The 72,089-nt window shown below is 44.1% G+C and overlaps 3 protein-coding genes across 6 annotated transcripts; 1 reads left to right on the top strand and 2 right to left on the bottom strand.

The window, feature by feature from the left end:
- The first annotated feature begins 20,930 nt into the window (after window positions 1–20,930).
- On the top strand, window positions 20,931–22,930 carry LOC117840930 (homeobox-leucine zipper protein HOX8). Of its 2 annotated transcripts, none has more exons than XM_034721480.2 (3): window positions 20,931–21,195; window positions 21,492–21,910; window positions 22,004–22,930. In XM_034721480.2, exons 1-3 carry the CDS (start codon window positions 21,135–21,137, stop codon window positions 22,418–22,420), a joined length of 897 nt encoding a protein of 298 aa, XP_034577371.1. In that variant the 5' UTR covers window positions 20,931–21,134; the 3' UTR covers window positions 22,421–22,930. The 2 variants fall into 2 exon arrangements, with proteins under 2 accessions (XP_034577371.1, XP_034577370.1); XM_034721479.2 differs by having other exon boundaries at window positions 20,937–21,195; window positions 21,489–21,910.
- Window positions 22,931–30,980: 8,050 nt separating this feature from the next.
- On the bottom strand, window positions 30,981–35,429 carry LOC117838343 (ras-related protein Rab11D). Its single transcript, XM_034718338.2, has 2 exons — window positions 34,997–35,429; window positions 30,981–31,668 (listed from the first exon to the last, which is right to left on the bottom strand). Exons 1-2 carry the CDS (start codon window positions 35,209–35,211, stop codon window positions 31,230–31,232), a joined length of 654 nt encoding a protein of 217 aa, XP_034574229.1. The 5' UTR covers window positions 35,212–35,429; the 3' UTR covers window positions 30,981–31,229.
- Window positions 35,430–37,846: 2,417 nt separating this feature from the next.
- Window positions 37,847–45,625, bottom strand: LOC117838395 (pyridoxine/pyridoxamine 5'-phosphate oxidase 1, chloroplastic). 3 transcript variants are annotated; one of them, XM_034718403.2, is made up of 13 exons: window positions 45,113–45,625; window positions 44,977–45,015; window positions 43,961–44,128; window positions 43,766–43,871; window positions 42,981–43,141; window positions 42,634–42,876; window positions 42,448–42,536; window positions 42,290–42,340; window positions 42,115–42,205; window positions 41,337–41,441; window positions 41,150–41,220; window positions 38,954–39,049; window positions 37,847–38,349 (listed from the first exon to the last, which is right to left on the bottom strand). In XM_034718403.2, the coding sequence occupies exons 1-13, from the start codon at window positions 45,608–45,610 to the stop codon at window positions 38,283–38,285; spliced, it is 1,785 nt and encodes a 594-aa protein (XP_034574294.1). In that variant the 5' UTR covers window positions 45,611–45,625; the 3' UTR covers window positions 37,847–38,282. The 3 variants fall into 3 exon arrangements, with proteins under 3 accessions (XP_034574294.1, XP_034574296.1, XP_034574295.1); XM_034718405.2 differs by lacking the exons at window positions 37,847–38,349; window positions 38,954–39,049 and adding an exon at window positions 39,112–40,673; XM_034718404.2 differs by lacking the exons at window positions 37,847–38,349; window positions 38,954–39,049 and adding an exon at window positions 39,112–40,627.
- Window positions 45,626–72,089: the final 26,464 nt, after the last annotated feature.

The following is a 72,089-nucleotide window of genomic DNA, read 5'->3' as shown; positions in this document are numbered from 1 at the left end:
ATCTCGGATAAAAGATGAATGGTTTATTAATTATTTAGAAATAAGTTTCTAAATAATTAATGGATAAAATTATGGAATTTCTAAAAGAACTCTAAGAAATTAGGAATAGATTTTCTAGGGTTCTGGATGAGCGGCATAACGGCTAGGGTTTAATTGATATCTAGGGTTTTGGTTGGGCGGCATATCGGCTAGAATGGGTCGGTATGTGTGATTTGAATTGGGCAGCACAACGGTTGGGTTTTACTGATATTTGGGTTTTGGATTGGGTAGCATTTCAGCTAGATTGTGTCAGTATACGAGGTTTGGATTGGGCAGCAGAATGACTAGGTTTTGGAATAGATTCTAGCAATAATTTCAGTGCTGGGTGGTGAGTGGATTTCAAGATTAGGAAACTTGTACAACAAGCTCGGTTTCGACCCTACGGCGGGTGGAGCTGGCTAAGTTTCCTTAGGAGTAGAAATTGAGAGCTTGCTTGACGGCCACGACCTAACCCGGTGCTAATCACACGGCGGCAGGTGGGGCCTGGGCAAGATCAAGTGGCTGCATGGTAGCGATAGGGGTTACCAGCGATGATAGGGTAGCGAGGAACAAACGACTTGGTGCTTTTAATCACGCGGGTAGGGTGGCTAGAGGTCACACGACGCACTCAACTTCCACCCGAGGCCTTCAACCTTATGGCGGATGGAGGCGGTGCGACATCTTTCCTAAAAAGGTTGGGGCTCTAAGACCTTAGTGTAGAGAAACGACATTTGGTGTACACATAATAGGGTTTTTCTATTATGTTGGAGGATGGTATTTTGGGAAAGGGTCTATATGGAATGAACTATGGAAATAAAGGGCATGGATAGGTTTAGAATATTATGTAATATTTCTGAAGAATTTTTGCGAATTTTTGGAATAAAGGAAGGGCTTGAAGTAAGGGTTTGGGTACACATAGCGGGTGCTCCTAGCATTTATGCAGGGGCTGGCGCAAGCAGATGGGGCTGTCTTTGGCGCTGTGCCGTGGACCCTGCCCATGGTTCTTCGTGACCGACAGCTCGTGCCTATGCTCCACTGGACCGGGTGTAGGTGCGAGTGGAGGTGGGGAATAGGCTGATGGGGGTGTCGGCATGGACGGCGTTGAGGTCGGGCCCACTTGCCAGCGAGAGGGGGAGGGACGGAGTGGCGCCAGGGCAAATGGCGCCTCGGTCTTCTCCTTCCTCGCGCGCCTCCCTGCCATGGAAGGAAGGAAAAGGGGCGGCTGGATCCCCCGGCAAGCGGGCGCTCCAGGCTGCTAGAGGTCAGGCTGGAGGCGCCTGGGGGAGGAGGAGCTTGTAGGGAGCCCTCCGGTGGTGCTGTGGGGAGAAGAGGGAGAAGGGAGCGGCGTGGTCGTAGAGAAGTGGAGGCTCGAGTTCGGCCGGCGGTTGTGGGGAGCGAAGGGAGCGGGGAGGGTGCCTTTTATAGGTGCCGGGGGAGAGCAGGAGGCCGCCGCGTGGCTTGTGCGGATAAGCACGGCTGGCTCTTGCTTGGCCGCAAAGGAAAGAGGAGGGAGGGAAGGTAATGCACGGTCGGCGAGGCCAGTTTTGCTCGGCGTGGTGGGGTGCTTGGCGATGGGGAAAGCACTGGGGGAGGATAGGGGAGGAGAGGAGAGGGGTGGTGGTATGGCAGCAAGGTCGAGGTGGTTTGCGGGGCGAAGGCAGGCGAGAGGAGGTGCATCGCCAGCCGGCGAGGAATAGTGCTCGCAGCGGCATTAATGGCGGGCGGCTTGGCGGTGTCAATGCGGCGGGGAACAGTGGCAGCGGCGGGGAACAGTGGCAGAGGGGATAGGGAGGGAAGAGGGAGCGCACGAGCTTGCGTGGAGCTGAAGGCAGGTGAGGGGGACTACACCGGCGCAGGCGTGTAGCGCAGCGGCGCGGTGGAGGAGGGAGGTGGCGGTGGTCAGGGGAGGTGCACCCGGCGATGGTGGCGTGACGGGGCGCGCGGCGAGGGCGCTGGCTAGGGGATGCAGAGGGCACGGTTCTAAGGCTGGAGAGGATGGGGTGACTTGGACTGAAAGCGGTGACGAGCCAGAGATGAGGTTGGGGCCCGTGAAGGATTAAGGGGTTTTTTTTCTATTTGTTTGATGGAATTTTAGGTTCAAATTTGAAATGAAAGGGAGTTTCAGGTGTGAGCTCATACTGGGTATAAAAATGAAATGTTTTGCGAGGGATTGGGGTTTAAAATTGGTTGGACATGATTATGATGGCTAGGGTTTCTATAGAGGTTTGATTGAGACTCAATATTCAAATTAGATTTGAATATTGATTCTAGGACTTTGGGGAGAGATATTTTTAGTTGTGAAGATTTAAAGGATTTGAGTGCTGAATGGGCTTGATGGATTCAAGGATTCGAATAATATTCAAAAGGAATTAGAATAGGATTTCTAAAGCAATCAAGTTCATCACATATGCAGTTTAAATGCATGGTTTGATTTGTAAAATAGGTTTTGAACATTTGGGAAGAGAAAGTAGATTTAGTTTAAAGAAAAATTTTAAAAAGTCCATATTTTTAAATGATCTAAAAGAACAGGATGTTACAGCAGGTACTTAGATCTAATTCTTAGGATTGCACGCTGTGAGATTTTTTTCAAACGTTAGAATTGCACAAGGACGGAGGGAGTACATGTTAGTTTGATGCCTGTTGGTACGGTACAACTGAGTGGCTTGTGCTCGTGCAGTTTTAGTGTGAATTAGGTGCTGGCTTGCTGCACACAATTAGTGGTAACAAGACTTGAGATTCAGCTATCTTCGAATGGTTTGTTGTTCAGAAACTGAGAGAGTTAGCATCCTACTCTGCTTGTTCTAAGATGCCAAGAGTTTCAACTATTTCATAATGGTCCGTAGTTTTTTTAAATAAAAGAATAATACAATGGCCCATAGTTTAGCCTAGGGGAGGACCTACAGCCAAGTGAGTGAGGGGCACATGCCCTCACTCAAAATATTCAACCTAAGCTAACTAATCAAATTTCACCATGTAAAAGTTTCATGAATTTAGTGCCCTCACTCAAATTTTGTCCTAGGTCCACCCCTGGTTTAGCCTAGAGCGATCATGCTGTTCTATATTTTCTTCCCTTTGTTGTGTCTAGCTTAGCTTAGATGTGAATATGTGTTGGCCTGATGCTAGTTTGAGATACATCTTCTCCAGAATGTCAGTTTGTGCATTCTAGAGATGGACAAGGAATTCATCTTCTTAGGCTTGGGGACGACGAGCGGTAGAGAGGTGGCAACAGAATTTGGAGAAGAAAAACAAAGGAAGGCACGGGTGGAAACACAATGGAAATCGTCGGATGCCTTGTGAGCTGTGACGTCTGCAGTCGCCGTAGAACAACTAGAAGAGGTACTAGAAAATAACTAAATTCCTTTCTTGACCTGGAAAAATTTTCCCTTCCTAATATGACATCAACTTTTAACTTTCATTCCTTATTTGATATTTCCGTCACTTATGTTAGTTAAGTCATGTGAAATGGTCTCCAAATCACCTTAAAAAATCATGAAACTTTTTTAGTGATAAAACAAATCAATATGAACTCATTTTTATTAAAAGGACACATGTACCTTTATAGTTTTAAAATTAAAATTCACAAAATTAGGCTACTTTTATGAATTATATTAATTTTTATAGCACAAAACACTTTTGAAAAATTATAATAAAATAACTAATAATTCTTACGTCAGAAGCGATAACTTATTAAAATACTTCCTAGAAAAACTCACATACAGAATTATGAAGAACTGTAAATTTGGGACATTTTAAAAGAATATTGTAATTCTCTATGTAACTTATGGTGGAAAATAATCATATAATGACTACATCTAATGTAAGGATAATTAGTTGTTTTTCCATAACTTTTGGAAAATATTTTGGTACCATAAAATTCAAGTATGCTTCAAAAGTAGTCAGATTTGGTGAATTTTATTTTGAAAACTGCAAAGGTACATGTTTGTTTTTACACAAAATGGATTCATCTTCATTTCTTTTATTATTAAAAAAAGTTTCATGAAATTTTGGAGGTGATTTGATGGTTTTTTTCATTCAACTTGAGTGACAAAAGTGAAGAAAATGTCAAATAAGAAATAAAACATAGAACTCGGTATCATATAAGGGTTCGAAAATTTTTCAATACCAAAAAAGGAATTGAGTCATCTTCTAATATCAAATAAGGAATTTTCTCAACCAGAACAATATACAGCCTTTGAGTGAGGTGTGAACCCCGCCGAGCCCCAAGTTGGCTCCATGATGGGTCGAAAGATAAAGAGAAATAAAAAAACAACTAAATTGGCTCAAACAAAACAAAGCACACAAACTAAAACACGAATCTCAAAACGCTCCAGGTTGTCCAGCCATTAAATAAAATTGTGTTTTCTCTTTTAGAAAATTGATTAATTTTGGCCTTGGGCATCATCTTACACCCTAGGTTACAACCGCCATCTAAAAAACCCATCAGCTCAGTGGGTTAGGTAACATGTGGTGGGAACTGGATGTGAGTACTCGAGTCAACGTGGATGCTCATATTTTTATGGATTTATTTTAAGAATTAACGATGCTATTCTTTTGGTGGGAGGCCATGTGCTAAGACAACAATGTGCCTGTGGAAGTGCTTGTAGGGTGAGTAGGCACACATGAATATGAGCATTTGTGTCTATATTGTGATTTGCAAAAAGAAACACCATGAATGTTAACATCAAAAAACTTGTTTTGCTAATGAAACAAATCATGTGCATCATCATTTAGTATCTATGGAAGTTACGGGTATAAATAGATTGGATATAAGTCTGTGTCTTATTGTGATTTGCAAAAGAAAAATGATTTGTTAACATCTAAAACCTTTTTTTCTAATCAAACAAACTGCATGTAACATCTTATAGTATCTCCAGAAGTTATAGATAGAGACGACCTCATCCGTACCGGCTCGAAAACCTCATTGATGCCGGTGAACGAATCGGCACCATGAAGTCGATACGAATGCGGATGACTATTCGTACCGGCGTCCAAGCCGGTACGAATAGCGGATTATGCCTACCACACTACCGGAAACGGAAGGTTTCCCATGTGCACTAGGGCACACGGCGAAGCCCCTAAAACACTTGGCGAACTCTTTGCCGCAAAGGGCACACGGCAAAAAAATTGTTGGCAAACACTAGTTTGCCGAGTGTTTTCTATCGGGCACCCGGCAAAGAGATGCCGAGTGCCCAAAAAACACTCGGCGTACTTTTTTTGAAAAAAATAAAAAAAATGGCCGCGGTCACGCACCCACGGCCGCCGCACCACCACCACCACCCACGACCGCCGCACCACCACCACCCACGCCGCTAGCACCACCACCACCACACCACCCGGCCGCCACGCCCGCCACCACGACCCCACCCACCACGGCCATCGGCCACCCCCGACCGCCACGCCCTCCCCCACCCACCACGGCCTCCGCCGGATCCGGCCCGGAGGAGGGGCGGCGTGGCAGATCCGGCCGGGAGGCAGGGGCGGCGATCAGATCCGGCCGGGATGGAGGGGGCGGCGGCCAGATCCGGCCGGGATGGAGGGGGCGGCGGCCAGATCAGATCCGGCCGGGATGGAGGGGTGGAGGGTGAGCGCCACCGCCTACTGGAGGAGAGGGAGGTGACTCGCGCCGCCAGAGGAGGAGAGGGAGGGGAGGGGCGCCCCCCGCGCCGGAGGAGAGGGAGGTGAGGCGGCGCCCGGCTCGCTTGCGGGAGGGGCGTGAGTGCGGGAGGGAGGGGAGGGGCGTGCTGCTGGGTGTGCCGTGTGGGGGGAGGTGAGGGGCCTGGGCGTGTGGGGGGAGGGGGATGGTGTGCGTGCCGGGGGGCAGGGCGTGGGGCCGGGGGGACGGTGCGGTTGCGGGAACACGGGTTCGCCGAGTGTGGGAGAAAAAACACTCGGCCAACCCTTGTTTGCCGAGTGTTTTTATGTATACACTCGGCAAACCCGTTGATTGCCGTGTGTTTTTTTTACCGAGTGTTTTTTGTATGCACCCGGCGAATCCTTTATTTGCCGAGTGCCCGAGAGATTGCACTCGGTAAAAATAAATCACTCGGCAAACGTCAAGTTTCCCGTAGTGCCAGTGAAAACTGCATAGTGAGAACATAGCTTCTTGCACAGCCCAAAAGTCACATTTTGCACTTATGACGCGCACAAAACAACCATTTAAATAGTTTCAAGTGCACACCCTAACTAGCTTATCCAGCGCAGTCATGTGGAGGGGAGCAGAACCAGGACTAGACATAAATGTCAAGTGTGGTAGTTCCCATACTAGGGCTTGCCCTAGTTGCAGACTAGGACAGCGACGGATCGACAGTGCTGCTGTGTTTTTTCCACGTCTGTATGGACCCCGTGACGCCGACGCGCAAGGCCGGCCATTGGCCGCAACGGAATCCCAGCGCAGTGCAGCCGCATGCCGTCGGCATCCATCGCCATTGCCATCCACCACCAGAAAAAAGGAAAGGGCCAAAGAAAGTTGATGGGTGATGGTGGGAGGATGGAGGGGAGGGAAAGGGATGGAAGCGTTTGAGTGTGGCGTGTGCTGTGCCTTGAGAGGGAGAAAAGAGGCGGCTTTTTCCCATGCATCGCCTTTTGATCCGGCGTTGTGCACCTAAAAGCTAGCCATAGCTTTTGTTCCCACAAAGAGGACACGGAATACAAAATTGTGGAGAATCGAGTAGAGCTGACTTGGCGATATACGGTATCGTATGATTAGGGCCCTTAATCGCAGCTGTTTACAAAGAGTAGGTGGGTCTTTGCTTGGATGAGTGTGGAGACTATAATGACCACTAATGCATAGTTACTGCATACTGATATCGAATATGTAAAAAATGGTACAAAGATCTGTCGTGATGCTACATAACACCTCATGTGTGCCTCTTCTAACCCGCATATGTACCGGTTATCGAGCCGGCACTTCAGAGGCGACATGGATGAGGGCCGAGAGAGTATCCATGCCAATAGGGATATTAGCATCTCTCTTTCAGTGATAATTATTGGGAGACAGAGTTAGTATAGGGATAACTAAAAGAATAAATTCACACTACAATTATGATGCCTCAGCCACGTCTACCTCCATCTGGTGCTGTCTACAGAACAAATCACAAACAGTACTCCCAGCGCACTTCGTCGCGGTGTGGCCGCCATGGCCACTGCGGCTACAACGGAGCACGACCAATCAAATCAACTGACCTGTCTTTTCAAGTACTGGCAATAGACTCGAGTAGCTCGGACGATCGACTCGAATAAGTTAACCGCCCCTTGGCACTTTGCAGCTTCTATGTGGAGTATCAGCTATCATTGATCTCTCTATTAGCAGTAATTAACATCTTTAACTTCCTTCTCTTCTCCCATATGAAACAACAAATAATACAAACATGCATGGCCAGAAAACGTGAGTTGTTGTCGATCAGTTTTTGCAACTTGCAACTTATCCAACATCTCTGCATGGGCATGCAGACACGTACGCATATGGTCGTTCTCTCAAGCAAAAATGACGTGAAATTATGGCAAGGTCGACCTATCTGTTTCCACAGTTGCATTCATTGATGCAGGCGTTATCTGGAACTTAATTCTGATGTTAGCCTGGGGCGGCTCTAGGTACGGTATTGATGAGCAGCTGTAGCAACGCAAATTTGCTATACTAGTCGGAAACTGAGCAGTGGTCCTAGCCCTTAATACTGATTGATTTTTGATTCGGTACTAATATGAGCATATTACCGGGTGGTTAGTTCCCCAGTAACCCCCCGTGATTCCCTTTAGTACCAGGTACCGGGTGACCTTTAGTACCGATTCGAGCCCCCAACTGGTACTAACTTCCCTCCTATAAATCAGGCGTCTTCTTCCTCATGCCCGAGCCATTTCCTCCAACTCAGGCTTCATCCATTCATGGCGAAATAGGGGAGGTGCTACTAGATTTTTGACCATTTCATGAGGATGTCACTCATTCAAGTGTTGTAAACGTTAGAAACTTTATCCTCCCTCTTCATATATGGTTAGTATACTAAGTTTTATGCTTCAGAGCTAGAGTAATTTGTGATTTTTAGAATAAGGTACAATGGAGAAATTTTTAATTTATATGCATGTGTTATTTAGATCTCATATTTGTGATTTTTAGAATAAGCTACAATTTTTTTGGATGCTATGTTTCGTATTAGTCAAAGAAATTGATATGAGGTTAGAGGAATAATTTCATAGTTTAGTCCTTTACAAATATGAGCTAAATAAATTATGGGAAAAATATAATTTGTTCATATTTTAGTCATTTGCAAATATGAGCGAGATAAATTGTGGTACATAAAGATAATAGATGGAATAGAGAAACTTTTCATTTATATGTTATGTTTGAGCTAAATAAATTGTGAGGAAAAAAATATAATTTGTTCATAGTTTATTCATTTGCAAATATGAGCTAAATAAATTATGGTACATAGAGATTGCTACTATTGCTGGAGGTAGTGGCGATGGTGGGGGCGATCGTCGTTCCTCTCGCGGCAAGGGGAAAACCATAGTTGGCCCTCATGATAAGCTGAAGAAAATGAGCACGTGGGAGAGAGCAATGTTTTGTTATTTGCAAGGATGTCATGAATCTGCTATTGCGGCGGGTCAGGAACCTCCTTTTGGTGGTTGTTATGCTTCACCGCCAGTTCCAGGTGTTTTAGGTCCACTTAGTACTACCGTTGCAGGAGGCACAAGTAAACCACAAGATGAGGCTGGGTCAGCGAAACCTTCGTCTTCGCCGCCCAAGGATGCTTAAAGTCCTCCTAGATAGTACTTAGTGGATGGTTTGTCCTAATGTATCATGTTGTTTGGGTCTGAAATTTAAATTTGTGTATTTCTATCTAAAATTTTAGCAACATTTGAGTTTGTCGTAGTGTATCATGTTGTTTGAGTCTAAAATTTAAATTTGTGTATTTCTATCTAAACTTTCAGCAACATTTGAGTTTAGTGGTATTTGTATCATGTTTGTTATGTTTCATGTATAATTCTATGGATGATCAGAATATCTTTGGTTCGGATAATACTTTGTAGATGGATCGGCAATGGATGTACAACGCGGACAAACGCTCCATGGAGCATATTAATGGCTTGCATGGTTTTCTCGATCTGGCACTGGTTTCATTTGTTGTCCATGCCGAATTTGTAAAATGAGAAGTATTACTAATTGAGAAAGACTATTCACACCCACATATAAAGTTTAGGATTCATGCCTAACTATTTCATTTGGACAAAGCACGGGGAAAGAGGAGTTATGATGGAAGATGATGATGATGAAGAAGATGGTAACTATATTTCTGACTGGACTCAAGGAGGTGCATTTGCAGATGCTGCCATAGGTGATGCTGAAGAAGAGATGGTTGGAAAACAAGATCCTACCGATGATCTAGGTCAGGTGTTGCGAGATGCAAACGAAGACTGCGAGAATGTGAAGGAGTCAAAGAAGTTCGAGCATATGTTACATGATCACAAGAAATTGTTGTACCCAGATTGCAAACAGGAGCACAAAAAGTTAGGTACCATACTGGAAATGCTGCAATGGAAGGCAAAACATGGAGTTTCTGACAAGGGTTTTGATGAGTTAATGAAAATCATAAAGAACATGCTTCCTGAGGGGAACAAATTGCCGTCCTCAACGTACGAAGCGAAAAAGGTTGTTGGCCCTCTAGGTTATGAGGTACAAAAGGTACATGCATGTCCTAATGATTGTATCCTCCATCGCGGTGAGGAATATGAGAAATTGGAGACTTGTCCTATGTGCGAAGCGTTGTGTTATAAGATCAGGCAAGCTGATCCCGGTGATGTTGAGGGATCCCGATGATGTTGAGGGGCAGGCCAGCAAGAAGAAAGTTCCTACGAAGGTAATGTGGTATTTTCCTGTAGTACCACGCTTGAAGCGTTTGTTCGGAAACAAGGCATATGCAAAGTTGATGTGTTGGCATAAAGAAGAATGTAAGCAAGATGAAATGATCAAACACCCCGCTGATGGGTCCCAATGGAGAACAATTGACAGAGAATTTCTCGAGTTTGCAAAGGATGCAAGGAATATATGGTTTTGTTTAAGTACATATGGATTCAATCGATTCGGTGAGTTCAGTAGTGGTCATAGCACTTGGCCTGTGACCTTATGTATGTTCAACCTTCCGCCCTGGATGTGCATGAAGCGGAAGTTCATTATAATACCGGTAATTATCCAAGGTCCAAAATAACCTGACAACAACATTGATATTTACCTAAGACATTTGGTTGATGAACTTTTACTGTTATGGAAGGAAGAAGGCGTATATGTGTGGGATAAGGACAAAAAGGAGACTTTTAATCTACAAGCATTGTTGTTCGTAACCATAAATGATTGCTAGTGCTTGGTAATTTGTCTGGATAGACAAACAAGGGATATCAAGCCTGCACGCACTGTTTAGATGATACTTGCAACATGTATTTGAAACACTAGAGGAAGGTTATATATACGGACCATCGCTGATTTATTCCTGCTAAGCACCCGTTAAGAAAGAAAAGGAAGAATTTTGAAGGGGAGGAAGAAAAACGTACTAAGCCCGTTCACCGTAATGGTAAACGTGTATTTTCTATGATAAAGGATGTGAGGGTTGTCTTTGGCAAGGGCTCTAGTAGCCAACCTGTTCCGAACGATGAGGATGGACATGCACCCATGTGGAAGAAGAGATCTATATTTTGGGAGCTACCTTATTGGGAAGTCCTTGAGGTCCGTAATGCAATCGATGTGATGCACCTGATGAAAAATCTTTGCGTGAACGTGCTTGGCTTTCTGGGTACATATGGAAAGGCAAAGGATACAATTGAAGCACGTCGGGACCTGAAACGTATGAAACAACGAGATGGCCTACATCCAAAAAGAGAGATAATGGACATTACTTACATCCTGCCAGTTACACTCTCAGCAAGGAAGAGAAGGAAAGTATGTTTGAGTGCTTGAATAGTATCAAGATCCCATCAGGCTACTCCTCGGATATACACGGAATAATAAATATTAAAGAGAAGAAATTCATAAATCTAAAGGCCCAGGACTGCCATGTTCTGATGACACAATTGTTGTCTGTTGTACTGAGGGGTATTCTACCAGAGAATGTGAGAATGGCAATCATGAAGCTCTGTGCATTCATCAACATGATTTCTCAGAAGGCAATCCATCCCAACAATCTACTAAAGCTGCAGAATGACGTGGTGTAGTGCCTTGTCAGCTTATCATGACCCACCTTCTAGTCCACCTTGTTGAAGAGATTTTTGTTCTCGATCCTGTATTTCTACACAATATGTTCCCTTTTGAGAGGTTTATGGTAGTTCTGAAGAAGTATGTTCATAATCATGCCCATCCAGAAGGAAGCATTGCAAAGGGATATAGAACATAGGAGGTCATTAAGTTTTGTGTTGACTTTATTGACAACTAGAGTTCGATTGGAGTCCCTGTATCACACCGTGAGGAGAAACTCAAGGGAAAGGGCATACTAGGGAGGAAAGCTCGGATGGACATCGATGAGAGTACATTTCGTAAAGCACACTTCATGGTCCTTCAATAATCATCCCTGGTAGCTCCATACTTGGAGGAGCATAAGACCATTGTACTGTCCTCAAACCAGGGGAAGACTGAGGCCTGGATTACACATCATCACATTGGCTCTTTCGCCTCTTGGTGGCAGCGATGACTAATGGGTGATGACACGATTGAAGAGCAACTAGCATGGTTGGCTAGAGGTCCATCTATCTCAGTATCAACATTCCAAGGATATGAGATAAATGGGTACACATTTTACACGATAGCCCAAGACCAAAAGAGCACAAACCAAAATAGTGGTGTCCGTATAGATGCAATAGACAATAATAGAATATAAGACATATACTATAGTGTCATTGAGGAGATATGAGAACTCAACTATGGACCTTTGAAAATCTCTCTGTTTCGGTGCCAATGGGTGAAACTTACTAGAGGAGGCGTAACGACAGACAACTATGGGATAACAATAGTGAACCTTAACAAGATTGGATACAGAGATGAACCATTCGTTCTAGCCAATAATGTGACTCAAGTTTTCTATGTGAAGGACATGTCAAGCAAACCAAAACAAAAGGGTGCTAATAAGTTAGGTGACTAGCCAAAGCGCCACATAGTTCTTCCAGGGAAAAGAAAAGTCATTGGAGTTGAGGACAAAACTAACATTTCAGAAGATTATGATCAGTTCGATGATATTCCTCCATTTTTAGTCAAGGTTGACCCAAGCATCCTGTTAGCCAAAGAGGACGCTCCATACTTACACCACGATCACAACCAAGGGACGATCGTCAGGAGGAAGGTTATTAACGTTCCATTAGATGATGATGTGTAATGTATTAGAACCATTATGCTGTGTTTTGTGGTCAAGTGAAAAATTAATGTAATAATGCATTGTAATGATATGTAATGTATTGTGGTCAAGTGACAAAGTTTTGTGGTCAAGTGACAAAGTAATGTAATAATGTTCTATGGAGTCATTAAACAAGAACTAACTTCTGCATGGTTAAAATATTAATTATTTTAATTTTTTAGCACCATTAAATATTAAAAAATAAATTTAGATACAATTAAACAAGTACATGACTAAGTCATGGTAAACATGTTAATAATATTACAAGCACTATTTTTCTAGATTTTTGCATGGTCAAAATATTTATTTTTTCTAATTTTTAAGTTAACATAACTATTATGACAATTTATAACCTATTACTAACTTAATATTACTAATTTTACTATGTTTGATATTTAACTGCATCTAATATTTTTATTGTGTAGATCTAATCATCAAGATAACAAACTTCTTTTTGCAATTTTATGGATGCTATTTGATTTACTACGCTATAAATAAATATAATAGCAATATTAAAAGAAAGGAAATAAAATATTTGTCCTAGCGGGAACTGAAATAGTGGGTTGCAACCCATTTAGTACCGGGTGCTAGCTACACCCGGTACTAAAGGGGTGGCCATTAGTACCGATGGTAACCACCACCCAGTACTAAAGGGCGTTAGTACCGGGTGGGGATGAGACCCGGTACTAAAGGGGAGGATAAAAAACCCATCCCCTTCCTCCCCTAACACTTCACCGCGACGTCCCCTACTTCCTCCGGATCATCCACCGCTGGCATCCCGATCGACGTCCTCCCTCGCCACTGTCAACCCAGGCCGTGTGCCCAGCCCTATCACGCGCCGCTGCCCCCGTGTCCACGCACCACCGCCTCCCGCGGCTTCCTCCCCAACAACGACGCGCCCCTCCCCCTCCCCATCGACGTACACCAGCGCCACCACCCTTCCTCGACCAGCACCACCCCCTCCTCGACTGCCGCCGCCCCCTCCTTTACCTCCACCACCCTACCTTCCTCCACCATATTGCCTCCCGCCCGACACCGATGCCACCCCCGACCCGGCGGCCAGCGCCTCCCCCACTCCGCCACCCCTCCTCCACCGCCTCCGCCAACCTCCGTCCCCCACCACGCCGGCCACAGGCTTCGTCTGTGCTTATGTAAGCCCGCGGTCGGATGACGTCAGCTTTTTTTCTTTTTTTATTTCTGGAATATGTTAAAATAGCTAGAAATTATAGAAAAAAGTTTAAAATTGCTAGAACTAATGGGAAAAATGTTAGAATATTAGAAATTTGTTGGTGCCTACTATAAATTCTTAGAATAATTATTTTTATATTATTTCTTAGATATTTGATTATGATTGTACATTATTGCCATGCATTGTTTTATTAGCGCTAGAAATTAGTGGATAGTGCTAGAAAATATATAAATAGTGCAAGAAATTTTATGATGGTTGTGAATGACTAGCAATTCACTGTAAATATTTTTTAATCATTTATTGTAACAAATTGTATAAGTGTTTCATTCTTTTTTTAGTCATTTATTGTTACAAAATTTATAACTATTAGTCATTATTTTTGTAGTCATTCTTTTTATAATAAATATGCATAAAATATTAGAAATTTGTTAAAGAATACTAATTTTTAGAATAATTCTTTTTATATTATGTTAGTTACAAAATTTTTGATAATGGTTGTGAATGATGAGCAATTCACTGTAACAAATTGTACAAGTGTTTAATGTTTTTTTTAGTCATTCTTTTTACTGTTGATGCCTACTATTTTTTAGAATAATTTCTTTTATATTATATTAGTTACAATGGCACGATTAGAGCATGAGAAGGCCCGATTGGATGAGGAATACCTAATGGATTTGATTGCTCAAGGTCGCACGAACGATCAACCAAATGAAGAGGTCGATCATAGCCAGAACTACATCTACCTCAACATGTTCGGTGATGGCAATGAGGAGGAACCAATTGCCGAGGGAGGCAATGATGGGTAACAAGGCGAGGTATAGCAATTATTATATGTAAACATGATTTGAATTCTCTACTTATCAAGATTATTGGAAATTAATAGTTCTTTCATTTTTCAGCCATCTGCATTGAGCAGCAGGCCTAAACAGAAACGAGGCAAGAAGAAGAAGTTAGAAGGTCATATCATCATCACGGAAATTGATGACGATGGTGACTCAATTGCTCCAAATAATGCTAGGACCAAATTAGTGAATCAAATTGGGTTTCTTGTTAGAAATAGCATCCCAATAAGCTTTCAGAATTGAAAAAGCCCAGAAATCGATGAGAGCGTAGCTTCCACAAACATGGTCCCCATAAGCGTGGTCCCTGAGTGAGAGAATGAAATGATATGGGAACAGATAAAAGAAAACTTCACGTTCGAAGGTGTAGATGAAGCAAAAGTGAAAGATTGGAGCTTTCAGAAGAGTGCAATTGCTTTACAACGTACAAGAAGAACCTGAACAAAGACTACATAAAGAAGGGCCTTACACTAGATTTCACGAAGCACCTGAAGTTAAGAGATCACTAGGATTCATTTGTGCAGTTCAAGCAGTTGCAAAAGAACACTAAGGCAACTAAAACCAACACTGACAATGCTCTTTAGAAGAAATACTTTCATTATTTTGGGCCAGGAGGTTACAAGAAGGGGATTATGAAAAGGTAGAGGATGGAAGATGACATAATTGCTAAGGGAATAGTACCGACGACACTCGAATGGCTGGAGAGAGCAAAGCATTGGTATTATGCTCATGGCGGCACGCTCAATCCTGAAGATGGATCATTTGTGTTCGACCAAGAATTAAGAGAAGTGGCTACAAGGCTTGTTGAGTAAATAAAGGCAACGGTCGAAGGATCTTTCGTGCCTGATCGAGAGAAAGACAAGTTGACTATGGCACTAGGTAATCCAGAATGCCCTATACGTTGCCGAGACAAAGGAGTAATTCCATGGAAGTTTGCCTTTCGTGAGCACATTGATTCCTACAGAAGTCGCCAAAGAAGTAAGACCGAACACGCATGATAGCTGTGAGAGTTGCAAGAACATGTAGCTTTGACAGAGGCAAGAATGGAGGAAGCAATCGACCGACGTGTGGCTCTAGCTCTTAGCAAACAAGCCGGTGAACAAGAAGTTGCATCATCAGGGGCTAATGTCGACGTAAGCCCTCTCAGCATCAAAGCAGCGTCGCTTCCACGGAAGCCCCAACTGGAGGATCTTTTGACATGTTTGAGGACAACCAACACCACCACGTGGACGACATCACTGGGAGAGCCCCTTGTGAGCTTGTTACTCCCATGAAAAACAAGCTCATCATGGTGGCTTATGGTGTGGCTGGACAACCGACACAAGGATAAACCATTCATGGTGTGGCGATTCCAGCTCGCGGTTACGCCAAAGTTGGGGTGGACCAAGTGATCGACGGTTGGGATGACTTGGAACTGGAGATCCCTAGAGGTGACGGGAAAAAGAATCTAGGAGAAGCCATTCATGGTTGGATTCTATGGCCTAAGCGCTACATAAGGATTACGCAGCTGAATCCTCCGACCTTGGGATCATCTCCTCAAGGCTCAAGGGCAAGATCACCTACGCCATCTGCCAGGGTACCCTCTCCACTACTAGATAGGGATCCTAGCATGACCACCAGTTGACAGGGATCCTAGCATGAGTCCACGCTCTCCATCAGCTAACAGGGATCCTAGCATGAGTCCACCTCCTATTATGAGCAAGGCTACACGGCGAAAGACGCCTTCAGTTCCGCCTACTGCGGCTACAAAGAAGAAGCAGAAGAAGCCGAAGGAGAAGAAACCAGAGCCCAAGAAAGCTTACAAGATGACTGATGTGGAAATCAACGCAGTAGTGGAAGCTGAGGTTAAAGCTCACTTCACACCAAAGTCTCACTTAATAAGGTTAAATTTCAGGCTTTCACTAGAAGCATGGAGAAAAAGGTAGAGAAACCACCACTATTAGACTACGATTGCTCAATAACTAAAGGCTTTTCAGAAGAAGAAGAAAAGGGGGTTAAGTATTCCACAGCTCGGAACCCAATCCAACCAATCGATTGCCCCGCTCCAGGTGCTTTCGGAGTTTGATAAGAACCTGCTTCTATTTGCCAAAGATACCAATCTCACCCAAGCTCAACTTCGAGGGGAGGATCACGTCCCAAAGCACCCTGGGGCTGCTAAATGAAAATTTGAGTTAGGGAAACTGCTTGTGTGGCTGTAGTTGGTGAACCATCTTCCAACGAAGATGTACAAATTGCACTAATGGTACATGGAGGCTTCATCCAATGGTTTACTCATGCTCGAAGTTCGGATTGGAGATCAACATTATTTCCGTGGGGAAGATATTATAAATGTACTGCTGGAGGAACTCTATTTCCTTTGCAATCAAGACGTACTTGACAAATCACTCATCAGTTCCTGGGTTCTATAAGTCTTTAATTTGTTTTAACTTCAAAATCCCAGGTCTAGTCATTGTGCGATGTCTTAACTACTATTCGATTTTGTATCATGCAGAATGGAGGTTCAAACTTGCCGAAGTAAAGGATACTATGACATCGACTTCATGGACCCGGATATTATAAACGAGTCAACTATAAAAGATAGACCAAATCGGACCTTGAAGAACATATATAAGTTCCTAGACAACCAATATTACAAGAAGTACATACTTCTACCGTACAACTTCAAGTGAGCATGTTTCCCGTCTCTTTTCTTTTTTGAACTAGCAGTTCAACATAAGATTAACTAGCTTTGGCTATGCATATATGTACAGCTTCCACTGGATTCTTCTTGTTATCGCGGTTGATCGAAGCACGGTCTATATCATGGACTCTTTGAGGAAATCAAGAGATCAATACAAAAACCTCATAGACATTCTTAACAAAGCATGGGCTCGCTTTCGTCGACATCACGCAGGTGAATTCAAGGAGGAACTTGATTTCAAGCCTGAATTCCCGGTATGTGTTAGAATTTCCACATCTCGTGACACTTCCTTGAACACAACAAATATTTCATAACTTCTTTTGCCATATATATAGTGTTTGAGACAGAATTTGAGGAATAATTTATACATACTATGTATGTGAGTTCATCCATGGCTTTGTAGGTACCAAACGTATAACCGACCATGAATTCAGAGTACGTATACAAATTTCTTAACAATAAATTAGTTCTAATTATGCAAACCTATTGATCTACTGTATAATAACCTTTGCCAATGACACAGATGAGAGACATGAAGGAAGCACTCCTCGAGATGGAAAAAATCAGGGCAATTCAAGAACAACTCAATGGATTTCTTATGGATGAGGTAGTAAATCCAGCAGGGTAGTTCCATAATGATGGATCAAATCTGCATCACCGTCAGGACTCGGGTTCAGAATAGTTGATCCAAATATTAAACTTCAAGTGTTGATGCAATGTAATATTATTCATAAATGTGAATGCAGAAGATGTGTGTGTGTATAATTATATCAAATGTAATATTATATATAAATACAACTTTATACATATTAGTGTATTAGGACTAGTATACGTAAAGGAAACAAATATGAAATACTAATATAGAATAAAAAAATAGAAAAGAAAATGAGAAAAGAAACAAAAAAGAAAAAAGACCTTTAGTACCGGTTGGTATAAACAATCGGTACCAAAGACTACGTTTAGTACCGGTTATTTAACCTGATACTAATGGCTCCCCTTTAGTACCGAATTAGTAATACCGGTTGCACAACCGATACTAAAGTGGGGTTAGAAACTGATACTAATGGCTCCCCTTTAGTACCGAATTAGTAATACCGGTTGCACACGGTTGCACAACCGATACTAAAGTGGGGTTAGAAACCGGTACTGAAAACGCTTTCCCCGTAGTGCTAGGGCCACTTTGAGGACCTAATAGTTTAGCTCTCTGACTTTTATAATTCGGGATGTGGGTCACGGTAGGGTTCCCTGATCACATGCATTTTTCAGTTGCGAATGCCGACTAGGTGGTTGCGTAGTATCGGCTGCACAGTTCCTGCCACGTTTCGACACCACATGAACCCATCAGCAAACTGAACAGAAATGTAGCTTCCCTGTTGATTAATTACCTGCTTAGTCGTAATGATCGTAATAGTAAGTTAGGCGGCTAACATTTCGGAGTGAAAGATTAGCATTCTGGTTATATTTAGTACTATTTGGTAATTAATTTAAAAAATAAAGGTATGGAATGGGAAAAGCATATTGCAAATTCAGATAATTGAACGAGTTATGAACGAGCAAATCATAAATTTGATGTACCCCACTTCAACATATACATGCTTTTAAACTCATGAGTACTAGACAATTAACCTAGTAACATTTTCTTAATCTTATGGAAGTATCTTCTTATAGTACATATATGCAGGTCGACATGTCATACGCTAGATACCATTAATTAATGTGTGTAAGTGTGAGGATTGTGCATCACAAATTGTCTGAAAATATATTGATGCTTTGGAAGGACGAGAGATAATGGTGTATGTAAGGTTGTCGTGCATAATTCCTACTTCAGTAGGAGAGAGACAATGACAGGAACTATTGCTAATTTTACATCAAGTCTTATATTTCCCATTTGGATATAAACATAAAAAATATTTATTATTGTTCATAAAATGGACTGGAGTTCGCACATACATTTCCACGTTTTGCACCTAACCTCTAAATATATATGTATACTGAAAGTAATGCACGTCATTTTTAAAAAATTTGATTATTACAAATAACAATAGCATGCAACGCATGCATTGCCCAAACAAATGCAGTTGACGTATGCGAGCAAATTTAGCTATTTATAATGTGAACTTCAGTACAAGGACAAGTTTCCTGTTGTAGATTATAAAAACTATTAGTATTATCTTCCATTGTGCTAGTTTCAATTTAATTTTCTAAAGGTCTTCGTTGGACAATTCTTGATTGAGTTCACATTTGAACAAGTCTATTCGCTATTTTTATATAAGCCCCAGCTGTAATAATTGACTTAGAAGTATTTGCGACATTACTTGCTCGTAAGGGTAATGTAAAAAAATATCGATAATATAATAATCTACACTCTCTGGTCCCATCCAGAGAGAAAATATTAATTAAAAGTACTAGGACAAATATTGTATTCGTCGTAGTTCCATTGCATGTTAGCTAAACTAGGGTCATCCTTAACCACGGTCAGATTATCTAAGCATCAGGATACTTTGTGGTTGAACTAGCATAAGTTTAAGATTGGGTGATAATTACGTCCTTACTCAACAGAAGATATCATGTCTCTCCAGCGTTGTAATTCTTTTAAACTTGGAGTCATATACATTCAAATTTTATAGCAAATTAAACACTGACATATGTTCAATCATAGGCATGCATCAAATGTATATTGCAAATACAGTTGTGATATGCAATTGCAAAATCTATATATATATATATATATATATATATATATATATATATATATATATCCAACTGAAAACGCAGCTATATTGTGAACTTATAGTGAATTCAAAATATCTTCTTGAGCAACTTAATCTGAAGGCTATATACTTAGTAATTGTCACCACTACACGATTACACAACTATATTTTTGTTCAATATGCATGATTTCCGCAAGTGTGGTAAGGTAAGGAAATCCTTTAAAAATATCAGACCCCCCCCCCAACCCCACCACACACACACACACACACACAAGAATAAAAAGTTTCATACAGCATTTTTAAAGTCAACAGTAGTTTTTTAACACGAAAAATTCCAAGATTGCATATTTCAGCACCAGCGTTCCTCTTTTATGTGGTAGTGCAACCCAATTAGTCCATAAGTACAACTAATGGTCAGCTAATTATGATTCAAATAGGCCAAAAATATACAACCACAGAATGTTTTTCGTGGGGCAGAGAAATTAGCCAATTTTGGAAATTGCACCAGCAATCTTGAATTTATGGTGCCATTGATTCTTCTATAAGAAATAGTGACAATCATCATAATTGTAGCACTGTGTGTCAAGGCTGTCCGAATTGTGATGTTAAATTAGACCAAAGTTTTCCAGTAGGATGGCGGTCGCTGAATAATCCAAGGGTTTATTTGATTATACCAAAGAGCCATTATTAAAGATTACATCGTGTATTTCAGCAATAATACATTCACAAAATAGCTTGGTAAATTTTATTTGCAAATGTATTGCAAAGGAATGATCCTATAGTTGTGCAAATCATAATGGATTTGTGACATATAAACGCATAATAAATCACAATGGTGCAATGTAGGACTGTACACAAAAATTGTCCCTACTCACACAAGAAGTTTTGTAAAGTTTATGTTTTATATTTTTGTCCCCATTTTATAAGAGACTCCCATAGAATTGTATGACAAAATTAAGGATTTCATGGCTCTTTATACATTATAATTACATCAGTCAATTCTAAGGCAATTAGAGAGAAACTTATAAACTAGGAAACCCTTACCTGTCAAAGATAACATATTAGGCATCAAATATCTCTGCCACATGCCATCTCTACACCACCCACATGCCCAACCCAACCGCTGCTTTTATTTATACATCTCCTTGGCCTCTTGCATCAGCAGTTTGTTTTCCCTGCCCACCTCTCTCCCTCCCTCTATAGTGCCAGCTTGTTTACTTGTAGATCCAGGCTCTCCTGCCCATCCTCTCTAGCTCAGCAAGTGCAGCGTCCTTCTATTCTGCCTCTCCTACAGCGAGATCCATCTCTCTGCCGCTTCATTTCTCTCTTAAGAACATGAAGAGGCCCACCAGCAGAGGATCCTCGATGGTCTGCCAAGCAACCACAGATCAACAAGGTACACAACAAGTTCCCAACTTCACTCTACATTCATTCTTCAATTGCATGCAAATATGAGAAATACAACAAAAGTATGGCAAATGATTTGCGCTTGCTCATCAATTCTACATTTTGCTCGCTCTAATATCTTGAGTGTATAATTAGTATACATTTTGAAGAATATGGAAGAGTATATATGTGTTAGTGTCAGGGTGACAGACAGCAAATTAACAACAGGCTACACGAAGATTTTAGCGCAGTACTATAACACAACATGGCCATTAATCTACTCTGCATCTTTCTTGCTTGCAGAAGACAGCTGCAGGTACATGGAGCAGCGGCACGGAGTGGACGGCGGCGATTGCGGCGCGGCCGCGGCTGAGCGCGACGACGTGGAGGCCGGGGCGTACGACGAGGAGGAGGAGGAGGACGACGAGCTCGCGGGGTCCCGCGGCGGCCTCGGCGAGAAGAAGAGGCGCCTGGCGGCGGATCAGGTGCGGGCGCTGGAGCGGAGCTTCGAGGTGGACAACAAGCTTGACCCGGAGCGCAAGGCCCGCATCGCGCGCGACCTCAGCCTCCACCCGCGACAGGTCGCCGTCTGGTTCCAGAACCGCCGCGCGCGCTGGAAGACCAAGCAGATCGAGCGCGACTTCACCACCCTCCGCGCTCGCCACGACGCGCTCCGGGCCGAATGCGACGCCCTCCGCCGCGACAAGGACGCCCTCGCCGCCGAGGTACGGACGACGGAGCCCCGATCCCTCTCCACCCTTGTTGCCGTTTAGATCGATCAATTGACTGAGCAAGAAGCCATACGTGTCCATGTCCAGATAAGGGAGCTGAGGAGCAAGGTGGAGAAGCAGATGGAAGTGAAGCTGGAGTCGGCGGAGGAGCTGCTGCCGGTCGCGGCGGGGACGGCGGCGGCCGCCGGCGCCGTGTACAAGGACGGGTCGACGGACAGCGACTCGAGCGCCGTGTTCAACGAGGAGGCGTCGCCGTACTCCGGCGCGGCGTTCGACCACCAGCACCACCACCACCAAGCCCACCCAAGCTTCACGGGTTTTACCTCCTTCTTGGCCTCCTCGACCTCGCTGAGCTCCTCGTTTCCTTCCTTGTACCATGGGGGCTCGCATTTGGACCAGGAAGCGGACGGCTTCCTTAGCGCCACCGCAGCTGACGGTTTCTTCGCCGCCGAGGAGCAGGGCGCCGCCGGCCTCGGCAGCTGGTACGGCGGTGAGGGTTGGTAGAGGTGAGCTGTTGTTGTTGGCTGGCTGGAGACTTGGTGTCCACCATTCTTGTAAAAATATGGCGCTGTACATGCATGCATGGGGGGTAACTAGGTAGAGTCAATTTCTATAGTTTTTACAAGCTGGGGGCTGGGGAACACAGACCATGGAAGGAGGGATAGGTTATTCTATATTGCTCTTGGTTTACAGTTACCCCCCTGTCCTGGGTTAATTCTTAGGCATCACTCTCTCTCATATATTGTTGACAAGTATACATATGCTTGTGTCACATGCATGTCAGAGAGAGATGGCCACATGTAGGAACACAGAAGGGAAGAGAAAGAGGATTAAGGAGACTGAGACAGGATTATTAAGGAAATGCTTGATGGGGGTGCAAAGGTAAACTGAAGGCTTTGGAGTTGGAGGTAGGCAGTACTTGGTCTTCTAGTAGCTAGGTTACAAGTTAAAGCCTAGCTGTTGTAAATCATTTGCTTTATAAGTACATATATAAATAGAGGCAGATCATGGATATCACGGGTAAAAACAAGCGAGAGGATAGGAAAGTCTAGCCCCTTACTGCCTTGCATTGTGTTTTAACTCTATCATATCGCTGGTAAAACTTTTGGCATGCCGTATGTGTGCCTAGATTTTCAGCATAGGATGTGCTTCTTTAGGCAACAATGGAAGTGCAGCAAAGTAAAGCTAGTGATGCAAGCTCGACAGCGACGGGTGGACTTGTTTAACCATGGCGCGCAAAAGAAACCAAAGGTCCTTCTGGCTGATTGGTGATCGCTGATCAGAAGGGGAGGAGGAGAATGTGCTCGCCTTGATGCGACCCTCCACGCAATATTGTAATGCTCCGGTGAAGACCAGCAAATGCAACGGCGACATGCCTACTAGTATAAGATACCGGCTGTGGGGCCCGGCCGGCCCCTCTTCTAGACGCATCTTGGAAAGGGATGCGCACAATGAGCTGAGCCAATGGATCCAGCATATCTGCCCGCAATTTCATATGTGCATGAGCGACGACGTCGTCGTTTAATTTGGTGATCTTGACATCACTTGTGCTTGAATGTGATGTGGAGTGTGTGCGGGAGCGATCTAGTTTATTTGAAGTGTCATCTGCGAGGAGATCAGAAGCGTCGTCTATGCTACTCTTTTGTGTACGCTGTGCTGATACATATTGACAAAAACAACTCAGACCGCATGGAGATATGACATCCCCTTGGCTTTGTCTATGTATCTATAAGTGCCTGATCGACACGGGTGGAGCCCCTTCCCCCACCCCCGCGGTCTTGCTGCCGCCGGAGAGCCTTGCCAGAAGCCTGAACAGGCTTGAGGAAGGCAGCAGCGGGGCATTGCTTTTCTCAACCCTGTCTCTGCGTGCGTGTGCTCCATGGTGTGCGCCGGCGGCTCGATCCGCCGCTCCTCCGCTGGATCCGGCATCCTGCTGCCAGAGTGGCAAATCCATGCGGGGGAATCCCTTCGGGTGGACGGCCGCTAGCTGCTGCTCTGGGCTGGTGGCCGCGTCTCGTGGGCTCTGCAGCCGGATCTGAGAGACGGCGCCTGCAGCCGGATCTGAGAGACGGCGCCCGGATGTGGCAATGCGCGCAGAGGACAATTGGACGCGGAGGCGCGCCGGCGGTTGCAGACGCCGCGCGGGATGCGGCGGCGGCGGAGGTAGTCGGTGTAGCGACAGATGGGCCGACCGCGCAAGGCGCGCGATCTGTGGTTGTGATGTCACCATGGAGCTACGGCGGCGAGACTCTCTACTTCGTCGCCGAGTTCAGCTGCTGCCGTGAATTTGCAGCGCTCCTCTTTATCATAAGCCTCCGGCGATCTAATACGGTATATTCGAGATCGGAACCAGTGTCTCCTTCTGATCTACACGAGGATATGATGTTCTGCCAATGTGTGGGTTCGAGCAATTTTATGTTCGGATCCCGCAACCAACACTCTTCCAGTCGAATATCATTAGATGTGCGACAGGGTGGCAGCATGGAACTCAGCACGGTGTCAGCCATAACATGACACGGGCATCTAGGTCTTGCGACGATCGGCTCCTGTCCTAGTACGGTGGGGCGGATGGCTCTCGATAATGATGGCCTACAGTTGCGGGTGTGCTCGGCACCATCATCATCAGCTCGGTGATGTACCTTTCGTACTTTTTGCTTAGGCTGTTGCTGGCATAGCGTGGTGGAAGTCAGGGTGAAAGCTTGTTGGTGACGCCCTGTGGGTGCCACTACCTTCTTAGAAGCGACCTGTTTGCACTTCCCCGTATGTTCATGTTTCGATTCTTCGAATATAAACCCAGCCCAATACTCGAGCCAATGATGATGGCGCTATTGGCGTCATGTTCTTCGTGAAGGCGTTGTCGTGAAGATCCATCTGGTGTTTCAACATTCTCTGTTCTTGCTCGGCTGCTCGTGGGTGATTTTCCTACGTTGCTTTGAGGTTACCTTTGGTGGAATATACTGGCTGCAATTTATTAACGTGACGTGAGGACATAAGTGAGACCGTCCGTTTAACAAGCAGAGCAATTGAGGCTTTGAATACTCTTCCTCCTTTTATTTATTCTTTTAGTGATCAGCTATTGAGCTGAAGAATTTGTAACAACTTAGCTGTGTGTGTTCATTGTAGAGGCCGGATGTATTCCTATTTCTAAAAAAAATGGCCACTAATACAATGGCCCATTCGGTGCTCCAGTCCATCTCCTATATATGGTTTTCTCCTTCATTTTTCCTCATCCATGGACAATGGTTGAGCAGCAGCAACAGGGAGGACCACCATTGGGGCCGAGCTCAAGCTTAGGGAGCTTCATCACCAGCAGGAGTCGAGCTCGAGCTGCAGGATAAAATTAGCGAGACCACCAAAATTAGCAAGTTAAGCTCTACGTAACAATTAGATCTCCAAAGTAATTGAAAGCATTCGTAAGTACAATTTTTTCAAATTGACTATGCTATGATTTGTCCATGCTAGAACATGAGCCATCAATAATAATCCAATCTACTCCACATTATGCAAATACGTATGATTAATGAGCCAATAACTATATCGTCATATTCATGTGAGTTTAGTAGCTATGATTTACACTTTTCAAAGTACAATGGTCAAAATAAAACACTCTAACAGTTATAATAGCCATACATGCATTTTACTCTAGAAATATGGCAACTGCATTGATCGATCAAAGGTGAGTATATCCTTGGTTATCTTCAGTCTTGACTATTTAACTTCAAATTGTTGACATTTTAAAAATGAAAGTAAGGAGGAAAAATCTCATTTACCGGCTGTCGCTGTACAGTTTTTCTTGTATTTTGGGGGAAACAAGTTAAGGGTCCTTTGGTTTAGCTTTTCAGGTGATGTGGCTTCAAAAAAGCTAAAAGCCAACCAAAGGGACAACTTCCTCCTAGTACTTTCAAGAAAGCAGATTCCATGTAGTTCATTTTCCACAGCAGCCAACTAGGTGTTGTGGCCGGCTGTGGATTGGAGATTTCATGAAATTTACCCACCTACCACTGATTATATTGTACCGATTCGTTTCTTTTTTTTCCTCCGTCTCCCACCCGCAACCCCCTCTTCTCCCACTCGCGACATCCTCCCGTCCTCGTGTGACAGCACGCCGAAGGCGACGCTAGGGTGGCCCCTCCCCGCGGCTCCCCGGCAGCCCCTCCCCACGGATCCCTGGCGACCCCTCCCCACGGCTCCTCAGTGCCCCTCCCCGCGGCTCCCCGGCGGCACCTCCCCGCCTAGCCAGCCACCCCTTCCCACTTGGTCGGCTGCCCTTTCCCGCGGATCCCCGGTGACCCCTCCTCGTGACTCCCCGACAGCCCCTGGTCGGCCCCTCTTCTCCTCCGGGCACAAGGTGCAGCAGGGAACCCCGACTGGTGGGCTGCCGCACCCCCCTTGCCGGCGCCAGGAGCTCTCCTCTGGCTGGCACCCCTCTTCAACCTCGGCGGTTGGTGCCCCTCTACTGCCTCAACGAACGACGCCCCTCTACTACCTCGGGCTCGCCGGTGGAGCCCTCCCCTCCAGCAGCTCCAAGCGGCGGGTCCTCAAGCCCCCGACGAGCACGAGCATAGGGAAGGGGCGGCGGTAGCCCCTCTTCTCCTTTAGCTCCTGGGCGGCGAGCATGAGCTCAGGGAAGGGGTAGCGGCAACCGGTAGGCGCGGGGGCGGGCTCCTCCTGGCGCTCCTGAGGAGGTCAACGCCGGCAGCTCCAATACGAGTCTTCGGCCGGCTTGCTCCCGAGTGGCGGGTCCTCGAGCCCCCAGAGGTTGGGGCGGGCGCGGCCCCTGTCCCGGTCCCGGCGGCGTGACCTCCTCCTCAAGCCCCGGCGAGCCCCCTTCCCTGACTGCGGCGAGCTTGACGCTGTCCCCATCGAAGAAGAAGGGCTGACGTGTGGGGTCCTCTCATCAGTGAGAGAGGGAGAGGGCTGAGTGGGTGGACTATGAATGACATGTGGGGTCCGCTTATTAGTGTTTTCCAAAAGCCACAGCTGTTCCACCAAATGGCTTTTCCACATCCCACAGCGCACAGCTCACAGCTACTTTTTTAAAAGCCACAGCTCAACCAAACACACCCTAAATGATATGAAATGATAGCTGTAAAATGAATATGAAATGATTAAAAAAGTGGAAGTGAGAATAAAAACACTTGTAAGCTCTTCCAATCATTTAAGAATTTTCCTGTATTTCACCTACAATAATTACCAGTAGTAAGTTCTGGTTTTCTCTTCTTGGCCAAACCATACCACCCACATGGCAAGATCCAAGAGAACAAGAGGTCCAACCCCAAACCATCACTACTACAAAAACCATTTCTACCGGTGGATGTAACCCATTTCCAAATGTGTTTTGCTATCCACCTGTACATAAGCCAAGGTCTATGAAAATAGATATATTATAGATATATTTTCATAGGTGTAAACAAATCTCTTTGAAAATATATTTCCACAGGCAAAGGAACCGCCTGCAATAATTTGGTTTCCATAGGTGGTTCCCTTAAGTAACCCCACACCTTAAATAGAATTTGTTTTATAGCTAATGTACTTCCTCCATCCATCAATTCAAAGTGTATTTTAATTTCAAAATAGTCAAACTTTACTAATTATGACCAACAACTATCTATTTTAGTGTACAAAAGTTGCATCCAACTCATTAATGTTTGAAGAATCAAAGATGAAAAATCTCTGTTTGGAGACTTTTTTGTTCTAAAATACACTCCACACTGATCAATAAATTCAAGGGAGCATCAAATACATCACTAGCTAGCGAAATATCAATTGGTCATTTCTGTGTATCGCGTTGTGCTATGGTTTGGTGCTTTAGCTAAGAGTCATCGATTCCTGACTGATATCGAGGTGTTGTTTATTAGATAGTTTATTTTTTCTATTTTTCTATAATACCGATGCCATATCCCTTTTTTGAACATCGTATTCGATTCTATTTTGAGAAAAAAGTAGCCAAAAGGTTTTGTGTTATAGTACATATATAACATGGGTGAAAAAAATGATATGCATAGATTTGTGCGAAGTTTTACAAATTATCATAATTGCGAATATTAGTTGACAAAGTTTCAGTTTGGAGATGGGCATTCAAGCTAGGAAATAATATGTCTGTATGTAAACAAGATTTGGTTAAGGAAAGGAACATATTTGCTGAACTAAATGGAGCAGCCAACGTTGCAAAACTATCCAAGGCAGTGAGCCATTTCATGTAGCTTAGTAAAAGGTGAACATTGTCCGGAACACATGGGCATGGTGTGCAAACAGCTAGGCCAGGGGTGGCCCACCTCCATGACCCAGCGAGGTGCCCTACTCCTTTATCCACAGCTAGTTGGGCGTGCTCGCTCGCCGCCGTCGTTTTTGGATGGTAGCGGCGCGGCGGAGGACGGCAGCACATGGCCAGCAGAGTACGGCGGCGGACACTTGTTGACTCTCCGAGCCATCCGAGCGACAGATTGGCACATCTCGGCCGTTCATCCTGCAGGGCCCGTCGGTGGGCCCGCTGTGTATGTACAGCTTGGCCCCATTTTCCTTGCACGCCAGGATGGGCCGTGTCAATGGTGGATCTAATATTCTTGACACGCACAAATTATTCTGACAGAGTGGTAGTAAGTGGTAACTGGAAAGTGGCCACATTCCCTCTTGTTTATGGTGGGTTTTAGTAAACTCAATCTCGAGAGATCAAAGATGTCTTAAGAAAATAATTCGTGATTTTGTTAATGTGGTCATTATTGAGCTTTGGAAGATTCGTGGCATGTGAGGCAGCTAAGAGGCTGGGTAGCAAGTAGGGTGGCATGTTCCATGTTCCCCTTCAACCACACAAACCGGAGGTATCGGTGAAAAAAGAAATATGCCACCAAGGGAGAGAAGTTCTACAAGAACGATTGGGTTTAAAAAAGGAAAAGGAACAAGATTAGAAAAACTGAATGAATAATCCATCTATGTGCATTGTTACTTTTATTGTGCACTTTACGTGTAATTTGGTGCTACATATTGTTCGTTTTACAATTGGGTGTGGGCTATGGCCGGCAAGTGGACAGAAGTGAGATAGAGGGGTTTAAAAGCATAGGTATGCAGAGGGACGGAGCCAGGACGAAACAATTATTAGCCAGGTTTAAGTAAACTTTAGCACATCGACGGCAGGGCTGGGCTGGATCTCCGGTAGCCTGTGGTTGGCGACAGGGGCAAAGATGGCCCGATTAGGAAGGATGGAGTTGAAGGTCGGAGGTGGGCAGTGCCCGGATACACGACGTTTACACGTGTAAATGTTACTCGATGACCTACCGTGCAGCCTAGGGTCTAAACGGTGGTTACACGGTTCAACCATTTACAAGGTAAAAAACGATCCCACACATCTAAACGGTGTACATGAAATGATGATTATACAATTTTACACGGTAAGTAGATTATATTAAATAACGTTTAGGTGATATGAAAGTATGAATTACAACTAATGTGAATCAATGTGGCATTTTTTATTTGATTTGAGAAATGTCAACCAGTAACACCCAGCTTATGATTAGATCTTTAGTTAATTTGACTTTTAAGCTTCATATTTGGATGATGAAATATCAAAATTTCTAATTTTCATTTGCATAAGTATGAATTTTATTACAATCTTACAAAACATGTAACCCGTGTACACACCCTACTTGCTACTTGAGGGTGATCGGACAACTACCGTTTAACATTTAGGTGAACATTGAAGGTGGGTGGTGCGGCGGCGAGCTAGCCACCGGCCAGGGCGGAGGACGAGGGGGAGGGAGTGGTGACGGGTTAGGAAGAAGGAGGCAGGGGCAGCGGATGGGCCGGCGTGCTGGGGAGAAGAGGCATGGACGGCGGATGGCCCTGATGGGCCTCTAAGCCAAGACTCCTTTGTCCGATAGGAGCCCCTTTGTCCCCATACTCCAAAGCTGGAGCCTGAAGGTCTTAAGAGCATCTCCAGCAAATTGCTCATATCCACCCAATATCAAAAACCTACGGTTTAAAAGGTTTTGGAGATGAGAGAGCTCCAACAGACTACCAATCTCTTCCCCGATACCAAAATCTTTTTGGCAATTACCAAAAACTCACCTCCTCTCCCCTTGATGTAGGTGAGAAGCAGCCCTCTCCACACTTCCCCCCTATCAACTGTTGGCTTTGGCACGACGGACATGTCTGCTCCGCTCGCGTGCTATTGCTCGGTCACAACGCTGTCGTGTCAAGGAATCGCGGCCATCCCTGCACACCAGAGAGAGAGCCTACCTCCGGTTCAGGGAAGAGGAGCGAGCCCCGCCACACGGGAGGGGTGTCTCCGCGAGGAGAAGGGCGCGAATGCCGCCACCTGCCCATGCGCGGGAGAGAAGGGGGTCGTGCACGGCTGGCGCGGGGGAAAGGGGTGCGACCGGCGCTCCAGCTAGGCGAGCGCCACCATCGAGAAGGACGCACCGCCAGGAGAGAAGGGAGGAGAGGTGCGGGGGTCGCGGAAGGAAAAGGGAGGGGTGAGGGAGGAAAGAAAAAACTCTGACTTGTGGGTCCTATATGCTAGGGGTGTATTGGGGATTGATTTTTGGTAGTATGCTACAACGGTGATTATCAAAAATGCAAAAGTGACTAGTGGAGAGGGAGAGAAACTATTTTGATAATGGGATATGAGCAATCTGCCGGAGATGGTTTAAGTTCCCAATTAGCTTATTCGAAAGGATAATAGGCAGCTGATGATGAAGTGGTGAATATCCCATAGTCATTGTTAGAAGCCCAGCCCCGACACAAACCCATGAACTAGATGAAACAAAAGAACACAACTCTTAATCATGTGCAGCCAATAAGTCTTACGCACTTACGCTACATTTCTCGATAAGTCACATAGAAACATGCTGAATATGTTATTGAACTTATCCTGCTTATCTCGACTCAATAGTTCAAAAGAACCATGTTTGCCCGAAAGAAATGGGCAAATAGCATTACAGTTCCACAATTTCTTGGCACTTACCCGCATGAGCCGAAGGTCCATGCGCATCGTAACAGTATCATACATGCAGGTCGATACGATGCGTATGACTAGTCTATCTCGGTACACAAGGGCTTCAAGACGACATTAAACAATCGGCATACATTGCTATTTGTAATTAATTCCACAAGTCTATGCAAATAGTGCTCTTCTCCTCGCTCCCTATCCTCGTGTCACCATGGAGACGGTGACAAATCTAAACTATGATATCGACCCCTTCAATCCGCACATCAAAATAACCAGTAATTCAAACCTAGGCCTATTCCAGTCTAGATGTACATCCAGAAACATCACATGAATATTTTCGACGCACACAAACCCGACCCAGGCAAGATATCACATGGAACTGCAGCATTTGCTCTTAGGGATCTCCTGGGCCGGGCCTGGGACAAGGACCTTCTTCCCTGCCAGGGACGGGGCAGCACCATTGGCCTTCGGGTCCGCCGCCATGTTCTTCTTGCTGTGGATCTTGAAGATCTCTGTCAAGACGGTCTGGAATGCATTCTCCACGTTGGTGGCCTGCAGCGCAGAGGTCTCCAGGAAGAAGAGGTTTTCCTTCTCTGCAAACTCCTTTGCATCCTCAGTGCTCACGGCACGCTCCTCCTCGAGGTCGCTCTTGTTTCCGACCAGCATGATGACAATGTTCTTGTCAGCATGCCCACGGAGCTCTTCCAACCAACGAGGAATGTGGTCGAAGCTCTGGCGTTTGGTGATATCATATACTAGCAGAGCTCCCAAAGCACCTCTGTAGTACGCGCTTGTGACAGCTCGGTACCTGCAGTAGTTGAGATAACCAGCATGAGAAGTTGCCAAGTTGTTAGGTGGTAAAACAAAGATATGATGTTTCAGATGAAGTTTTAAGTGTCATGACATGATGTCTCAATTGGAACTCTCTCTCTGGGCGACAGCCGTGAGTACAGATAAGAAGGTTCTCTAAATATGCAGGATATCCAACGCATGGGATTAGCAGTAAGCGACCTATGGTGCATCACATCTATAAGTACAAAGTGAGAAATGCAAGTGATGGGAAAAACAGCAACAGCAGCATATAGAGAATAGGTGCAATAGGAGTGCTTCGAAACGATTTTAACAAATTGTTGCAAGTATCTGTCCTCTATTAGAGAAACCGAATCCACATGTTAGAAACTTTGCATGTGAATACATATATGCACACACTTCTCGGTTCAGTGGTTGAATAAACATGAATGATGAAGTAGAAGGACATGATATTTAATGTGTACAAACAATGGGAAATAACCAAAAGGAACTGCCCAATTTCTGGCAAGAGGTAAAAATATCAATCTACAGACAAGAAAACATGCACCAAAATTAAACTAAATAACCATATGACTTTATTGCAAGAGAAAAATCTTATTAAATTTGCTAGAAACCGGTCCAACCACTGGAATGCCTATTTCAAATTGGGATCATTATTAGTGTCGGTAGTGTAAGTAAGACCAACATATATCTGCAATTACTGCATGCTAGTACAACATCCAACCCAACAACAAATAACAAGCTTTAAAAAGAAAATATATCAAAGTCTTAGATCATCCACGGGACAAACAATATTGTTCTTCCACAAGTATAAGCGCATTTTGGCCACCCCATGAGCATTGTAGCAAAGTAGCAATTAATGAACCAGCAACATGACAGGAGAGACTTTGTCATTAAATAGTTATTAATGAGTTATGAACGAATCACATCATGTTTAAATTTGGGTGTGTTTGGGAGGGGGCATTTGCCTCTATCTCTCTCTCCCTCATGTATACTTTTCCTATTCTTAATGAAATGACAAGCAGCTCTCCTGTGTTGTGTTGTTCGAGAAAAAAAATGAATAACTGTAAGGTTATTTTCAACATCAAGAGTTTGCAAATTTTATCAGCTAAGCAAGCTTTTTTTGCTGCCTCCCAAGTTCAAAATAGGTTCAAGAGTTTGATTCACTGAACCTAGGTTTGGATAATTCTATGAGATTTATTATAAATAACTCTAGTTTAGATAGTCTACAGAGCAAAGAGGGGAAAAGTCAAAACCACATTCATAAGTTATGTGAGCATAGCTTAACACAATTCATACAGGGCATAACTGGTTGGGTACACGGTGGCCCAACCCCTGGCCAAGCCCAATTGGTGCAGGACAGTCATGTTTGGTTGCCAAGCCAGACCTTACAGCCAGGCCTGAGCAGTGCAAGATTCCCACAGGAGCCAGACTTGATGGGAACGTGGAGTTTGGACTTCGCTCTCCAGCCATGCTGAGGGGCTGCAGTCTGAGGCACATGTGAGCATGAAATGAGTTGCAGTCCGTGACCATCTGTCCTTTACCCACTCAACCAAATACCGTCCAACCCAACTTGGCTCACACGGACCACGCAAACCAAACACACCACCCTGCAAGCATAGAACCAAGTCCACGCTGACCTGGTTTAGCAACACAGACAGGCCCCAAGGCATCCCAATGAATCAATCATGCCCACAATTTTTAAGAGGTTGCAAAGTGGATCAATAGATGCTGGCTATAAATAGAAACATTATCAAATACCTTACACAAATGAGTATATTAAATGACTGGATCGAGTCATACCCAAACAGTATAATGAATCAATGTCTCAGAACTCAAAATATGCTAGTTGTATGAAAGAATTTAAAATTAACAATAATCAGAAGTGTAACAAATTATTGCAATATGTAGTCCCATACTGGAAACCTAATAGTTCACAAAGATAACTGACATGACCTTCCCATGTTCACTCCTTTAATCAGTCAAATTTGCAACTATGATCACTGCCCACAAAGCCACAACTCTTAAAAGTCATTAACATATAAAATGGCATCATCAAAGCAAAACATACCTAAATGTTGCATGCTTGTTAGGAAATAGCTAGGTGCACCAATGAAATTCAAAAACATACCTAACTGTTGCATGCTTGTTAGGAAATAGGCAGGTTCACCAATGAAATTCATTTGACATTTTTCTTGGAAATAAATATGCTAAGCTGTAAATGAACTTATTGCATCAGTTCACTAGTCGTATGTAAAACTAATGTCCTTCAAAAGAGTAGACTACTTTATGAATATTTTTTCATCATAGTTCTAATATTGTTTCTGAATGGTCTCAAGGGATATGGTTCTATATATGAATCTTATGTAGACGGCAACTGGAAAAGTACAAGCTGTAAATCCTGCGTTTCTATTATAGCATGAGCACAGAACAGCATGCAAGTGACGATTCTCTTCATGATGTGGTGCCATTTACCCCACCCTGCATGGGACAAATGAGAAACCCCATGCACAACATGATGAATTTGACACCGCATGGAACAAAAGCACTCCGGTACTTTTAGTAAATAGTATCACATATCCTAGCCGTGAGGCCATGACACCATGATTTCAAATAAATTCATAGTGCTGATTGTTGCATCTGTTGATTACCAGAACACATTAAAAAATCAGGCCGATGCTGAGGCCATAGGTGCACCAAGAAATCCATGTGGCATGTCAGGTGTCAAAAAAGAGTAAATACTAGTTCCATTCGCCATTTCCCACCATGTCACATATCGACACCACACCTAGGAGTTTTAGTATCTGGCAAAGGCTCTACACTTATACTGTATCAGGTAAGTTCACACCGCTGCATCTAACTACCCACTCACCCACCGAAACACACTTTTAGCAGGCTGATACCATAAACCACGGGTTGATACCTAATGCCTTGCAGATCCAGGGTCAGTGTCACAGGATGCTCTGTGTTCCATTTCCTTGAGTAGGGTGAAAGGTAAGGCAAGCTGAGCTGAGTTCCTCAACCACCTGGGGGTGCAGAGATCTACAATTCTACTAACCACCTTTCGTGCACCAATGGTGTACCAGAAATCCTTGACAACTAATTCGCGCACGCCGCATCTAAATCATACGAACAATGCACCGATCTGGATGCCCGAAAATGCGAAATAGTGAGCACTAAAGCTTAAAATGACTATAAGCGCTTTTCGCTAGCTCACTGCTCGGCATCACACCACCTAAACCCTTTGGGGTTTTTTTTCCTACGGTAGTGACATCACCCCCCCGTGATCGAAGCGGCGGGAAAACGCAGGAAGAGAAGGGACTTGCCTCTCCTGCCCGGCGGTGTCCCAGATCTGCGCCTTGACGGATTTGTGGTCGATGACGAGCGTCCGCGTCTGGAACTCGACCCCGATGGTGGCCTTGGAGTCGAGGCTGAACTCGTTGCGGGCGAAGCGGGCCAGGATCTGCGACTTGCCGACCGCGGAGTCGCCGATGAGCACCACCTTGAAGACGTAGTCCACCTTGTCCGCGCCCCCCGCCATGGCCTCCTTCCTCGCTTCCTGGGGTCGCTGGCTCGCTGGCTCGCTGGCTCGCTCGCGCGCGCGCACGAAGGCGGCGGTCGGCGGAGGCTCGGAGGGAGGAGTGAGGCGGCGGAGTGCGCGTGGGGGCGTTTGGTTTGGATTTTTTTGATTTGAGATGAGACGGAGGAGGACGCGGGGGAGACGCGACGGTGGACACTGCTCTGTCGGCCTCTGCGCCCGGGCTGGGTTTGGTTTGGTAGGCGATGGTGGTGCCTTGCAGCGCGGTGATCTTGGTGGGGCCATCTGGTGTGCAATGACGATGTTGCCCCTTCCCTGTTCCGTCCTTCCTGTGTCCGTGGCTCCGCGGCGTGTCGACTTCGGTGGCCAACGGAACGGAACGGGAGCACGGGGTTTTTTTCCGACACTGCTACCGCATGGACCTCGAAGAGAATTTTCTCTTCGCATGTTCCGTTACAATATCAGAACAAAATATATGTAATATTGAAAATCTATAATTACAACATTAAAAAATGTGAAAAAATAACTAAGTCGTTCGACTCTGAGGTAGAAAATTTCCGCTGCAACTATGTTTCGTGCAATATTCACTGTGAAACATGCGGAAACAATAATTGTAACATCGATATTTTACTATTGAACATATATCGAGTCATCTTAAAATTTCGGACGTCTGTTATGTAGCATTATCTTATTTTCCTCCTCCGGCCGGTCATCGGACTTTGATCTGGTCTGGATTAACGCAATTCGACCTGACTCACAACGGCAGCGGCAGGATATAGATAGATCGATTCTTCTTTTCCAATTCAAACGTACTTCTATTTGTTTGTTTGTGTTTTATTTAAGCTAGTGCTTTCTTGAAAAACAACAAAAACAGTTGGACGACCTCACTTAAAACATTAATTCGTACGTGAATGTAAGAGGTATTCAGTCAAGCCATGCCCCTCACGCGGTAACATCTCGCATTCATGTTCAATATGGAACCGTTTAGCTTATTTTGTAAACCTTACCCTATGGCCACGACACTTTTCATGTTACATTTTGAGCAAATCTTACAAGGATAATGTCATACTAAGATATATCACTGAAATGTATCGAAGATGGGCAAATCTTTTCATTCTATTGCAAATTTTGTCAAATTAGTAAGTCCTTATTTATTCGTTGCAAGTTAGCTGAGTTTTTTTTCAAAAAGGAAAGTCGAGTGTTTTCAAAAGCTATTGTGTTGATGGAAGTGATTATGATACTACATCCATTCTAAATTATTATTCGTTTTAAACATACATACATCTAAATTTATAGAAAAATTATATATCTAGAAAAGTCAAAACGAATAGTAATTTGGGACGGAGGAAGTAGGTGATATTTACCTGTGACGAAATGGCGGAAGTACCACTGTAGTCGACCCCAAGCTCGCCGCGTGCGCCGACGCTGCCCAGCGCCGAATCCCATTTCTCCTGCCCCGATATATTCTGCCCCTGAAATCGGAATCTCTTTTACTTTTACCGGCTGTTTAGACGGATGGACTTCGGGTAGCCCCCCACGCCAACGGTCAATTTCCTTTTCGTTCTCCAGTCTACACGATCTTCCTTGGCACTTGGCAGTGGTAAGAGTGTATTTTACTCTCTAAAACAAACGATATTCTCCTTTATTTTTCACGTGGGCTCTCTCACCGTCCAGTTATGTATGACTGTCCACAGACACAGTTCTATTTTGTCATAGTTTAGCTCGGGCATTTGTGAAAAATCTATGGTACCATTTGCCTTTGAACACGCTCAAAGCAGTGTTGGGCCTCTCCTGGTGAGTATTGGAAAATTAAAAAAAAACTACTCCCTCCATCCCTAAATAACTAAATAACTGTCGTTTTTTTATTTCCGTGCCTCAAGTTTGTCTGTATTTGTAGAAAATACGTGCACCATTTGTATCTTCAAATAAATTTATTAAAAAACTAGATTCAAATATCTATCTAATGATATTAATTTTGTATTATAAATACTAATATTTTTTTATACATATTTAGTCAAAATTATTTCTCAGGAAACGAAAATGATAGTTATTTAGGGAGGAAGTAGACGGGTGTGCCTTGGCTCGTCAAATCCTAGATAAACTATAAACAGGGAAATTTTTTTCGAAAGATACCTTTGAAGCGTGAGAAGATTGTAGAAATTTAAGCCGCCCAATGTAACCGCTATTACACTGGAATTTCGACTTCTATTATTTTTATTTTTATTCCTTTATTTCAAGTTTCAAACACAATCATTACTTATGGATTATTTATTTAGAACATAGGAATACAAAAACGCAAAAAAAACAGAAGTACACGATTAAAACTTCTAAACCTCATGTGCAACAAATGGAATTCCTATTGCATAGGAATTCTAGCAGTTTACTTATTCATTCCTAAAGGCTTCATATGAACTTTTTCCCCGCAGAATTCAGTTCTTTGGAATGATGTTGTCCTGTTACGAAGAATCCAGTGGTTCTTCCACAAGGTGACCTTGCGGTCCTGCCAGCAGGGATAAAACACGCGGGCGGCTTCAATGCGCTGCCATGGAGTAAGTACTAATAATTTGCATAGCCAGGCTGCAAGCAAGCATGCATGGTGCTGATTAAGCACAATATCACCACACTGCAGCGATGGATGTTAAGCACAAGCCCATGACGCCAGCTTTATTCATCAATCATCAGCTCAAGGCTGACAGGCCATCCTCACGAGCATTATTTCGGCAGTATCAATGTATCACGACACAATTGAGCCAGCGGTCAGTCCGGTTTACATAACTGGCTGGATGAGTACCATTTACCGAAGAAAAATGGAAGGGGTTAAAGAAAGAAAGAAATCTGATGACTTTGCAAAGCACATCTATTGATTCAGTTCACCCACGTATAAGCACGGAACCTAATCCCAATGCTGACACGTGAGAAGGGGTATACGCACACAATGGAGCTTCTGGCACTCAAACACGGGACCTAATCGCGATGCTGACATCATGGGGCAATTCGCACATCTTGCAGCTGGAGAAGATTTGAGTGCTGGTGATAAGATGAACCCTATAACCAAAGTGCTTGCACGTTAATAGTCAAGGGGACAACCTCTCAATGTGCCACGCTGTACTCCCATCTACTTCTCGCTGTGAGTATTGTAGCCTGTTTATATAAGATATCACACATTAAAAACATATGCGCTGCCCTGTTCAGTGGCGTGCAGATTTCAGATTAAAAGGAAAAAGTTCAAATTATAGCGAAAGTCCAGATAACCCCCTAAACTATGTTTTGGTTCAATTTACCCACTATCCTATACTATTTTATTTGTCAATTTTATTTCTCCATATACAAGTTGAATTTTGATTAGAGACTTTGCAGGGTGGTAGTGGACATCATAATCTATATTAAAAAAATATTTTATGAATTTTTCATCATTAGATTTTATATAATTTTGTATCTCAATGATAAATTTATTATTAAATATCCTACCCTATCAAAATAGTGATGAAAAATTCATGATATATTTTTTAACATGCTTGCAAAATTTGAAATTAAAACTCCACTTGTGCATGGAGAAACAAAAAGACAAATTGTGTTAAAAGGGTAAATTGAACCAATTTGCATAGTTTAGGGGGTAAACTGAACCAAGAAATACTTAAGAAATACTTCAGGAGGTTATCCAGACTTTGGTTATACTTAAGGAGAGTAATTTGAACTTTTTCCATTAAAAAAAAGGATAATGGAATAAAGGATGTACGGAACATACCGGTCATGCAACCGAGACTGTTGGCCTTGCCAGAACTCAAAAAGTGTTGGTGTCAATCTGTAGCCACCCCAGTATTCAGGCTTCGGGATCAAGCTACTGCAGTTACATAACACAGCCAAGGGATTAACAAAGGATTAATATTTAAGCTTCAGAGAAGATAGCCAATTCCAGGATTCCATTGCTAAGGTAATTAAAATGTTTGCAAATTTTAGTAGCTTTGACTGAGGTGCCAAGTGCTGTAATCATCATCATCAACAACAACAACAACAACAACAACAACATAACCTTTCAGTCCCAAGCAAGTTGGGGTAGGCTAGAGTTGAAACCCAACGAGAGCCACAAATCAGGGTTCAACAACAACATAGCCTTTCAGTCCCAAGCAAGTTGGGGTAGGCTAGAGTTGAAACCCAACAAGAGCCACAAATCGGGGTTCGGGCACATGAATAGCTGTTTCCAAGCACTCCTATCTAGGGCTAAATCTTTGGGTATATTCCATCCCTTCAAATCTCCTTTTATTGCCTCTTCCCATGTCAATTTTGGTCTTCCTCTGCCTCTCTTCACATTACTTCATATTACTGTCACGCCTTAGGGTTCCACTACGCACCGGTGCTTCTGGAGGCCTTCGTTGGACATGTCCAAACCATCTCAGCCGGTGTTGGATAAGCTTTTCTTCAATTGGTGCTACCCCTTACCTATCATGTATATCCTCATTCTGAACTCGATCCCTTCTCATATGACCACAAATCCAATGCAACATACGCATTTCCGCAACACTTATCTGCTAGACATGTCGTCCTTTTTAGGCCAACATTCTACACCGCCGTCCCATAAACCTTGACTTCTAGCTTCAATGGTACCCTCTTGTCATATAAAATTCCTGATGCTTGGCGCCACTTCATCCACCCCACTTTAATTCTATGACTAACATCCTCATCAATATCCCCATCTCGTTGTAGCATTGATCCCAAATATCGAAATGTATCCTTCCTGGGCACTACTTGGCTTTCCAAACTGACATCTCTCTTCTCATGTGTAGTAGTGCCAAAGTCACATCTCATATTTTCAGTTTTAGTTCTGCTGAGTCTAAAACCTTTTGACTCTAGGGTCTCCTGCCACAACTCCAGTTTCCTATTTACTCCTGCTCGACTTTCATCAACTAGCACTACATCCGCGAAGAGCATACACCAAGCGATATCCCCTTGAATATCCCCTGTTACCTCATCCATCACCAAGGCAAATAGATAGGGGCTCAAAGCAAACCCTTCATGCAGTCCTATTCTAATCTTAAAGTCATCTATGTCACCATCACTTGTTCGGACTCTAGTTACAACATTGTTGTACATGTCCTTAATAAGTCCAACGTGCTTCGTTGGGACTTTATGTTTGTCCAAAGCCCACAACATAGCATTCCTTGGTATTTTGTCATACGCCTTCTCCAAGTCAATGAAAACCATGTGTAGCTCCTTCTTCTTCTCCCTATACCGCTCCATAACTTGTCTTATTAAGAAAATAGCTTCCATGGCATCTATTAGCATATTCGATTTTCTCTGATGCTAATATATGCCGATTACAGCACTAGTATGTGGCAATAGTGTCTCTGGTGATGTTGCGATCTAGTCAAAAATCCACATGGCACAGTTCTGCAGGAACAATTCAAGAAAATCCTTCTCCCTCCTATCCTTGGAAAGTTGAAAAGAGAGTAAACAACAATGTTCGGCAGCTGCAATGCAGGAGGATTATTCCCTTGGAAAGTTGAAAAGAGAGTAAACAACAATGTTCAACAGCTGCAATGCAGGAGGATTATTGTGGTGCATACTGCATACTTGTTGATCAACAAAGGACATGGCTAGGAAGGTACAGACATTTTACTGTTGAGTTATTTTATGGTAATGGTTTTTTTATCAGTTCATGCTAACTAACATCAGAACTTGAGTATGATGGCTGCTACTTGTTAAAGCAGTTTTAATAATAGTAGGTTGCTCATAGCCTTCTAAGTTTGAAAGTGATACAATATTTGTGTTACCACTACCATGACACCTAAATACTGTATTAATGTGACAATACTATAATAGCAAATGAATTGTGAGCAAATAAAACAGCTCAAAATGGAATTTTCATGGCAAGAAAGAAAAAAAATAAAGAGAAAATTCGTGCAATGGATACTATATATGGATGCTATTGACACATTAAACTCACCCATCAGAATATTTTTGTTCCAATTCCTTGTACGCCTGTTGAAGGACCTCCCTTCCAGCAATGACAGTACTCTGTTGAATAGCATTAATATGATTCTTCTTCTCAGAATATCGACTTTCATTTCATCTTTTAAGCAAACATGTGGCAACAGTAAGTTTAAGCTTGCAATCCCAAACTAGCACAGTACCTGCTTACTGACTATGGCACCAAGCTGACTTCCTCGTGGGCGACTGTGGAAATATTTCTCTGATTCTTCTTCTGGAACCTTCTCAACTGACCCTTCAACTCTTACCTACATCCCACATGTCAGCCAATTAGAGCCTGCCATATACATTTCTATAGGCCCAGTTTTGCAACATGGCTCATTCCATGTCCCTTCACAAACAGATATTATTGGATGCATCATTGCTATCAGGACCCAGTCAATAGTTAAGAGTTACAAAATCTAGTTGTGAATAACTATGGAATGGGTCAAAAAGGCAAAATTTACACAAAATGATATTCTTATAAAAGTACGCAATTTAGGGACACTGGTATATACCCTGGGATATATTATTTGCCAAACCCCACATTTTTGTAGTGGATTTACAACATAGTGTATTACATCTTATTTATAGCTAGAGGATGAGAAGAACATCACAAACAGTGATAAGTTACTTCCATCACCTTATATGTACTAATGTTATAAGATGCTGCACTAGCTGGAGTAGACTCTGAATGAACCGACCTATTAGGAGTAATAAGATTATTCTATGATAAATGGTAATGAGACCTTACTTGACACTTTCAACACCACACATTATTAAAGATTTTGAAAAGGAGTAACATAATCTGTTGCACAAGCATTAATGTGTTAAATTTTGCTCTGTTATACTAATTAGGGTTTTACCCTTGCCAGCTCTATGTGATACTGCAGACGATAGAAACCATCCTTTGAAAGTACTGTACGAATTGGTAAATTTCACCTGACGGTTCATCTCATTCCAGTAGAATAGGAGTGCTGCGTTAGGATTTTCAGACAAGTCATGCGCCTTCCGGCCACCATAATTTGTGTACCTGTAGAAGAAACCATAACCATCAAAGCATGTCTAGAAAAGTTCTATAGAATCTCACTCGGACAACAATGTTTCAGTCACATACCAAACAAATCCCTGCTTATCAACTCCCTTTAAAAGAACCATTCTTGAAGAACTGCAAACAGGATAACCGAACAAACAATTATCATTTTGAATTTCTGGTACAACAAGAAGTAACCAGCTTAGCTGGAAGAAATACGTTAAAAGAACAAATAGCCATACGGTTTCCCCTCCTTATTGACAGTCGTTAAAGCCATAGCATTGGGCTCACGCAGGCCAGCCGTGACTGCTTCATCAAACCATTTCCGGAACTACATATACATATATGAAAGAAACATTCATTAACAATAAAAGGTTGTTCAAAGAAAAAGGATGAATATTTCCAAAGTTTCTTCCAATCAACCATACCTGATCAAATGGATCAGGCATCACTTGACTCTCAAGAAGTTCCGGGGAAATATAGTTCTCCCTGAGAGATGAAATGTCAACAGATGGAGCTTTTCCAATTCTCACACACATCGATGTGCCAGGGTATGGAGGAAGCTGGAGTCCATATTTGTTCAAAATAGGTGGGGGAATAAACCTACCCCCAAGAAAATGGTGTGGGCCAGTGAACTTTTTCGCACAGAGCTTCGGTGCAGTCAGCGACACCTAGACACAATGCAATTACTTAAAGATGAACTTTCGATTTTGGTAAGTATACCTTATGTTTATAGATGGATTCTAATCTAGAAGCTTCTAAATAGGATGCTAACCAGCATATCAGGTTTAATCCCTCCATCGACATCTCCCTCTTCAACATGCCATCCAGAAGGGACATCGATAGAAACTATTGCTGGTCTTTTATCTGAATTTCCAACAACAGCCAATGAAACAAGCCTTTGGATAAGATCATCAAAGGGTGGTCTGGGTGTTCCTGTAAAGATTTCCACAGAAAATGACAAAACTTAAGTAAAAATAGTGAAAAACACAATTGATGCATGTCAGGAATACAATTGCATATTCTTTTGAGATCAGTATGATTCAACTCAAAATGATGGCACTGACAGCATTTTCTTAATTAACAACCTGTTCTTGGTTTGATGAAATTCCTCAATAAACCAGGCCTGCAGTTGCACTCTAAACTATTCTGTATTACCCAGTCCAAAAAACTTATATGATAAAGAACAAGAATCCAGCCTGTTTACCTAAAAATGGGGTTACTAACGAGTTCACTCAGAATTGGACATAGTCAGTAACTGCATTTTCCTTTTGAGCAACATTCTTGTTTTAGCTGAAAGATTAACTACCATTTTGACAGTCCACAACTCTAGTACATAGCCACATCAACTTCTTTGTCATGCTAATTTTCAATTTCACAACAAAACTGCAGTTTGATTGAGAATTTATATCCCTATTTGACAAATCATATTACATAGAATCTTCACAAGGAGTAAGTGCAGGTAGCGAGCAGGGAAACAATTAATCTCTGGCACAAGCTTCACACTAAAATCAGTGAATACAAACTAGACAAGCAAGGAAGGTTAAAAGGAAAATATACCATGGAACGAGAAACCAAACATTGCGTCAATGATAATATCAAACTCCCTTGATAAGTCATCAGGTAGGTCCTCAGCAGTTATGAATGGGATCGACAGTGACTCAAGCTTAAAAAACACAAAAGTGGTCCAAATTATATTGGAAAATGAGGAACCATACGGTATCCCAAGAAAATGAGGGAGGCATGATAGTTTACCTGAGTAACTAGACCGGAATACAGAGGTTTGGGCGTACGCTTTGGGTAGCAAACAGAGGGCCTATACCCAAAGTGATAAAGATGACGAGCAGCTACCAGACCATCGCCGCCATTATTTCCTGGACCACATATAATAAGGACCCTTGTATGTTCACTCAACTTGTAAACCTGTGTTGATGATGAACTATTTCAGAAAAGTGTGCAGGCAGAAACCTTGAAAAAGGTTTGGTTTCAGAAGAAAAACTAAAAAAACTAACATATGCAGGCACAGAAATGCTAGCTCGACGATGCAACAGTGTACAGTGTTCACATTGTATGGAACATTGTTAGCTCCTAAGTTTGACTGTATTTAGTGGAAGTTCACAACTACTAAGGCAGCCATGAGTTGTCTATCCACTTTTTAAATAGCATCATAGATAAGACATCTTTTTGTAAAAAAGGGGCAAACCCAAGCGCTCTTTGGACACCAAATTGCAGTTGCCAGGGATTCATCCCTGGCCTGCAGGTACCACCCATGGTGCCTTTACCACTGCAGAACACCAATGTTGGAAACATCTCGAATCAATTAATAGGAAATGCTACTTTACTTTTAATCTTATTCAACCAGAGTAAAAGGTTACAACTAAACTTCAATCCCCATAATTTCGATCTTGAGTATTTTGTATGAAGCAGTTATTGCTGAGTAGCACACATCAACCATGGAAACATCGCCAATACAATCCACCATAGGGCCCTTGATAGTACCAAGCCCCTAACATAACTACCAGTCTACCCCGATCAAGTTCAGGCAGTAGATTACCAACAAGTGACAACATATGGATATTGTGTGCGGAATCCTGATTTCCCAGAAGTAAACCTCATGGTTGACCATCACTACCATCAACAATGATGCAGGGACATGGAAATTTTTGGTTGATCCGCCAAATCACCCGAGATGTTGAAACCCAGACACATTAAAAGGGGAAAAGGCATGGCAAATTCAGTTGGGGAGCAGCACGCAGTGGCCGACGCCTTACCTCCGCAACGGCCTCCGCGACACTCAACCCAGCGAGCTCCTGGAAACACAACCAATCAGACGATCAGCACCAATCCGCCTCCCACCACGATAACCGAACGAACAGCAACAGGGGAGTGGGGGTGGAATCCCCTTACCATGAGCTGGTCGACGCTGAACCCGAGCGGGCCCATGAGCTGCTCGTCGATCTCCGCCGCGTCGCGCTGCGTGAGGTGTGTCACCTCCGCCGATGCGGCCGCGGCTGCCGAGGCCGCCAGCGACGCCATGCCTCGCCTCGGCGGGAGGGGGAGGAAGGGGGCGGCAGGGAGGATGGGGAGGCGGCGGACGGGAGGCGGGGGACGGAGGTGGGGGGTAGGGGTTTTGCAGCGATGAGAGGAGGGGACGAGAGGACGGGGGTTGGTGGCGGTGGCGGTGGCGGAGGCGGTGGTGGTGGGGAGGAATGGCATAGCAAGGGAGAGGATGGTGGTGGCCGATTTGTCGCGGGCTCTGGATGCGACGGCCAGCATCCTGGACTGCGAGCCTCCGCCGGCCGACTGGCGCGGGGCAACTGGTGTGGCGAGCGGTAACGTGGCGTGTACTGTGTTCTGTGGGGCATGGGCGCATGGCACGGCGATACTGCTAGACAGCTGGTTCATGTGCAACGAACGGAACACGAGGGGTGCACGCGCTGAGCCCCCGTGCGGATTTGGATGTCAGCGGGGCGCGTTTGGTTTAGTGCCAACGCGCGCATCGCCAATTTTTGGCTCGTCCATACGAATTTGGTTAGTGCTTCGATTGGTGCCTGTTTTAAAAATATACCAAATGAACCGTGTATAATTTAATATTTACAGGAGGATCGTACCGTTTAAAACTATAGGCTATGGGCGTTTGGTTACTTTTGCTTATTTTTAGCACGTGCCATATCGAATGTTTAGATACTAATTAGGAGTATTAAACGTAGACTATTTACAAAACCCATTACATAAGTGGAGGCTAAACGGCGAGACGAATCTATTAAGCCTAATTAATCCATCATTAGCAAATATTTACTATAGCAACACATTGTCAAATTATGGACTAATTAGGCTTAATAGATTCGTCTCGCCGTTTAGCCTCCACTTATATAATGAGTTTTGTAAATAGTCTACATTTAATACTTCTAATTAGTATCTAAACATTCGATGTGATGGGTGCTAAAAATAAGCAGGGAAACTAAAGCAGACCATATGTAAGTTTTTTCCTATCTATAACCTCTTTTTTTGCTGCGGGCCGCATTTCCATCCACCGACGATATATCCTGCCTTGACGATCCAATCATTCGTCTTCAGTACAAAAGCTACCACACCCTAACTTAACCGAGCACGTCAGATTTTCAAAATCCAAAATTTGGAATCTGTGATGCCTCCAAACGTGACAGCTTTTGGCCTAGATTCTAGAAACCAAAATTTCGAATTCTGAGAATCTCATAAGCTGCTCAAGGGTTGCTTCTACCATATTCTACGTGCATAATTTACCTTTTTGCCCATCACCCTTCTAGATAATTACCCAATCTACCATTTATCCACTCTATTGAGTAGCATGGGCATAAAAGACATCTATCAAACAAGCAACCATATAATCAGATTTTGAAATCTAGAGCCAAACAACACCATTATGAAAATCCATACAAAATCTAGATTTTCAAAATCTACAATCTTATTTAAATGGGACCTTCATGCTTTCTCCCTTTGTCTAGCCTAAATCACACGAGATTAAAAATAGCGGCTTAGTCGTCAAATTAAACTCGAAAAAAATTAAATTGAGCTCCACTCCACTTTTGATTAGCTTGTTGACCCTCAATCCAAAGAAAATACATGTTGCTCCACCTCCAAGGCAGAGGGAGTGGTAATCACAGGCTTATGGATTTAAGGGGGTGTTTGGATACGAGGTGCTAAACTTTAGCAGGATCACATCGGTTGTTCGGATGCTAATTAGGAGGACTAAACATGAGCTAATTACAAAACTAATTGCATAGATGGAGTCTAATTCGCGAGACGAATCTATTAAGGCTAATTAATCCATCATTAGCAAATGGTTACTGTAGCACCACATTATCAAATCATGGACTAATTAGGCTTAATAGATTCGTCTTGCGAATTAGACTCCATTTGTGCAATTAGTTTTGTAATTAGTCTATATTTAATACTTCTAATTAGTATCCAAACATCCGATGTGACAGGTGCTAAAGTTTAGCAAGGGTATCTAAACACCCTCTAAGATAAGGGAGTGCATTACTGAAGCTAGCAGGGACCGAAGCGAAAAGGATAAAAAAAGAAAACGGATGAACGAAGAAAACACATAATGAGAATACGGTGCAATCTTTAGATGGTGATCTATCTATCAGAACATTCGGATGTTTTTCTCTTCTTTTCTTTTGTGAGAAATAAGCTTATTCATATAGGAATGGAAAAGCGTTGGTTTTGTATATCTGGTGTGATCATATCTTATATATTGATTTATTTTAGCAGACGTGTATGGGCACATGACCATTTGAAGCAATTACGAAATCGAAACAAAAACCACGGATAGTTGTCAATCTGTGCAACTTTAGAAAGAATTTAAAAAAGTTAGTTCGGCAGAACCGTCCCGTTAAACTAGTGACCGTCAAGCAATCACGAAATCGAAACAAAAACCACGGATAGTTGTCAATCTGTGCAACTTTAGAAAGAATTTAAAAAAGTTAGTTCGGCAGAACCGTCCCGTTAAACTAGTGACCGTCATATGAACACATCGGGTACATTAATTTTACCGTTTAACTTGACAGTTCACATCAAACCAATAAACTGACCGAAACCCACAAGTAGTCTCACGCGAAGGTGAGTGCAGATAGTACAAACATTACAGTCTTTGCATGATTAAGATACAACACAGAGTGCACAATTGAGTTTTACAAACCGAGTTCAAATACATAAATAGTTCATGAGTTCAACTAAAACTGAAATAAAAGTCTGACATAAATTAAAGATCGACAACTATGATACAAGAGCAACGAGAACTCCACGCTTAGCCCACAGTGTGAAATCTGAGATCAACAAGTGATCAAGCGTCGGGCTCGGCAACAGCCCATCCGTCAGCATCCTGATGAATGAACTTGCAACAACAAGGACAAAAGTCTACAATCTCATTTCCTGAAAATATTTAAGCAACAAACCTTAAGTATACTAATACTCAACAAGACTTAGCCGACTCCTAATATGCAAGGCTTTTTGGCTGCTGGGTTTATTTTGCCAAAGAGCAACTAAGAGTGAGTCCTTACTTTCAATATTTTAGCTAAGTTTTAAATGATAGCAACTATTCTCTACATTTGCATAATCACAACATTTCAATGTAGAAAAATAATTGATTAAATAAGCAAAAGTAATAACCATAATCATATTCCTCTTCTTATTATATTCCACTTCTTACTACGATGTGACGCAGTGATCAAGGTACTCTATTCCGAGAGGTTCGACGAATCGATTCAATTTTATCCCATGCAAGGTAAACCTAATCACACGATAGATATCGTCAGATGGCCTGCCGCCATGTGCCGGGCAACGGTCCCCTTCACAAACGCTAGCATTTGAACTGCCCGCAACTTTTCAAGTACTAGTCCCTACCAATGCCTCCCAGGGTTAGCCATGAGTTTCAAGAATCCACCGGTACGTCATAGAGCCAGCCATGGATTCCAGTCTAGTACTTGATAGAGGTACGATATCAAGCTCAATCTACTTTCGCATGAAGGTACTAGATTTATCGGTCGCCCCACAACCAGCATGTGACTAGTACAAATTCAAACTTGATCAACAGGGCCAACAACGGTATGGTCCTTAAGTGACACGAGCGAGGCTAACCACCATGCAGATAACCATAAACATTCAACAATCCCATGCCTCGCTCGATCCCAATTCTTTCCAAGATCATCAATTTTCATATTCCAACAGTAAGGTAAAAGGTCCTATTCTCGTGAGCGACAGGAAATCACTTGACTTCTACCGGTCCTAATTATCATGGCAATACTAACGACCTAAACATACTAGTATAACCAAGGGAACCTAGGGATCTTGCATCTATAGTTTCATCCAGCTCCTAGAAAACGTAAATGCACAATACTTAAAGCAAAATATTATATAGTTTTAATATTAAGGGTTATGCTCCGGGGCTTGCCTTCCTGAGCGTTAAGGTCAGTGTTCACAAGGCCTTGGGCCTGGGCTTCTGGCTGCTCCTGCTGCTGCTCCTCAACGACCAACTCTTACACTGCTCCTTCAGCTACCGCTTCTATATGAATGCAAGAATGCAAAGAAGTGTCACGAATGCAACAACTCAATCATACAACAAGTTCATTAATGCAGCAACTCAATAATACATTAAAAACTTATGCTATTTCTCACCTAGGGATTATTTTCAATATGTTAAAGGCTATAGAATGCAAGATAAAATCAAAACTATTTCTCAACATGTGTTCTGGACCTGAAGTTTTTATGGAAGCAAAATTGACATGTCGATATACTACTGCAAAAATTTCAGCATGATTTGACGACTGGAAAATTTATTAAAAATCTATTAATACTAAACTGCAGAAATAGAAAATCAAGTCTAACTCTTGTCTGTTGACATCCTGGTACTACAAACTTCATAGATTAGTTTTCAACACAAGGCTATACTACTGTGCATTTTCCAGAAGTTTTAGAGTACTACAACTATTTATTCTAATTAATAGGCATTTATAAATACGCATTTTATTTAGCAAAATAATTACATAGAAGACACAAACTAGCATTTTTCCTAGATAAATAGATCATCGGAGAGCTAAAAGAATTTACTTTGCATTTTTATCAGTTTCCTATGCTTTCCTATGCTTTTTCCAATATTCAGCTAGCAATTTAGAAAGTCAATCTAAAACTATATGAAAACTACACATTCCATGATTTCAAGTTGCAGGTATAGAGCATACACAACACCAGGAATCTAACAAAACCAGGTACAATCAAATATTAATGGCCGGAGAAGATATTTCAAAAACGGCTTTCAGATGCCCGGGCCACCTCAGTTTATTCGAGTGGGTGGTAATGACCTTTGGATTGAAGAATGTCGGCGCTACATATCAACAGGCCATGAATTATATATTTCACAAGCTTATCGGCATATTGGTGGAGATTTACATCGACGACGTCATGGTCAAGTCAAAAGGACACCAGGAACATCTGGCTGATTTACGGGAGGTATTGGAATGCACAAGGAAGCATGGGTTGAAAATGAACCCAAACAAGTGCGCTTTCGGCGTATCCGCCGGGCAGTTTCTGGGGTTCATGGTTCATGAGCGTGGGATAGAGGTCAACCGGAAAATCATAGCGGCTATCAATAAAGTCGTGGCCCCACAGAATAAAACCGAGTTGCAATCCTTAATCGGCAAAGTCAATTTCATCAGAAGATTCATATCCAACCTGTCTGGGCATATTCAAGCCTTCACGCCGTTACTAAAGTTGAAACCCGACCAAGAGTTCGTACGGGGAGAAGAACAACGCATGGCACTAGAAGACATCAAGCAATACCTAATCTCGCCACCTGTACTGGTCCCACCACAAGCTAACAAGCTGTTCAAGCTATACTTATCGACTGATGAACGAGCTATCGGATCGGCGCTAGTACAGGAATTCGAAGGGAAGGAATGGGTGATATATTATGTTAGCAGAAGACTTCTGGATGCCGAAACAAGATATTTCCAGGTAGAGCGACTGTGCCTATGTCTTTACTTCTCATGTACCAAACTTAGGCACTATCTGTTATCGACAGAGTGCATAGTTGTATGCAAAGATGACGTGGTGAAATACATGTTGTCGTTGCCGATTTTGAAAGGGCGGATTGGGAAGTGGATCTTGGCTTTGTCAGAATTTGACCTAAGATATGAATCGGCCAAAGCCATCAAAGGTCAAGTCATGGCCGATTTCGTCGCCCAGCACTGCGGACCAGAAGTCACTGTCGTGGAACCGGTTCCGTGGACTCTATACTTTGATGGTTCGTCATGCGGGGTCGGATCAGGAATCGGCATCGTTCTCATGTCGCCTCGGGGGGCAACCTATGATTTCTCTCTGCTGATAGAAGCATCAGCGACCAATAATTAGGCGGAATACCAAGCCATCCTAAAAGGGATACAATTATTAAGAGAGATCAAGGCCGACGCTGTGGAAATTTTTGGGGATTCTATGCTCATCGTAGACCAATTGACAGGGAGGTTCGAATGCAAAGATGATGTTTTGAGACTTTATTACGAAGATTGCCTCCAACTTTTGAAGGAATTCAAGTCCGCGGTCATTGAGCATATTCCCAGAGACTATAATGAGGAGGCCAATAGGCTTGCCCAACACGCATCCGGGTATCGGCCAATTCAAGGTGCCATGACTCTGGAACTCGTAGCTGACGATTGGCGAAAGGAAATTGCTGATTACTTGAAAGATCCATCCAAGAAAGTGGATCGGCGAGTGCGTTTTCAAGCCACAAAGTATGTATTACTAGAAGACGATTTGTTCTACCAAACGATTGACGGGGTTCTGCTCAAATGCCTAGGGATAGAGGAGGCAAAGATCCTGATGGGAGAAATCCACGAAGGCGTATGCGAAGCTCACCAATCGGCCCATAAGATGAAGTGGATGATTAGAAATAACGGATATTATTGGCCGACGTGTAGGGATACGAGGTAGGCTACACTAGCGCAAATCAAAATTTCTACCGCGTAAAACCAGGAAGAACTGCCGTATAAGGATCACGGGATTACCACTCGACGTACTACTGGTGCGGAAGATGTAGATATGCGTCGATGCAGTGAAGATGATCACGTAGTCGATCAACGTAGTCGTACGTAGTCGATCACGTCAACGTCCAGCAGCTCCTCAGCAGCTCGTCCACGTGCGCAGCAAGATCGCCTCTCGTGCCACGGCTCGTCGTCGGCTCGTCGTGGCTCGTCGGCGGCTCGTCCAAGTGCTGCAGGCGCAACACCTCCAAGGTATCCACACGTGCAGGGAGGAAGCGTCGCAAGCCGGACTGCTAGATCCGTGAGTTGCAACAGGCGAGGGCGTGGGAGGCGCGGCAGGTGTGTTTCGCCAAAAAGGTGTAAACCCTAGGGCGCCCCCACCCCTCTATTTATAGAGGTTCTAACGGGCCTCTAGGTCCGAGGCCCATTAGTACTTCTAAACCTAATCCAACTCAGATCAGATCCGAATTGGGCTTCCAGCCCCTTAAGTGTGTGACCCTATGGGTTCGGATACGTATAGACATGGCCCGAGTACTCCTACTCGGCCCAATAGTCGGTAGCGGCCTCTAGCAAGATGTGCCAACTCCTATACGCACACGAAGATCACATCAGACGAAGCATCACAACATAATATACATGCTATTCCCTTTGCCTCACGATATTTGGTTTAGCTTCAAGCCGACCGCTCTTTCTCGATCCTGTGATTCGGAATCCTTTTGTAGGTTAACTCTTAACCGTACGTAGCATGGCCATGCATTTTCGGATCCGATCACTCGAGGGACCCAGAGATATCACTCTCAATCAGAGAGGTGCAAATCCCATCTTGATTGACCATGTCTCATAGCATGCTTCTTGACAAACCCGAAAGCTACCTTTATAACTACCCTGTTACGGCGTAGCGTTTGATAGCCCCTAAGTAGGTCGATCCACATCTAGAATACATGCGACAATCTCAGGTCTAAGGACAAAGCGTATATGTTGTTTAAAGAGAGAACTACTTCTCGTGTTGGGTCAGTCCTAGCACATGTCTCCACATGTGTCCACATTATTAGTTCAACATCTCCATGTCCATGACTTGTGAAACATAGTCATCAACTAATACATGTGCTAGTCTAATATTCATGTGTGTCCTCACATGAACTCCGACTAGGGACAACTTTAGAATAACCATACAAGTAAAGAGTTTCACATATAATTCACATAATTGCAAATCAATTCAAGTAGCCTTTAATGGATATATTCAATGAACACAATATACAAATCATGGATACAAATGGAATATCATCATCTCTATGATTGCCTCTAGGGCATACCTCCAACAGTCTCCCACTTGCACTAGAGTCAATCTAGAAGGTACCTAATACCCATAGCTCTTACATGCGCATCATGCTTAGCCTGCGGGAATGGTTTTGTCAACGGATCAGAAATGTTCAGATCCGTGTGTATTTTGCATATCTTGATCTCACCCCAGTTAACGAAGTCTCGAATGAGATGAAATCGCCGCATTACGTGTTTGTTCTTCTGGTGGTTCCTTGGCTCCTTTGCTTGCGCAATTGCCCCATTGTTATCACAGTAGAGATTCAATGGGCTGGACGCATTCGGGAACACACCAAGCTCAATGAGGAAATTCCTTATCCAAACACCCTCCTTCACGGCTTCCGAAGCCGCGATGTACTCGGCTTCTGTCGTAGAATCGGCCACTGTCTCCTGCTTGGAACTCTTTCAACTAACAGCACCATCATTTAGCGTGAACACAAATCCTGATTGTGACTTTGAATCATCTCTGTCGGTTTGGAAACTAGCATCGGTGTAACCTGTTACAACGAGCTCCTCCTCACCTCCATAGACGAGGAACATATCTTTAGTCCTTCTCAAGTACTTAAGAATGTTTTTCACCGCTGTCCAGTGACTCTCACCTGGATCAGATTGGTGTCTGCTTGTCATACTTAGCGCATATGAAACATCTGGGCGAGTACTTATCATTGCATACATAATAGATCCAATAGCCGAGGCATATGACACTCTACTCATGCGATCCCGCTCATCAGCAGTCGAAGGACACTGAGTCTTGCCGAGATGTATGCCATGTGACATAGGCAAGAACCCTTTCTTTGCCTCTTCCATGCTGAACCGCTTCAACACTTTGTCAATGTAAGTATCTTGGCTTAAACCTATAAGCCTTCTCGATCTATCTCTATAGATCTTAATGCCCAGAATATATGCCGCTTCCCCTAAGTCCTTCATCGAAAAACTATTTTTCAGTGAAGTCTTTACGGACTCAAGCATAGGAATGTTATTTCCAATCAGTAATATGTCATCCATATATAAGATTAGAAATACTACAGAGCTCCCACTAACCTTCTTGTAAACACAAGACTCTTCTTCGTTCTTGGTGAAGTCAAACCCTTTGACCACTTCATCAAAACGAATGTTCCAACTCCTAGATGCTTGCTTCAATACATAAATGGATCTCTGAAGCTTGCATACCTTTCCAGCATTTTTCGGATCGACAAAACCCTCGGGCTGTATCATATACACGTCCTCAGCTAGGTTTCCATTCAGGAAAGCTGTCTTGACATCCATCTGCCATATCTCATAATCGGAATATGCAGCTATAGCTAGAATAATCCGAATGGACTTAAGCATCACTATGGGCGAGAAGGTCTCGTCGTAGTCAACTCCTTGAACTTGTTGAAAACCTTTTGCGACAAGTCGTGCTTTATAGATGTGAATATTTCCATCCATGTCCTTTTTCTTCTTATAGATCCACTTGCACTCTATGGCTTTAACACCATTAGGCGGGTCAACCAAGTTCCAAACCTGATTGTCTCCCATGGACTCTATTTCGGATTGCATGGCACTCTACCATTTTTCGGAGTTTGGGTCCATCATTGCTTCTGCATATGTCGCAGGCTCATCATTGTCCAACAATAATATTTCCCGCATTTCGCGGAGCCTTGCCAACCTTCGTGGTTGTGGCGGTGCTTCTCTTGCCATGGGTATCTCAACTTGTTCTGCTACGTTAGCATCACTCATTGATTTTTTCCCGATCGGCTCATCCTGAACTTCTTCAAGATGCACTGTCTTTCCACTCTTTTCTCCTTTGAGAAACTCTTTCTCTAGGAAAACCCCGTTTCGAGCGACAAACACTTTGCCTTCTGATCGGTTGTAGAAATAATATCCCAAAGTTTCCTTTGGATATCCCACGAAAATGCACTTATCTGACTTGGGTGTGATCTTGTCCGACTGAAGTCGCTTGACAAACACTTCACATCCCCAAATCTTTAGAAAAGACAAACTAGGAACCTTTCCAGTCCATATCTCATATGGTGTCTTAACTACAGATTTAGATGGTACCCTATTAAGTGTGAAAGCTGCTGTTTCTAGAGCGTATCCCCAAAATGACAATGGTAGGTCCGACTGGCTCATCATTGATCGAACCATGTCTAACAAAGTTCGATTACGTCGCTCGGACACACTGTTTCTCTGAGGTGTTCCAGGCGGCGTAAGTTGTGGAACAATTCCGCAACTCTTTAGATGATTGCTAAACTCGTGGCTCAAATACTCGCCTCCACGATCAGATCGTAAGGCCTTAATTTTCTTGCCACGCTGATTTTCAACTTCATTCTAAAATTCCTTGAACTTTTCAAAGGTTTCAGACTTGTGCCTCATCAAGTAGACATAGCCATATCTACTAAAATCATCAGTGAAAGTTATGAAGTATTGGAATCCTCCTATAGCCGTCATGCTCATTGGTCCGCATACATCACTATGTACGAGTTCCAACAAGTCTACTGCTCTCTCAGGAAATCCTGTGAAAGGCGTCTTGGTCATCTTGCCTAGCAAGCAAGCCTCACATGTCTCGTATGATTCAAAATCAAACGAAGTTAGAAGTCCATCAGAATGGAGCTTCTTCATGCGCTTTTCACTTATATGACCCAAACGACAATGTCACAAGTAGGTAGGACTCAAATCATTAGGCCGAGGCCTTTTAGCACTTACATTACAGATAGGTGAACCATTAAGATTTAAAACAAATAATCCATTCACAATGGGTGCAAAAGCCATAAACATATTATTCTTAGAGATCACACAACCATTGTTTTCACTCGCAAATGAATAACCATTCTTCATCAAGCATGAAGGAGACAAAATGTTTCGACTTAAACTAGGAACGAAATAACAATTATTCAACTCCATAATAAATCCTGACGGGAGGTGGAGTTGCATCGTCCCGACGGTCAACGCAGCAACTCTTGCATTATTGCCCACGCGGAAATCAACTTCTCCTCTTTCCAGGCTTCTACTTCTTATCATTCCCTGCATCGAATTGCAAATATGAGCAACCGATCCGGTATCAAATACCCAAGAATTAATAATTGTATCAGCGAGAAATATGTTGTCTATAACATTAACAACAAGCGTACCTGAGGTAGAAGTACTCTTACTTCCGCCATTCTTCAAGGAAGCTACGTACTGCTTGCAGTTTCTCTTCCAGTGACCAAGTTCATGACAGTAAAAACACTCTTTGTCTGGAGCAGGTCCAGGTCCAGCTTTAACCTTGGGCACTGGGTTTGGCTTGGACGTTCCAGCCTTGCCCTTCTTCTTAAAGCTAGGCTTGTTCTGTATAGCCATCACATGGCTGGTACTAGCGCTTTTCTTGATGTCAGCCTCTGCTGTTTTAAGCATGCCACACAGCTCATTTAGACCCTTCTCCGTCCCATGCATATGGTAGTTCGAGATGAAGTTCCCATAGCTAGGCGGAAGAGACGAAAGAATGAAATCAGTGGCCAACTCTTGGCCCAGTGGGAAGCCCAGCTTCTCCAACCGTTGAGTGTAACCAACCATCTTGATTACGTGTGGTCCTACTGCTGCGCCTTCTGCTAGCTTGCTCTCAACAAAGGCCTTAGACACATTGAACCTTTCAGTCCTAGCCTGTGTTTGGAACATGTCTCTAAGCGCCACGATCATATCGTGCGCCTCATGGTTTATTTCGAACTGCATCTGCAGCTCGGGTTCCATGCAAGTAAGCATAAGGCAGCTTACTTCGAGGTTAGCATCACATGCTTTCTTGTAAGCATTCTTAGCAGCAGCGGGTGCATCATCAGCAGGTTCTTCTGGTAGTGGGTTGTCTAGAACATCTTCCTTTTTCTCAGCCCTGAGAACAATTCTCAGGTTACGGATCCAATCCGAGTAATTTGTTCCATTCAACTTGTCCTTCTCAAGGACCGAACGCAAAGCAAACGGTGTAGTGCTGCTAGGTGCCATTTAATCTACAATAAAGTAATGCAAAATACACTAAGACAAACGTATCCATGATAGAGCAAATCACATTAAACTATTTTAACAGAATCTACTCCCACTAAAATCAATATCCCTCTATTGAAACTTAGTGATTCAGGATCCACAACTAACAAGTCCACTAGTGAGCTTTAGCATCACCGCTAGCAAACAAGGTAGATCGGTAAGCAACTTTTGCTAATCATATCATATATGACTCCTGTTGTTGGGTGACATCTCTATGTCTCGGCGCCCAACCTTTATGCCCCAAGGTCCTTAACCGTTAAGATAACCTTATTAAGCAAACCAACCCTTATGCGCGTAAGTGTCCGACACAAACCCGTCTAGTCAAGGAAAACTAGTGGCACCCTAATTTCATAGACCCACCACTAATTGTACAAGACATGGGACGGTGCAAGTTTTAGTTGGGAGGGCATACTAACTTAAACTTTGTGAGGGATCGTTCTACTTCTAACATCACAGCATGCAGAAAGTAAAACATAAACAGAATAGCATTCACACAGTTGTGACACGGTATGGCCCGTTTTCATATGGTGATCTCCATCTCCATAGAACCTGTTCACCATGGTGATCTCCATCTCCATGTGCGCCATCCTCCTGGTGATGAGTCCTCCAAGAACTAGAACATGCTATTACGCCTAATATCTAGTAAAGAATCTAGTAATGAAGATTACATAGTTGCTTGGATCATCACAGATTGGTACGCAGATCATTAAATACAATAAAGTGACAACACATATGGCTCCTGCTGTGTTGCCGTATGCGCGACACGCAGGTCACGAATGAGTTACACACATGCATCACATACACAAGGGGGCCATACTGATCACAAGATATATACATACATCCTGCAAAATAGAGTTAGGCGTTCTAACATTCCAAACTTCGGTTGCCTGAAACTCCATCTTCCAAGCCGAATTTAGGAAATCTAATTTCGCCGAAAACGACGAAGCGGTTGAATTTCATGTGTAACTTTTTCTGTAGATCAATTTTCATATAAAATTCGCCCCGATCCGAGATCGTACCGAAAAGTTATGGCTGATTTACCGAAGCATACGCATACGGCAAAAATCCCGACCCCGGCAGTAGATCCCATCTACTTTTGCACATCTAATACGCCTGGCGTATGACCCTGGATTTCGATTCGACTAATCACATTGATCTTCGCTCACTGCAACTGGATTTACGTGTATCACTTAACTCCGATGGCGGAAACCTAAGATATGAATCGGCCAAAGCCCTCAAAGGTCAAGTCATGGCCGATTTCGTCGCCCAGCACTGCGGACCAGAAGTCACTGTCGTGGAACCGGTTCCGTGGACTCTATACTTTGATGGTTCGTCATGCGGGGTCGGATCAGGAATCGGCATCGTTCTCATGTCGCCTCGGGGGGCAACCTATGATTTCTCTCTGCTGATAGAAGCATCAGCGACCAATAATTAGGCGGAATACCAAGCCATCCTAAAAGGGATACAATTATTAAGAGAGATCAAGGCCGACGCTGTGGAAATTTTTGGGGATTCTATGCTCATCGTAGACCAATTGACAGGGAGGTTCGAATGCAAAGATGATGTTTTGAGACTTTATTACGAAGATTGCCTCCAACTTTTGAAGGAATTCAAGTCCGCGGTCATTGAGCATATTCCCAGAGACTATAATGAGGAGGCCAATAGGCTTGCCCAACACGCATCCGGGTATCGGCCAATTCAAGGTGCCATGACTCTGGAACTCGTAGCTGACGATTGGCGAAAGGAAATTGCTGATTACTTGAAAGATCCATCCAAGAAAGTGGATCGGCGAGTGCGTTTTCAAGCCACAAAGTATGTATTACTAGAAGACGATTTGTTCTACCAAACGATTGACGGGGTTCTGCTCAAATGCCTAGGGATAGAGGAGGCAAAGATCCTGATGGGAGAAATCCACGAAGGCGTATGCGAAGCTCACCAATCGGCCCATAAGATGAAGTGGATGATTAGAAATAACGGATATTATTGGCCGACGTGTAGGGATACGAGGTAGGCTACACTAGCGCAAATCAAAATTTCTACCGCGTAAAACCAGGAAGAACTGCCGTATAAGGATCACGGGATTACCACTCGACGTACTACTGGTGCGGAAGATGTAGATATGCGTCGATGCAGTGAAGATGATCACGTAGTCGATCAACGTAGTCGTACGTAGTCGATCACGTCAACGTCCAGCAGCTCCTCAGCAGCTCGTCCACGTGCGCAGCAAGATCGCCTCTCGTGCCACGGCTCGTCGTCGGCTCGTCGTGGCTCGTCGGCGGCTCGTCCAAGTGCTGCAGGCGCAACACCTCCAAGGTATCCACACGTGCAGGGAGGAAGCGTCGCAAGCCGGACTGCTAGATCCGTGAGTTGCAACAGGCGAGGGCGTGGGAGGCGCGGCAGGTGTGTTTCGCCAAAAAGGTGTAAACCCTAGGGCGCCCCCACCCCTCTATTTATAGAGGTTCCTAACGGGCCTCTGGGTCCGAGGCCCATTAGTACTTCTAAACCTAATCCAACTCAGATCAGATCCGAATTGGGCTTCCAGCCCCTTAAGTGTGTGACCCTATGGGTTCGGATACGTATAGACATGGCTCGAGTACTCCTACTCGGCCCAATAGTCGGTAGCGGCCTCTAGCAAGATGTGCCAACTCCTATACGCACACGAAGATCACATCAGACGAACCATCACAACATAATATACATGCTATTCCCTTTGCCTCACGATATTTGGTCTAGCTTCAAGCCGACCGCTCTTTCTCGATCCTGTGATTCGGAATCCCTTTGTAGGTTAACTCTTAACCGTACGTAGCATGGCCATGCATTTTCGGATCCGATCACTCGAGGGGCCCAGAGATATCACTCTCAATCAGAGAGGTGCAAATCCCATCTTGATTGACCATGTCTCATAGCATGCTTCTTGACAAACCCGAAAGCTACCTTTATAACTACCCTGTTACGGCGTAGCGTTTGATAGCCCCTAAGTAGGTCGATCCACATCTAGAATACATGCGACAATCTCAGGTCTAAGGACAAAGCGTATATGTTGTTTAAAGAGAGAACTACTTCTCGTGTTGGGTCAGTCCTAGCACATGTCTCCACATGTGTCCACATTATTAGTTCAACATCTCCATGTCCATAACTTGTGAAACATAGTCATCAACTAATACATGTGCTAGTCTAATATTCATGTGTGTCCTCACATGAACTCCGACTAGGGACAACTTTAGAATAACCATACAAGTAAAGAGTTTCACATATAATTCACATAATTGCAAATCAATTCAAGTAGCCTTTAATGGATATATTCAATGAACACAATATACAAATCATGGATACAAATGGAATATCATCATCTCTATGATTGCCTCTAGGGCATACCTCCAACACGACGATCCTTGAAGACTGCTTCAAATATTATAAGGGGTGTCAAGATTGTCAGAGGTTTGGAAATGTACAATGTGCGCTCGCATCGGCCATGATCCGATAATCAAGCCATGGCCATTCAGAGGTTGGGGAATAGACCTCATCGGTCAAATTTATCCTCCATCAAGCAAGGGACATAAGTTCATATTAGTAGCTACTGACTATTTTACCAAATGGGTGGAGGTGATCCTACTAAAGGCCGTGACGTCGGCTGTCATGGTCGATTTCGTGAGAGACCACATTGTCTATCATTTCGGTATCCCTCAAACTATCACGATCGATCAAGGAACGATGTTCACTTCGGGAGAGTTCGAGGAGTTCACTGCCGATATGGGAATCAAATTGCTGAATTCTTCTCCATATTATGCCCAGGCTAACGGCCAAGCTGAATCGTCCAATAAGGGGATAATTAAATTAATCAAAAGGAAGATTGAGGAACAGCCTAAAAAGTGGCACTTGTGTTTGACCGAAGCTTTATGGGCATACAGGATGGCCTGCCACGGGGCTACCAAGATATCCCCTTATCAGTTGGTGTATGGACATGAAGCAATACTGCCTTGGGAGTTGAGAACAGGGTCAAGATGTACATCGCTTCAGGATCAGTTGACGGCCGATGATTACTCCTCACTCATGAAAAGGGAACTCGACGATTTAGCAGGTCAACGTCTGAGGGCCTTGATCAGCATTGAGGAAAATAAAAAGAGAGTGGCCAGGTGGTACGACAAGAAGGTTAAAGTCAAGCAATTCTCCCAAGGGGATCTGGTATGGAAGTTGGTGCTGCCGATTGGGTCTAAAGATCCCAAGTTTGGTAAATGGTCGCCCACTTAGGAGGGGCCGTATAAAATCGGCCGATGCGCTCCGAGAAACGCATACATTCTTGAGACGATCGAAGGAGAAGAATTCATAAGGGCCTTGAACGGGAGGTACCTGAAAAGATACTATCCCAATATATGGGTCGATGCATAAGTGGTTGCAGAGCATATCAAGATGACATGGCTAGCTCCTGGTTAATCGTGTAGCCAATGCAAAAATGAATCGCCTCGAGGAAAAGATATTCGTTCAAGTCAGCCGATTTATTATTTGGTGCGAACGATAGGGTACATGGCCGACACAGTGCTAGTCGCCCTTAGAACAAAAATACCGGTACATCTATTAACCATGCTTTTTCTTAAGTTCCCTCTCAATCCAACCTAATTCTATCAGGAGGCGGGTGCTTCTTTCCTCCACATCTTTCATCGCGGCTTCAACCTCAATTTGGCATGGAACAGGATGGCTCCGATCCAGCAGCGGTCGAGACGTTCCCACCACGGCGTCTTCAAGGGCGACCGGGCGAGGGAGTGGATGACTCCTTTCGATTGGCGGCCGCCTATGGCAGTTACCATCAATGTGATCCCAGATCCGCTGGACTTCAGCAGGGATATGATCTCTAAGTCTTTGTCCTCCTGCGACAACAGTTCATCGAAGTGCATGATTTCGATTGCACGTTCCAGTTCGGGGCTAAGACGTCTCGGCTAAAAAAAATTAACATATAACTGCTCCACATCAGACTGGTTAAAGGATCAGACCGGAGAAGGGAGAACATAGGAAGATTTCATACCTGGTTGACGGAAGGGGACGAAAAGGAGGAGGATGAAGAAGACATCGTGGTAAATAGCCTGATGGAATAAACTACCAAAGAGGAAAAGGATGAGCAAGGCGAATGCCCTTTGAAGCGATACGGGGTCTTGTACTTATAGAAAGAAAAAGGGCGAAGGTTTGGTAAGACGCGTCCCATCGGAGTAAAAAGGGTAATGAATGAAAGGCCACCACAAAGGACGGGTCAGGATTGAATTCGTACGTCAAACGGTCAAAAGACATTAATGTTCTTACAAAACGGCCAATACTTTTACAGTTCATCCCAGGAGGCCCAGAAGGGCATTAATGGCCACAATCGCCCGTTGCCTAACTTGATCGGCCGAGTCTAAAACTCGTTGGTCGTCGTCCGCCGATCCTGGGATCTCTGGCATGTGGCGATGAAGTCTGATGGCCTCGTGGGCCAAGTGCTGCCTATCTTGCTTCAGATCGGCGATGACAGCAGGGAGATCTTGGAGTTTCTTCTCCTCGATGGCTATGTCCTTGGTCACCCGCTCCATCTCCTTGGCGAGTTCCGCCCTTCGGCGCTTGAGGCGATCTATAGTACCAACAATATCCGAGCGGGAATTTTCAAGAAAATGGATCCGGTGGTGTACCTCTTGGGCCCGGTGCTTGTACGAGTCTTCCTCCTCATGAGCTTTGGCCAGCTTGGCACGATCGGCCATATGGCGCAAAGCCCTGAACACTGGGATAAGCATCGACTCAATATATGCGGCGGGCACCAAGGCTTCTTCCGCCTCTTCTAGGACTCGGCCGCTGACATCACTGAAGAGCTGTCGAATCGGCAAGGCGACCTCCACCAATCGGCTGATGTCTTCTTGAAGGAGGGTCCGTATGCTTTCATGTTTCGCACGGACGTCATCCGGGATTGAGCTCAGGGTGACCTGACGCGAAGCAACCTCCTCGTCGTCAGAAAGCGCGACCGCAAAGGAGAAGAGACTGTTATTGGGAGTATCCTGTTCCTGCAAAAGGAGTAAGAATGGAAGTAATAGGTTAGCCGACGGTAATAGGAAATCGGCCGATTCGGGTGATATATCTCTTACTTCTTTGAGGTGGATTTCTTCTACATGCGCCTGCAGGAGAGTGCTGCCCTTGGTTCAGGAGCCGGTGCGATTGGCTCATCAGAGGAGGAGGATTCGACGATTATGGGCGTCCTGCTCGGACCGGCCTCTTGGAGAGCCTCCCTGGCCGATGGCTGTTGAGAAAGTACAATTGACGTGCCGATTGCCTACATCAGGAGCGGTTAAGCCTTTGATTAAGTATTAAAGAATTGAGCTGAGGGATTCTGTATCTCAACGGGAGGAAGCACTAGTGCTCCGGTTTCTACTTGGGGCGTCGCCGATTGCTGTGGAGCCACCACGGCAGTTTGCACAGCCTAATATAAGGAAGAGGTTAGCATCGGGGGGATACTCAGGAGGGCGTGAATGCAAGGTTACCTGAAAGGCTTCTAATAGTAGAGATGCGGCGGCTATTCCAGCTTCTGTAGCAGCTTGGGGGTCAACCTCCTCGATGACCGGGAGAATCGGCGCAGCCAAAGTTTCCGCTGATGCAGCCGCGGGTGGATCGGCCGATTCCGTGCGGGCACTCGGCAGCTTGTTTTCTTTACGGCCTTCTTCGGCGTCTACTTCAATCGGCCGGTGGTGATGTCATCAATAGTCGGGGCGTGGTAGCCGATGAGTGGGAATTCCGTGAATGGGTGGCGGTTCTCTATCGGCCTGCCGCTCCAGCTACATTTCGGAGGAAGTTGACTCCCCGACTAAAAAAGAAAGTGAGGGTTAGCAACAAATTTGTGACATAAGAAAGGAAATAACATCAAAATCGGCTGAAGAAGAAGCAATACCTCTGCACTCGGGTTGATGTTCTCGGGATCCAGATCATTGCAGTATGTTGCGGGGGATGCACAAAATAGGTGTTGTTTCCATTTTGCCCACCATAGCTTAAATGGTTGGACAGCAAACGGAGCTACTATCCAGTCGTTCAAGTCGATGGTGCTGGAGTCAGGCACTCAGTCGCACAACCAACTGTAGTCAAGGCCTTTGGTGAGCTCGCCTCGGAATTGCACATGACCAGCAAAGAAGACTCGAATCGGCAGCTTACCTAGGTCGAATTGCCGTGCCGCGACTGACGGGTTATAAAATTCATAAGTGGGGGCATCCTTCCCCGAGAAGAAATTTGCCGGTAAGATTCCCGGTTTGATCAAGATGTCCATGAGGTCATTCTCAAAGGTATTGGTCGTTGAATCAAAATAGAAAGGAAGTTCAAACAGTGGCTCTGCCCTCTGATACGGGTACCAACTGGTGGTTTCTTCACTAAAGCCGTTATAAAAATATCTGAAATACTCAGCTACTTTCGTGGCGGTGAGCTGGCAACCGGGGAAGACTGATGTCGTCTCGCCGAAAGAAGTGCATCGGCGCCGTACAGTGGGATTTTCTTCTGATTCTTTGTTGGGGAAGGTCATGTGCTCCACCTGGTGCTGGGAGATTTTGCTCATATACAAGTTGAGCCAGAGATTAATAAACCACCAGGGGTCACCTGGGTTTCCAATCGGCTCTCCTTTGGATAGCTTGACGCCGATTTGATGCAGCATGTGATAGGCTGATCCCAGTAGATGTTTCCCAAGGGGGACGGAGGCTCCTCTCGATACGCTTCGGCCAGGGCTTGTGTGTTGGAAGACGGACCAACTGCTCTACCATAGAAGAGATGTTTCTCCAACCACATCATCAGAAAGGTCGCGTACTCTCTCTTTGAAATAGCCCCGGTCTTCATGTTCTTGATATACCCCTTCCACCCGCCGATTGCTTTTGTCTCCAGCCGATAGGACAGCTTGGCTAGATAATGGAAGGGGGTGTCGAGGGAGGAAATATCGAGGCTGGTCAACATTACTACATCGGCCAGAGTGGGGGTCATCGGCCCATGGCCGAAGAGGAAAGCATTGAGGGCGTCAGACCAGAAATAGGAAGCCGCCATTACCAATGGTTCGTTCCGCTCCATCTAAGACAAAGAAAGATTGATACACTGGCCGATTTTTTGTTCGTCCCATTGAACCCGCTTGGAGTTGGCTATACTTTGGTACCATTCTTTCCAACCCAGGGTTTCATTCGGCCAAGATCTAAAGGTGCCTGACCACTGATCCAATTCCATTGGGGATTGTTTGAATGGAATTCTGTGAGTTTCTAAATTTATCAGATTAGTTGGGTCTGGACTTCCCATAGGGCCTAAGCAAATGAGACCGGGAGCATCGGAGAGGTGAATCGTGATTTGATGCCTAACCGCCTAAAAAGGTAATAAGGAAAGAACTGAGAATGGATCTAGAAGCTAATGCCTAGGCGAAAAGAGTAAAATGAAAAGTTCCAGAAAATACCTCCGGGATGAAAGTCATCATTGCTGGCGGCACTATTGGTAGAGCTGCCGTCGTCGGAGCCGTCGGTGGGACCCCTATCGCCGATGAAGCTGCTGGCGATGGGGCTGCTGCTACCGCCGGAGTCTCTGGTCCTGGTGAAGTTCCTGAAGGCGCCGCCATTGGGGATATGGTGTGGAATGTGGATGAAAAGGAGTCGCTAGAGGAAGAGATTGGAAGCCAAAGGGCGCCGGAGGAAGATGGAAACTAGTGCGCCAAGAAAGAAAGTTACTGGCTTGTGAAGAAGAAGTACGGAACGTGCCAGTATTTAAGGACGGTCCGAGAAGGGGTAAAGGCGGGATTTTTACCGCGCCGTCTACATGATTTTCGGGGGAGTGGTTGTCTTAGGTGCCCGTTTCGAAAAGATTGCAATCATCAAGCAAAATACCGCAAAATGGCAAGATATCTTTAATGGGTTTATTTCGGAGGGGAATTTGAAAAGAATTTCGAAGTAAAGATTATATTTTACTCCGAAACTGGGGGGCATGTGTTGACACCAGATTTTGACATGTATGGAATCGGCGTCAAAAAAGGGGAAAGGATTGGCTGATGCGGTGAGTTGAAAGGTCACAATTGGGAATTGGCCGATTGGTGCTACAGTTGGAGATCGGCCGATTGGCGTTGCAGTGTTTTGGCGAACGGAGTTGGTAGAGATCGGCCGATTGGAAGGCTGGAGCAATTGGGCCAATATGGGCTTGAAGTGAATCAAAAAGAGAAGACGGAAGGGGATTGGCCCGCAGGAGTGCAATTACCAACTCCGATACGAGTTGTACTGGTAGATATTCGTTTTCGTTTAAAATTAGAGATAGATCCTAGTCGGTTAGTAAGTTGGTTGTAACAGGCTATAAATAGCCATCTTTAGAGATCTGTAAACAACACATCAATCAATACAACGATCTACTTTTTCCTCGTACTTTACTTTCAAGTCGGCGACTTCGCCAATACATTTCTTCTTTCAAGAGTTCGTACGGGTTGGCAGGGCTGCATCGACACGATCTCCGGCCGATTCTGTAAGTTCCGTTTATTGAGTAATATCTAAGCTTTAACTTCGGGCGCATCGTTGTCGTTTCGTTTAGATTTATTCACCAGTTATCAATATTTACTAGAATTCTAGGTTTTACCTGTCGTTCTAGTTTTATGATCAGTTATCCAGCTTGAAATTAGAACTCTCAGCTCGATTATCGTTATTTTCATCCATTAACTTCATATGGCCGACTAGATCTATTTCAAGTGTTGCTCCTGTAGCGTTATCTAGTTTACTCCAGTAGTTTTCTTTATAATCGCTGCGTGGTTGTCGGCTGCGTCATAGCCGATTATCTTGTTATAGCAAATCGGCCGATTCGCTGATACGCTTCCTCGAGATCGGAACCTTAGCCGATCGCAACCCCTGGAATTTGACACGTTTCCTCCTTGCCAATCAACAGGTCAGATTGGCTGGCACGCTGCGCGAACTGCACCAGGGCGATCACCCGAACAGGAGTTAAGCAGATTCTCCCGGGTCGTGTGTCCGACGCTGAGAGTCAATCGGTTGACTTTTAGCGCCAACAACTGGAGAACCCCCTTCATCGACTACACTGAGGAGCACAAGTTACCTGGAAACAAGACAAGCAGAATAGGTCTCATGACGCGGCAAGAATTATGTACTAGTCGGAGACAAGATCTATAGAAGAGGCGCATCATCAGGAGTACTCATGAAGTGTGTCTCACGACAAGATGGCAAGGACATACTTGAGGAAATCCACAAAGGCATCTACGACAACCACGCATCCTTAAGAACGATTGTGGGAAAGGCTTTTAGAGCAAGCTTCTATTGACCTACAGCTCTCGCTGACACCGAAGAACTAGTCCGTCGATGCGAAGGGTGTCAATTTTTCACCAAGCAACAACACATCCCTACCTACAAGCTGATCAGCATACCACCCTCTTGGCCCTTCACATGCTAGGGGCTAGATATGATTGGCCCACTGCCTACGATGCTCGGTGTAACAGATCTAGTTAAACTGAACTTGGTTAGGCTTGAATAGGAGGCTTAGACAGTAATCTAGCAAGTGAAAGGTCAAATTTGACCTTAAAAGCTCAATTTGGGGTCAATTTAAAATTTGAAATTTTATGTAGGAACTTGAATTTTTGTTAATATAAGAAACTTTTCAAAACAAACAACTTTGCTTATTTGAGGTTTGGCTAATTTGGAGAGGAAGAGGTTCAAAAACTAGAATCAATATCAGTAGCATTTCAACTCACCTTAAAACTCTTAAGTGCTGTAAACAGTGAAAATCCTAAACTTGGCAGCCCTGTTTCTTACGAATTTGTATATGAACATAAGTCAAACCCTTTATAGAAGTTTGAGTGCTACAAGTCTTTTGCAACTTCACTTAAATGACCCAGGGGCAAATATCAACTTAGACCCTTGAAAAATCAGGTTAAAGTTGACCAAAATGGTCAACTCAGCCCAATCTTGCAAAACTGGCTAAGTTTGAGAAGCAGTTCAAAGTGGGTACCTTGGCAAGCAATTTACTCACAAAAATTTAAATAGAACTTAAGCAAAACCCTTTATAAGAGTTTGAGTCCTCAGTTTATATAACAACTTCACCAATTAAACCTTGTCCAAATTCATAAAGTAAGCCTTTCAAAATTTAAGCTCAATTCAGCCAAAACAGTTAAATTCAGCCCAGTCTTGAAATTGCCTAAGTCTGGAACTGTGTGTTCTACCAAACTTTGGAGCTCCATAATTTCAAATATATTCTGAATTTGAAATGGAACCTTTTGTAAAGTTTAAACTTTGATATGAGGACTACAAGTCTTAGAAAGGGAGAAGTTGAAGTTTACTTCAAAATTTTCATACAAAACGCACCCAAACCTCGGCACATTGGCTGCCCTGCATGTCACCCTTCGCCAGAGCGCACCCGGCGCATCGCACTAGCTCGCTGTCACCGCGTGTCCCTCCCTCACCAGCGATCTTGCCGTGCCCAGCCGCTGCTTCAACAAGATGACTCAATGCGCCTAGCTACCCAATCCAGTGCCGAGCCTATCCGCCCCCTGGCAAGCGCATCACCTTCACCCAACCCGCGCCCGCACCTTGCCCTTCTCCCTCCGCCACGGTGACGTCGCCCACTAGCTGCTCCACCATGCCCAACCAGTGCCAGGACAGCGACAACTCCTTCTCCAGCCTTGCTAACCAACGCCCGTGGCAAAGCTGCGCTTGCACGCCCTAATCTCGGTTGGCCAGTAAGCAGGAGATCCTTGCCCGAGCTCCGCTCCGTGCGGCCAATGGCGCCGCTAGCCAATGCCTTCGCCCGCTTTCCCTCCTCTACTCCCTGCATGGCCCCAGCCGCCAACGCCCGACCTTCACTTCACTCCCCCGCTTCGCCCCAGCCCTATAAAGGGGGTAAATGCCACCGGAGCTCACTCACCCGCTCCTCTGCCTCACCGCGAGCTCCATCCATCGCCGCCTAGCTCCCCGTGGAGGACCCTCCTCCGCACTACCTCGCCACTCCCGCTAGCTGCCAGGAAGCCCGCTGGCACCGAAACACCGGAGCTCCTCGTCGCCGCACCCACCTTTCGTCCCCACGGCCGTTTGCCATCATTTTGCCTTCGTCGCCGCCCAGACTTGCCCCAAGCCCCTCACGGTGAGCATACCCGTATCCCTGACCCCTTATTCCCACGAGTCAAGCCCTAGATCACCGGGATTTTATCCGCCCGCCTCTGTGAACGCCATAGGGACCACATTGCATCGATTGCAATTTATCCAGGGGCCTTCGCGTTAGTTTTCAGGGACCAGCTCGCAATTGCTTAAAAAGTCTAACTGTCCCCATGTAAAACTACCACTACTTTTCTATTTCAAATGTGAAATAAAAAGGCTGAACTTTGAAAACGCATAACTAGAGGTAGAAAACAGAGAAAAATGTCAAACCAACTTTGTTGAAATCTTTGAGTCGTTTAATTTCAAAAAAAATATTTTGCACATGTCACTGTTATATGTATTTCTCTAGGTTTTACTTCTTGTTTAAGCCATTAAATGCTTAATAAATCACAAAAAATGGTAAAATAGCAAAACCAATTTTGTTAGCTTTGTTTCAGTGAATTTGTGCTTATAAAATAGTTTGGACCCTAGTATAGATGTTTATGTCATTGTTTTGGTTTTATCCTTGAAATCTAGTGAAAAATCTTTCTTTTTGCATAAGTAATGAAATCTATCAAAGAAATATATGAGACCACCTGGGTTAGATCTCTTATAAAACATTATTGTTAGGAAAAATATTAGTCACGGAATGAAACTTGAAGAAACATGGTTAAATTTTTGTACAAGTTTAAATGAAGGAAAAATATGGATAATAGATGTCCTTCACCATAAATCTTGGAAAAATCACAGAAGCCTCTGTCACACTAGTGTAACCTCCTGCAAAAAATATCAAAGCCAAGCTTCCTCTGGAGCTTGAGTAAAAAAATAGATCCCTATAATCTGCCATAGGGTACTGTTTTAATTTTGATTAATTTTGTTGAAGTTAAATGCATCCCAAAATTTTACAATAGCTCACTGATGTGATTAGAAAGCCTCTGTAAAATTTTCCGAACCATATCTTATCACAAGCTATCAAAAACATTTATGGAAGTTAAACCAAGAAAAAGGAATAAAAAAGATTAGTTAATGAGAAGGGCAAAATAATAAATGCACTATGGTACATGAAAACATTCAGAAATAGGATAACTTTCCAAATGAACCTTGATCAACCCTAGAGTGACCCCACCTTTCTTTGTGAAGTCTAAATTATAAAACCTTATATGTGTACGCAATCACCATCAAAGTTAACTCCGGGTTTTATTTCGCAACACACCTTACTTCATGAAGATAATGAAAGTTTAGAACCTTGTTTAGGTGAATATGGTCAAAATACAATTTACACTTCAGCAATAATTCATGTTTTGCATCCTGCATGCAAAAGCATGGAAAATTGAACTATTGCATATGCATCTTGTGTAGAAGCGAACCTCGCAGACGGAACGTACGAGCTGACTCCTGCTGAAGAGGAAGGATCCGCCGAGCTGCACCATGTCGAGGCCGAGTAGGAGATTCCCGAAGCTCCCAACGACCTACTAATTAACATAGTTCAAGAAGGCAAGCCTTGGAGCATATCCCAGTTTTCTAAATTTATGCACTACTTATGATTGATTATGTTTGTGCATTTACATTCATAGGAGTTGCTTGAAACCCTAGTTGCATGATCCTAAGTACCCATGTGCTGAATACTAGTATGTTAAGATGAGTAGTTGTAATGCTAAATAGGGACTCAGTAAAAGTCGAGTGATTTCTTGTCACTCGCGAGTTATAGGAGTTGTGTTTTTTTACTTATGTTGCAACCATAAGAATTGACGGGCGAGGCTGGGCTATTTGAACTGTTTTGGCGGTTGGTGGATTGCCCTGTCTGTGTAGTGATGAAAATGCTAAGGTCGAAATGTGTCGGCGTTCGCAGTTAAGTGTTTGAAAGTACTAATCTCATACCTAGTATGTGATAGGGAAGCCTAGTACATGATTAAATCGGGACGTGGGCATACTCCCCGCTCTCTCTGGAACGGAATTCCGCTGAATGCATCATGTGGGTACAAGTGCAGTCATGGTACGGCGACGTTCTGGGATCATGGGGCCTTGTATCCAAGAGAAGTGGTACCTGGCCACTGTTGGGATATGAGGTAGGCTACGCTAGCGCAAAATAAAATTTTTTCTACCGCGTAAACCAGGAAAACTAACGTATATGGATCACGGGATTACCACTCGACGCACTGGTGCGGAAGATGTAGAATCGCGTCGGGGCAGCGAAGTCGATCAGCATAGTCGAACATGTAGTTGATCACATCGACGTCGAGCAGCTCCTCAGTAGCTCGTCCACATGCAGCAAGGTCGTCCTCGTGCCGCGGCTCGTCGTCAGCTCGTCGTGGCTCGTCGAAGTGCTGCAGGTGCAACACCTCCAAGGTATCCACACATGCAGGGAGGAAGCGTCGCAAGCCGGACTGCTAGGTCTGCGAGTTGCAACAGGGTGAGGGCATGGGAGGCACGGCAGATGTGTTTTCAGCCAAAGGGATGAAACCCTAGGATGCCCCACCCCTCTATTTATAGAGGTTCCTGACGGGCCTCTGGGTCCGAGGCCCATTAGTACTTCTAAACCTGATTCAACTCGGATCACATCCGAATTGGGCTTCCAGGCCCTTTTTAACAACCCTATCACGGTGTAGCATGTGATAGCCCCTAAGTAAGTCGATCCACATCTTGAGTACATGCGACAATCTCAGGTCTAAGGACAAAGCGTACATGTTGTGTAAAGAGAGAACTACTTCTCGTGTTGGGTCAGTCCTAGCACATGTCTCTACATATGCCTACATTATTAGTTTGACATCTCCATGTCCATGACTTGTGAAACATAGTCATCAACTAATACATGTACTAGTCTAATATTCATGTGTGTCCGCACATGAATTTCGACTAGGGACAACTTTTAGAATAACCATACAAGTAAAGAGTTCCACATACAATTCACATAATTGCAGATCAATTCAAGTAGCCTTTAATGGATATTCAATGAACACAATATACGAATCATGGATACAATCAGATATCATCATC

This window comes from Setaria viridis, chromosome 9, assembly GCF_005286985.2.
Source record: "Setaria viridis chromosome 9, Setaria_viridis_v4.0, whole genome shotgun sequence".
NCBI classification, from domain to species: domain Eukaryota; kingdom Viridiplantae; phylum Streptophyta; class Magnoliopsida; order Poales; family Poaceae; genus Setaria; species Setaria viridis.
This window is presented reverse-complemented; position numbering and strand designations above follow the sequence as displayed.

Excerpts from the sequence above, each read along its gene's own strand:
- LOC117840930 (XM_034721479.2), top strand. The coding sequence starts at position 21,135 with ATGAAGAGGCCCACCAGCAGAGGATCCTCGATGGTCTGCCAAGCAACC. Across the intron at positions 21,196-21,488 it reads AGCAACCACAGATCAACAAG|AAGACAGCTGCAGGTACATG; the intron begins GTACACAACAAG and ends TCTTGCTTGCAG. Across the intron at positions 21,911-22,003 it reads AGGACGCCCTCGCCGCCGAG|ATAAGGGAGCTGAGGAGCAA; the intron begins GTACGGACGACG and ends GTCCATGTCCAG.
- LOC117838343 (XM_034718338.2), bottom strand. The coding sequence starts at position 35,211 with ATGGCGGGGGGCGCGGACAAGGTGGACTACGTCTTCAAGGTGGTGCTC. Across the intron at positions 31,669-34,996 it reads GACACCGCCGGGCAGGAGAG|GTACCGAGCTGTCACAAGCG; the intron begins GCAAGTCCCTTC and ends CAACTACTGCAG.
- LOC117838395 (XM_034718403.2), bottom strand. The coding sequence starts at position 45,610 with ATGAACCAGCTGTCTAGCAGTATCGCCGTGCCATGCGCCCATGCCCCA. Across the intron at positions 43,142-43,765 it reads GTTTGGTTTCTCGTTCCATG|GAACACCCAGACCACCCTTT; the intron begins GTATATTTTCCT and ends AAATCTTTACAG. Across the intron at positions 41,442-42,114 it reads GGAATGAGATGAACCGTCAG|GTAAGAGTTGAAGGGTCAGT; the intron begins GTGAAATTTACC and ends TGTGGGATGTAG.